This window comes from Lathyrus oleraceus, chromosome 3, assembly GCF_024323335.1.
Source record: "Lathyrus oleraceus cultivar Zhongwan6 chromosome 3, CAAS_Psat_ZW6_1.0, whole genome shotgun sequence".
Lineage (NCBI taxonomy): Eukaryota > Viridiplantae > Streptophyta > Magnoliopsida > Fabales > Fabaceae > Lathyrus > Lathyrus oleraceus.
In genome coordinates, this window is record NC_066581.1 from 48,613,736 (window position 1) to 48,685,824 (window position 72,089).

At 37.3% G+C, this 72,089-nt stretch overlaps 4 protein-coding genes, 1 non-coding gene and 1 pseudogene across 5 annotated transcripts; 1 reads left to right on the forward strand and 5 right to left on the reverse strand.

Moving 5' to 3' along the window:
- Positions 1-5,083: 5,083 nt before the first annotated feature.
- On the reverse strand, positions 5,084-5,186 carry LOC127133649 (small nucleolar RNA R71). The gene has a single exon (XR_007807601.1). It is a non-coding gene; the product is annotated as a small nucleolar RNA R71 (small nucleolar RNA).
- An 18,794-nt stretch (positions 5,187-23,980) lies between these two features.
- Positions 23,981-26,005, reverse strand: LOC127132448 (uncharacterized). The gene is made up of 2 exons (XM_051061401.1): positions 25,655-26,005; positions 23,981-24,726 (listed from the first exon to the last, which is right to left on the reverse strand). The coding sequence occupies exons 1-2, from the start codon at positions 25,722-25,724 to the stop codon at positions 24,170-24,172; spliced, it is 627 nt and encodes a 208-aa protein (XP_050917358.1). The 5' UTR covers positions 25,725-26,005; the 3' UTR covers positions 23,981-24,169.
- Positions 26,006-26,393: 388 nt separating this feature from the next.
- On the reverse strand, positions 26,394-29,262 carry LOC127132447 (peptide chain release factor PrfB2, chloroplastic). Its single transcript, XM_051061400.1, has 7 exons — positions 28,817-29,262; positions 28,505-28,717; positions 27,887-27,988; positions 27,574-27,711; positions 27,160-27,464; positions 26,929-27,082; positions 26,394-26,838 (listed from the first exon to the last, which is right to left on the reverse strand). The coding sequence occupies exons 1-7, from the start codon at positions 29,168-29,170 to the stop codon at positions 26,704-26,706; spliced, it is 1,401 nt and encodes a 466-aa protein (XP_050917357.1). The 5' UTR covers positions 29,171-29,262; the 3' UTR covers positions 26,394-26,703.
- Positions 29,263-29,748: 486 nt separating this feature from the next.
- On the forward strand, positions 29,749-31,356 carry LOC127129583 (uncharacterized). Its single transcript, XM_051058738.1, has 4 exons — positions 29,749-29,802; positions 29,994-30,254; positions 30,360-30,686; positions 31,108-31,356. Exons 1-4 carry the CDS (start codon positions 29,749-29,751, stop codon positions 31,354-31,356), a joined length of 891 nt encoding a protein of 296 aa, XP_050914695.1.
- A 22,207-nt stretch (positions 31,357-53,563) lies between these two features.
- LOC127132449 (phosphoenolpyruvate carboxylase 4) lies at positions 53,564-55,414 on the reverse strand. Its single transcript, XM_051061402.1, has 8 exons — positions 55,281-55,414; positions 55,030-55,155; positions 54,849-54,950; positions 54,632-54,778; positions 54,386-54,484; positions 54,182-54,270; positions 53,922-54,048; positions 53,564-53,833 (listed from the first exon to the last, which is right to left on the reverse strand). Exons 1-8 carry the CDS (start codon positions 55,392-55,394, stop codon positions 53,579-53,581), a joined length of 1,059 nt encoding a protein of 352 aa, XP_050917359.1. The 5' UTR covers positions 55,395-55,414; the 3' UTR covers positions 53,564-53,578.
- A 333-nt stretch (positions 55,415-55,747) lies between these two features.
- Positions 55,748-57,583, reverse strand: LOC127129584 (CDP-diacylglycerol--glycerol-3-phosphate 3-phosphatidyltransferase 1, chloroplastic-like; annotated as a pseudogene).
- Between the last annotated feature and the right edge of the window lie 14,506 nt (positions 57,584-72,089).

Consider the following 72,089-nt stretch of genomic DNA (forward strand, 5'->3'; position numbering starts at 1 on the left):
CAGAAAGCTTTTGACAATATCAAAGAGTATCTGCTCGAGTCTCCAATTCTGTCTCCGCCTGTGGAAGGAAGACCTTTGATCATGTATTTGACTGTGCTCGAAGAGAGTATGGGTTGTGTTCTTGGTCAACAAGACGAAATTGGAAATAAAGAATATGTTATTTACTACCTTAGTAAGAAGTTCACCGACTGTGAGACTCGGTATTCTATGCTAGAAAAAACTTGTTATGCATTGGCTTGGGATGCTAAGCGTCTGCGTCAGTATATGTTGAATCATACTACTTGGTTGATATCCAAAATGGATCCAATCAAGTATATTTTTGAAAAGCCTGCTTTAACTAGAAGGGTTGCCCATTGGCAGATGTTGTTATCTGAGTATGATATTGAATACTGATCTCAAAAAGCAATTAAAGGTAGTGTCTTAGTGTAAGACCCCAATCTTGACCCTAAGATCCCTCATGTAATTTCATCATAAGCATTAGCATTGGGATCATACCTTGGCATCCTCCCTCCTTCATTGGTTTTGTTCTGGGAGAGATCACCAAGCACTTTGTGATTGTATCATACTTGTATTTTATCATTTCATTAACCAAAATATCAAAAATATGTCTTTGCATTTGCCTAACTCTTTTGTAGGAAGGGCATGATCTCCATTGATTTATCAAGTTCACATCTAGGGTTTGAGACCCTCAGGAACAAAGAGCACAACCAAGAGTTGATTCAAGAATGTTTATGAGCATCATATATGAGTCCCAATGTTCTCTACATGTTATATTAATCAAGTTTTCTTCAAGAGTTTAAGGGTGATTTGCCTTGGAAACCCTAGTTTGATTGGGTATCTTGAGTAACTTCTCCAACAAGCTATCTCACCAATTGATCAAATTTCTCAAGGGACACTTCAAAATTCATCATCTTAGGCATATATGATCTACCATGAGCCAAGAAAGTCAAGAGAATTGGAAGTTAGCAAGTTGGTTGATGGTGGTTGGCCAGATGGATTCATCTAATCAAAACTGGGTCTTCCTAGACCCTATCTCCTACAATTTTCACCATATGAAAATTATTCCCATAGAAAACATACTCTAAATGACATTCCAAACAACTTTCATGTTGAGACATAGAGCTAGTTTTGCTTGGAAAATCATTTTCTAGGTTGAAACATTATAGGTCATTTTGTCTAAACCCTAATTTGAAAGTCAACTTCCCAAGGCCATAACTTGCTCAATTTTTATGAGATGAAAGATTTACAACTTGCAAAATCAAATTCAATGTGTCTACTTAAACTTTGATGTTTGGATTGGGAGTTAATTCAACTTTTTTGAGCATGTGATATGAGGTTACATTATAGGTCACTTTTGACCTAGACCATTGATCAAGTGATTTTTCCAAACTTCAAGAATGCATAACTCTATCATTTCAAATCCAAATGACATGAAATTGGTGACCATTTTGAAGGTCTTTGAGAGAGATACAACTTTGATGAATACACTTTTCTCATTTGAAGCTCATATAAAAAGTTAAGCAAGGTGGAATATTGAGACATATGGCTTGACACTTAGAAAAATTTTGATATGTCAAACATTTCCAAACTTCCACCTCTAATTTCTTTAAGTTACAAACTCCAAATGGAAAAGTGTTGAACATGAAAGTTGTTCCTCTTGATCTCACCTTTCCAAAGATCTCAAATTCATTCATTTTGGACAAGGAATGACTTGGTTGCGCATGGCATGAAGATGGTGTCATCACTTGGCAAGGATCAAACTTCAAATCAAAATGTACACTTGCCTTGCAATCCAAGCTGAATTCAGATCATCTCACACTCTTTGTGGACTTATGGCAATGATTTTATGGGCCTATGCGCGCCCATGCACCCATATGCTCAGCAATCAACAGACATTCGCGCAAAAAGCAATGGATTCAGCTATAAATAGAGCCTCATATGCTCAGCAATCAACAGACATTCGCGCCAGCTTTGATCCCCCATCTCTAACCCTCACATTGCAAAGGATAAACCTGAGAAATTCATTTGAATTTGAGGTTGAATTTCCACTGTTTTAAAATTCAAATTTCCAGGAATCCACAACCTTTTGAACATTCAATCCTTCTTCTGCAAGCATTTGGAGTGAGATCAAGCACGAGCAAGAGCAAGATCAGTTGAATTCAGACCTCCATTGAAGGTATTTTCCAGAAATTTTGATCTCTTCGATTCTCTCAAATTCTTGCTCAATTCTATTGATTCTTTGGTTGTCTGAAGTCCTACCAATGTAGGCAAGAAGATTGAGTTGCTTTGAGGCCAAATTGAAGCAACTCAGTTCATGTACCTCAAATTTCAACTTCATGTATCTCTCAATATACTTGGAGTTAGAGTGAATTGAGACCAGATTCGAGCTCAGTGCCATTTTTACTTTGAAATCATATCCTTGTTTTTAATTTTGGTGATGGTTGAAGGTGGACCAGTCCGGTGAGGTCCACCGAAGAAGAAGACCGGAGCTACAGCTCCGGCCATGCGCTGGCATGTCTCACAACCATAGGATCCATCTAATTTGTTTTAATCGCGATCGTTCCTCTTGAATACAAATGTTATGGCGCGCTGACTCATGTCCATCGTGCATAGCGTGTTTCTGGCCACTTGATCTGCCACATCAATTAATGAGGGAGATCAAGTGGTCCACGTTTTTTCTGATATTTTAATTTTCATTTTAATTGCATTATTTTCAATAATTCATATTAAATTCAATATTGATCCAAAAAATATGGGACTTTCATCAAAAAAATTCAATTATTTTTCACTTTCATATTCTGAATTAAAATTATTTTTTGGATCATTATTAATATTTTTCATGAATTAATTGATTTTGCATTTTTTTTTAATTGTTTAAAAATATTTTTAAATGTCCAGAAATTATGAAATTTTTTCTCCAAGGTCCTTTGACCTTGTTTGACCTATGATAAATCTCATGGCCATTTCTTTGGTGTTTTGATGAGATTTTAGGAATTGGATAAACCATATTTAATTTAAATGCACTATTTTAGTATTTTAATTTGAATAAATGCCAAATAATTTGTTGACCAATTGTGATGACTTGTTTATGTTTGACTCTTGTTGTTGGGCCTTGGTAAAGGTTGATTTGACTTTGTCAAATTAATATCATGGGATTTAGGGGATTGATGGAATGTACATTCCATCTCCCAAAATAAATGAATAATATTAATTTGTAAAAGTCCTCCTTTGACCAATTTGTGTTTTGATCCATTCCCCTCCTACTTCATATTATTCCCTTTCTTCATTCAACCACGTTCCATATTTTTCTCAACTGCTACTTCCATGATTCTGGGACGTTTTACACGATTTTAGCCACTTTCAGAGTGCGAATTTGCCTATAAATAGCTATCTAATGAATCGAAACATGATCCATGATTACTAGCACTAGAGTTACTCATTTTAAAGGATAAAAGTTATGCATTCGAATTTTATGCAAGTTTTATTTTCTGTATTCTTGGAGTTATTTTTCTGCACTGTTAGATTTATTTTGCTACATTTCGCATTGTTGTATTTAGAAAAAACCCTCCCTTCAAAAAAAATGTATTTATCAGATTCAGTTTGTAATTAAATTACAGGTTCTTTTTCTTTACTACTTTAATTATATATTCACAAAAAGTGTGATGTTTAGGTTTATTTGGTATGTCTGAGTAGTCTAATTGAGTCTGAAACGGGAGGATTGTCATATCGCCGAAACTCGTACAAATTGCATAATTAGTTAATCATAACTAGAATTAAAGTACTATTTCATAACTTTTGTTTCTAAAATAAAATATGTTTGCTACAAAAGTAGAAACCCCGAGATACCTTTTACGCACTAACAGGGATGTATCTGACATAGAAGTTCAAACGATAGATTCTGATGGTCATGCGAAGTGGATCAGAATTGATTGAGAGAATATATAAGCTTCTATTATAAACATTCTATTTTTAAAATTAAAGCTTTACTATGAAAGTAGAAACACTAAAAAAACATTCACACATCGAAAGAGCGAAAACGGTATTGGACTTAAAAAATTCAGATTTTTAATTATCAAACAGAGAAAGAATTTTTAATTAAATAAGAATTTATTATATTTTAAAAAGGAATTTTTAACTTGTAGTTTCGCACTACGAAAGTAGGCAATTACGGGTTTAAAAATTTGGTAACGGAGTGGCGAAAGCAGGCGGTATCTCTAATTTAGTCTTTTTTCTACAAAAGTAAAGTTTTTGTTATGATTAAATGTTGTAAATTATATGAATGAAATAGGTAGACGAAAATCAACAGTTTAGTCTAGTTATTAATATTGATTTAAAACCATTATTTTCATTTTTTCGAGTAAAAACCAACCATTCGTATAACCTTAAATAAACATTGGAACAATAGATAACAGTAATTGGAAACTGGTCTCTATAGATTCGATAATCTTTTATACTATATTGATATAATCGTATACTTACGGCTTATCAAGTTTTTGGCGTCGTTGTCAATGACCAAATTTTTTCAATATCGTGATACCGTTGTTTCGTTGTATAGACTAAGGTAAAATTATGTTTTTTTTAATTTTTCCGACTTTCTATTGTATGCGAAGAACCTGAAGCACAATGAATTTATCCTAATCGATCAACCAAATCGAGCGCTACCTTCGTGTAAGACGCCGATCACAACAAATCCAACGAAAAATGGTGAAAAGTGACAACTACATGCTTAAGGATTTTGGTATGCCCTCTGACGAGGGGCCTCATTCAAGCATTGTTCGCCCTGCGATTGCGGTGAATAATTTCGAACTTAAACCCTCTTTGTTGCAGATAGTGAAGCAAAACCAATTCTTTGGAAATTGGGCGGAGGATCCGAACTTGCACCTTTCTGTCTTCGTGCAATTCACTAATACACTCAAGAACAACAACGTCAATCTCGAAGCCATTCGCCTACATTTATTTCCATTATCCCTCAGGGACCGAGCCTAATCGTGGCTACAATCCCTACTGTCTAATTCCATTACGACATGGGATGAGCTTAAGAAAGCATTACTCACTATATATTTCCCGCAGAGCAAGACGACATAAATTAGGAACTAGATTACCTACTTCAGGAAGAAGAACGAATCGCTCTTTGAAGCATGAGAGTGATTTAAGGAGCTAATGAAAGCATGCCCACATCACGGATTATAAAAATGGATGATAATTCACACCTTGTACAATTATCTACTCTATAAGAGGAGAATGACCATAGATGCTGCTAGAATAGGGGATCTCATGAACAAGTCATTCAATGGATCAGAATCATTACCAGTGGTGGAACAAATGCGCTCCAGTTGATAAGAACGACCAGGGGGTGGTATGTATGAAGTTAGTAGCTTCGACCACAGGAACACAAAATTGGATGCTTTGACCCAGACAATCATAACCTAAGCATCACCCATGTTGCCATTGCAACTACTGTAACCCCCATTCGCAATATCTGTGGAGTCCTTGGACACATTTGTGTTAAGTGTCAATTATTAACTAAATTAGTCCCATACTAGGTAAACTATGCCCAACAAGGGAACCTATACTCCAACACCTATAATCCTAGATGGAGAAATCATCTCAATTTCTCCTATAAGAACAACAATCATACGTTTGTCAATAGTCTCGCATCACCTTCCGCTCCTCTCGGACTTCAAGGACAAATGGGTGCCCATGATTCTCCTAGAAAGTCAAACCTCAAGGTAATGATGGATAATTTCATCATGACCTAAACCCGACAAAACGAGGACTTTAAGAACCATAACATCCATATCAATGAATTGATAAGACACCTCGCGTCTAAAGTTGATGTCATGGCTACTCACAACATGATGCTTGAAACTCAGATTTCATAAGTAGTCCAACAACAAGCGTCTACAAGATCCCCTGCTAGAAATTTTCCAGGGAAACCTAAACCCGACCAAAAGAGCATGTGAATGCTATAATGTCGCAAAGTTGCAAAGAGATTGAGGTAAATGCTAATAAGAGGTATGAAGGAAAGGATATGGAGAGTGTGTTTGTGCAACCTGAAAAATAAGGAAAGTCAACACCACATGAAGAGGAGGTAGTCGAGAAAGAATAGGAAAAGTCATTTGTGCCTCCCTTGCCATATAAACCTCTCATTTTGTTTTCACTACTATTAGTGAAAGTGAAGAATGAAGACCATTTTAGAAAGTTAGTTGAGGTTTTGTAAAAATTGTATATCAGCATCCCTTTCATTGAGGTGTTGTCACAAATTTCATCTTATGTCAAATTTCTTAAGGAAATTCTATCAAACAAGTGGAAACTTGGAGATACCGAAATTGTAGTGCTGATAAAAGAGTGCAGTGATGTCATCTAAAATGAGTTGCCTCCGAAATTAAAAGATCCTGGGAGCTTTTCAGTCCCCTGTGTTATAGACAAATGAGTTTCAAAAAAACTTTGCGTGATATAAAGGTGAGTGTGATTTTGATGCCTTTGTCCGTCTATGAAAAACTAGGCCTTGATGTAATAAGCCCACTAGAATGTCTCTACAGCTGGCAGATATATTGTTCAAGTATCCTGTAGGAATTGCAAAAGATGAGCATATAAGGATAGGAAAATTGATCATCCCTACGGACTTTGTTGTGATGGATATACATGAAGACACTAAAATCCCAATTCTATTAGGAAGACCCTTTCCTCACCACAACCATAGAAGTCATATATGTTAAGCGTGGGAAGCTCACATTAGAAGCATAAGATGAAAATATCGAGTTCCAATTGTCCAAATTGATAAAAATTACCCTTTTCAAGAATTCTTATAGCATATTCGACATAGTTGAAAGCCATGTCGATGAGTCCCCCTCCGAATAAGTTCCCCCTAACATAGTAAAAGTCGGTTTGGTGAGTTATATCATCCAAGATAGAAAAGATAAAGGAGTTTAGGCATATGAGAAGGTGTTATATGGATATCCCAATCATAACTTCAAGAAATAAAGCTTAATTCTAACACACGAGACGATCCGAAAGGTGAAGAAGAAACCTCTACCACCAGAACTCAAGTATGAACCTCCCTGTAAAAGACAGAAAGATAAGGGAATAATACATGCGAAATGGTTGGAAATGTTCAAATGGATCCCTAAAGTTGTTGGGCATGGTGTTGAGGATTCAGAGTTGAAAAAGGCACCCTCTTGATTTAGAGAGTCAAGCAAGTCAAGTTAACCGACTTTAAATAAAGCATTGTGTGGGAGGCAACCCACGGGTTTTTACTAATTTCTCTTTGTTTTTGTTTTTTCAGGAAAATAACAAGATCTATTGGCACCAATATCAATTTCATGTTTTCATAACATAAATATTGATCTCGCTCCAGGTTCTATCTTTCCTTTCTCCTAGTTTTATTCCTTAACATTGAAGACAATGTAGGATTTAAGTGGGGGGATTTCCCGCTTTTTAGTTAGATTTACTATATTCTAGTTAGGATTTCCCTACTTTTTAGTTTTGTACTTTTATGTTATTTCTCCTATTTAGTTGTCATTGAGTCATTGTATGTATTGTCGAATCATTTATGCGTGTGATTTCTGCTTATGTTGTTTGTTTTCCCTATTCTTGATCCAAATTAATTTTTTTTATAAAAGGCTTATGATTAGTAGTTCACTACAGAAGTATATCGGGTTTCAAAGAAGGAAATGCTAAGGTTAAGGACCCTGGGAAATTTTTGACAAAATCAGTATTATTCGAACACCTATAGCCTCTCAAATAGGATATCGATTTAGATCTTCCTTGTAACATAGTCTCTAGATCCGTTTTTGAAGTAATATATGAGTAGTTTATTTATACAATCATACATATTTTTTATTCGCACAATAAGTTTGGTTAGCTAAGGAAAATTTGAAATTTTTGAATTTTTTTTTTAAAAAGGCAGTAAAATGCAACTGCACCTACTAAGTTTGGTAACCCTCACCTGATTACTTAACCAACTGCTGGTCGAATCCTATCATACATACAAAAAATCATTCTTTTTGTATGCTCATGATCAAAATAATTATGTGTAAGCATTAATAAATAAATAAATAAATAAAAATTCTTCAGTTTTTTTGTTACGTGTGTGCGATGATTATCCTTATATTAAATGCCTTAATGTGGTTGTCCTGAATGAAAGGAGATGAAAGAATAGGATAAAGCAACTTAGGTACAAGGCCATGATTTAAATTGGTATGTTAGGTGGGATACTTTTGTTCGTAATTCGTGGTTTGTGTTTCTACAATATCCTTGGTGTTAACTTGAGTACCTATATAATTAACCTCTAGCCGATTCAAATTTGGGATCACGTATGAGCATTAGTGTTGTTATTTTTCACGAGCTCTTCTCACATGTATGTCATTGCATTTACTTTATCTTTATGCAAGCTAAGTTACTTTAGGACAAGCAACAATTCAAGTGTGGGGGAGTTTGATAACATACGTTTTTACCATTTTAATTGACTCGGTCGTTATTTGTTTTAGTGTCTTTTAGGTTACTTTTGCTTCAGTTATTTGACTTTTTACTTTGCATTCGGGTACAAATGATTTCCACTAGTTACGAAAGAAAGTGAATGAAAACGGAGAAAAATATACAAAAGGGTATGATGGCTAAGGCCATTACGCCTGCCATGTTCCTCATTAAGCTTACCGTCATAGCCTTCAAGAAAAAGAGAGGGCGCTTTCTTGAAGTCCATGATGGAAATATTGTCAGCTAGGATGATGCCCGCCATGGGTCCTGGATTCAAATACTTATCCTCCAGCATGTCATAACGGGCAGTCCGTCATACACCATGACGCTTGGATCAGCCACGTTCCAGATTTTTGTCAACTGATACTTCAATAATTTTGGGACATTTTAGACTATTTCTGCATGATTTTAGCCACTTTCTGAGTGTGAATTTACCTATAAATAACTATGTAATGAATTGAAATAGAATCCAAGCTTACTAGCACAAGAATTACTCATTTTAAAGCATAAAAAATATGCATTGGAATTGCATGCAAGTTTTATTATTTGCATTCTTGGTTTTATTTTTCTACACTATTAAAGTTATTTTATTGTTGCTTTTACATTCTGCATTATTGTATTCCGAACAAAGTCTCCCTTCGGAGCAATTTATTTATCAAATTCTTGCAATTAAATTCCAGGTTCTTTTTCTTTATTGCTTTAATTATGTATTCATAAAAAGTACGTTGTTTATGTTTATTCGGTATGTCTGAGTAGTCTAATTGAATCTGAAATTGGAGGACCTTCATACTAACGAAACTCGTACAAATTTCATAATTAGTTAATCGTAACGAGAATCAATGTACTTTTTCGTAACTTTTGTTTCTAAAATAAAATGTGTTTGCTATGAAACTAGAAACATCAAGATACCATTTACACACCAACAGGGTTGTATATGACATAGAAGTTTGAACGGTAGATTCGGATGGTCATGCGTTAGCGGGTTAGAATCGATTGAGAGAATACATAAACTTCTATTATGAACTTTCTATCTTTAAAATTAAAGCTTTACTATGAAAGTAGAAACACCGAAATACCGTTTACGCATCCAAAGAGCGAAACCAGTATTGGACTTAGAAAATTCATATTTTTAATTATCAAATAGCAAAAGAATTTTTAAATAATTAAGAATTTACTATATTTCTAAAAGGAATTTTTATTGTAGTTTCGAGTAGGCAAATAGGGGTTTGAAATCCATTACGGACCAACGAAAGTGCACGGTATCTCTAATTTAGTTTTTTCTACAAAAATAAAGTTCTCGTTATGATTAAATGTTTTAAATTGTATGAGTGACATAGGTAGATATAAATCAATGTTTTGGTCTCTCGTTACTAATATTGATTTATATCCATTATTTTCATTTTTTGGGTAAAAACCAACCATTCCCATAGCCTTAGATAAACACAGGAACAATAGATAACGGTAATTGGCAATTGATGTATGGATTTGACAATATTTTATACTACATTGATATAGTTGTATACTTGCGGCCTATCAGCAAGGGCTCCACAATCCTCTCAGTAACATGTGGCATCATCTAGGTGTGACATCTTGGACAACTGTTGTTTTATCCTAACCTCATAGTCATTACTACTGTTAAGAATGCGTGGTTTAGCCTAACTCAACCCTACAAAACCGGTTGGTAGAGTGAGGACTGTCTCCATTTATAAACACATGTTCAGACCATATATTTTCTGATGTGGGACTCTTAACACACCCCCTCACGCCCAGGACTGGACATCTGGAGCGTGGAAATAAATGGTGGGTGGTCCGATAGCGGAAATCATAATAGGTGGCCCACCGGATCTTAAACGAGGCTCTGATGTCATGTTAAGAAATGTGGTCGGGCCACCCACCAGATGTCTAGTCCTGGGCATGAGGGGGTGTGTTAAGAGTCCCACATCGGACAATATATGGCCTGAACATGACTTTATAAGTGGGGACAACCCTCACTCTACCAACCGGTTTTGTAGGGTTGAGTTAGGCCAAATCACACATTCTTAACAACTACCAATATATATTTTGGGATACAATAGAAACCCCTTGATAGGCCTATGTATATGAAGTCATATCTTTAGTGGATGGACGAATAAATAGCTTTGTTTAAAGGTTATATGACTCGTGACTTTACTACCTTTCCTATGGAAAATGACAAGCCGACTAAGGCTTACATTGAAATATTTATCGTATAATGCAGTGTGGGAAATCTATATGAATTCCACAAACTACAATTGCTCTCCAATCATTTTCATGGTATTCCTCTTGTCCACCAAACTCGATGCACATTTGGGATGACATGGATAGTTATTTAATTGACAAGTTCTATTAGCCTCATCCTGAAGTCACAAGTGTTTATTTGATAAATTTGAAACAACAAGTGGGTGAATCGGCTTCTAATTTCATAGAGAGATTCATGAAAAGGAAGGAAAATATCATGACTAATTCCTTTATGTTGAGTATGCATCAATGACCATTAATGGCATGCATACTCAAGTAAGGGAGAAGTTAGTATGGAAAGCCTACAATTACTTGAATGTGTTTATACTCAGAGTAGTACATATTGAGCAATTAATTCAAGAGAAAGAAAGAAAATGTGTTAGATGTTGATATAAGGTAATATCCTAATGACATGACAACTTATTCCATGTCTGGCTTATTAACAATTGAGACCCTAAAATGAAATACTTGTGTCTTGCCTTGAGGCATGCTAAAGGGAAATGGCATTGATTCGTTAGAGAAAAGTTTGAATGCTCATTTGATATCACCAAGGTTGGCCATATATTTGATTATCATTTTAAATATAAGCCCATTCAACAATTAGATCATCATAAAATACCTTTATCCAAGTATATTAAAGGAAAAAGATATAATGAGTTATGCAACTCATAAAATCATTTTACGACTAATTGAATAATCTTTTGGAAATCCATACAAAATGCTACAAGGATGGGCATTTTCAAGTTAGTTGATAAAAGGGATGACTGAAACGACCATTGATGCAAATCATTTTCCAAGAATAAACATATTTATGGTAACCTTTTTGAGTTTATAGGATTCAAATCAGTTGGTAAAGAAAATAGATAGGTCTAGATGGTGTGACAACCTAAAATAAGGACAACTGAATTTGATCAAGGATTCATGCAAACTGAATGAACGTATGTGTTCGAAAGGTTGAGCCCATAACTTAAATGATCCGATGATACTCTAATTCCAAGAAAAAACCAAATATTATACGAATCACTCAAGAGTTGAGCAGTCATTACAGAAAAACCAAGTATCCTAGCATAACATGAAATTATCAGGTTTGAGCATGAATTTATACTAAGGAAGTGATTAACTGGAAAAAGCAGAGAAACTATGAAGAAGATGTTCATAATCTATCATAGTTTGGTTTTGATGAAGACAAAAGTTTATAAAGAAGAAAGATCACAGAAGAAAAAGATTGGAATCTAGTATCAAGATTTCTTAAGCTTTGAAATTCAAGAGATTTGATCATGTAATAAGGTCCCAATGACAATTCATCTGTGTACATACTTTAGGTGCTCAAATATTTTCATCTAAATTATTCCTAACATTTTTGCATCAAATGACTTCAATTTGCATCTTTAACTAGAAAAAATTTCAAGTTTTTAAGGAGGTCAATCAATTGACCCCTAGCATTCAATCGATTGGCATGCTCTCTACAAAAATAAATTGAAAAACCAATCTAGTCAAATGATTTACTTATATATTTCAAATGATTGACATAGTGAAAATTTTATTTTATTTTAACGTTGGAATTGAGTCAATCGATTGATATCCTAGATCAATTGATTAACATCCTGAAACATTTTGAAAATTATGAAACATTGCATACCTCTTCATTAAATATGATTGTGATACCTTTTCCAAAGCATTGAAAATTCTCATGATAATTTTTTAATCATTTCTACATCAATAGGCATCTTGTGATGTATTTAAAACAAGATTTTCAGATTTCAAATCACATCTTTTGGCAAATTTCTCAAAACAATTCATTTGTTTTTAAGTGTTCATTAATTATGACAGAGAAAAATTTTACTGCATAAATTTCATTCATTTGAGAAAAAGTTTCATGAACCTTTAAGCACTTAATGTTTATATATTCTTGAGTTGTTCTTTTGGAAAGAGAAGATTATATTTCCAGAATATTGAAAAAGCATACAAATCTATATGTATTCATTTTATCTATTTTCTTTAAGTTATTCACCAAGTTTATGGTTATTTTATCTGTAAGGAAAGTTATTGTACTACTTTCTACAGGTGTTTATAAATAGGAAGTGGCGTTCTTTGTATTTGTGGGAAAATGTCATTTGAATCAGAGAGATTCAAAGTTCACCATAGGCTTGGTGTTTATGTTAGAAGATTGTGAGAGAGGTATTGGTGTGAGACTTGTACAAATATCTAATATAGTAAAATCATTCACGGGGTGTAGAGGGAGTGGACTATCCTTGTTTGGAAAGGGGAACCATGATATATCTTTGTGATCTTTATTGTTTCTGCACTTTTATTTTTCTGCATGTTTATTCATACAATCATCGTAATTCTTTCGGAAAAATAAAAGAATAAAAGAATCTGCAAAACAACCAAAAAAAGTTTTAAAACCTAATCCCCCCCCCCCCCCCCCTCTCTTAGGCACACTCTCATAGTTACAATTGGAACCAGAGAAGGTTAAGGTAACTTGCTCCTTGATATGGAAATTGTGCCTTCCGTTAATCTTGTTTTTGCAGATGGTGGCAACAGGAACAAACTTCCATGTTTCATTAGTGAATATTATGACTTCTGGAAAATTCGCATGCAAATGTATCTAGAATCACAGGGAGACAAAATATGGGGTGTTGTTGAAAATGGTCCATTCATTCTTACCGTTGTTATAAATAATGTAGAACAACCAAAAGTGAAAAGCTCTTGGAACAATGAAGATAAGAAGAAAGTTTTGTATGATAAAAAGGCAAAGAATTTTTTTGCATATGCACTAGATATGGATGAATTCTTTCGTATTTCAAATTGAAAAACATCAAAATAAATTTGGGATACTTTAGAAGTGACACATGAAGGCGCGGTAGGGTTAAAAATATCTAAATTAAACAATTTATCACAAGAATATAAATTGTTTGGAATGCAGCCTGGTGAATCAATTCTCGATTTGCAAAAGAGATTCTTGTACTTAACAAATCATTTGATGGCCCTTGGAAAAACATTTACAAATGATGATTGGATTCTCAAAATTCTTAGATCATTGACAAGGGCGTGGTAACCAAAGGTGGAGGCAATATCAAAAAGAAAAGTCTCTCCAAAATATCTTCGGCCGCATTGTTCGGAAAACTTCAAGAACATGTGATAAAACTTGAAAGGCTAGAAAAGCATGAAAATTCATAAAATAAACCCAAAAGTCTTGCTTTAAAAACTAGAGTAAAAAACCATCATAATAATCAAGATGATGAATCTCAATCCACTAGTGATGAAGATAATGCTCTAATCAAGAAATTTGAAAAGTTTTTCAGGAAGGAGAGGACAAAGGAAATCGGTCAAAAAGAAGCACCAAAAAGTAATGTTACTTGCTTTGAATGTGGAAGACGAGGACATGTCAAAAGTGAATGCTCTACACTTCTAAAGAAGAACAAAGTTAATAGCAAGAAGTACAAAAGTACAAATAAAGCATATGTGATATGGGATGCAATAGGATAAGTTCGTCTCCATATGAAGAGGAAGAAAACATGACATTAATGATTTCACACCATTCTGATGATGAAGAAAATGAGGTTAGTGATTCCAAAATTAATGATATACCTTTATACGATGAATTACAAGATGTTTTTCATTAATTATATGAGAAATGTTTGAATTTTTTTTAGAAAACATTCAAATCAAAATAAAATCATTTTATCTCTATAAAGTAAGTCTAATTACATAAAAGTGGAATTAGATCAAGTAAAAAAATTAGCATGTAATAAATGTCAATTTCTTGAATATAATATTGTTAAATTAAATCAACCGATCAAGAAATATGAAAAATGTCAAATTGGTTTGGATGATGGGCTTACTAAATAAAGATACTCAAAAGATAAATGTGGATTTGGGCTCTCCAAATTTGATAAATCGAGTAAAAGTCACATTATCTTTGTTAAAGCTACTAGGAACAAATTCAACAATATGGAAACTAAGAAAGTGCATGATGTAATTTATCCTAAAAGGTATTATGTTAGAAATAATCGTTATGTCTATAAAAGGAATCATGTTTTTATATCTACATATTCTTATTGTAATACAAAAGGTCACACTCCTAATGTTGTTATATAAGAAACTATGATGTTCCTTATGGTGATTATGTATGGGTAAGTGTAGCGGTGTATTCGTCACTTTATGATTTATTGATTAAATCAAAAGCAAAGCATACAATGAATCGAGTCGCCACCGCACTTTTATTTATCCAAAGGAATGGCTAAAAAGCGAACAAAAGCCTAAGAAGTTTTACACATAGAAAACTAATGAAAAGGTCAGAGATCTGGGTAAGGGGGTAATTATGTTGTGGGAAGGTGTTAGGCACCCACAACATCCTTAGTACTCTAAGGGAACCTCTTTTCACAACTTGTTGTATCAATTATTTGTTTATGAAAGATTTTTGTGCAAACATTGATGGAAGGGATGAGAAAAGAATATACAATTTTTATTATTTTTGTGTTTGGATGGATGAAACCCATTGCCTACGTACCTTTCATGAAAGATAAGGATCAAAACGCCGTAGTTCGGCTAAAAAATTTCCAAACAGTAAGTGGATTGATTTTAAACAAAAGCCCTAAGGTCTTTCATTACCAACGGGAGAAAACTCAACCTGAACCAACTATCCACCATGTGAGAACAGCTTCAACTTGCTAGTGAGGGACCATGCCCTATAATAAGCAAGGAAGTCTTACAATTCAATCACTAAGGATGTGGTGAGATTTACATCAACCACTATGATAATTCAGATCTATAGCTAATGCATGAAAACATTGATTAACAAGTGGACAAAGGCCACAAAAGCAATTGAGTGAGTGAAATTAACCATTTGGAATTATTCACAAAAATGAAGTCAAAGTTGACATTAAGTTCAATTCAGAAGAAGTATTATGAAAATGAAGTTTTGAAAATCAGAGGCTTAAGGCCTAGGTTTCTAGTTTTGAAAACAAGTGAGAAATGTTTGCACAAAAGTTTTCTGGTTTTGAGGTAAAGATGCAAATGGAGGTTTAAAGAACAAAAAGGGTGGGAGGTTAAGGGATGTAAAACTTCTTAGATGTTCACCTCTTGAGATCATATGTAGATGATCCAAGTGATTCCCTTTGGAAAAGGCAACAAGCAAATAACAGATAAACAACATAAGGAAACCAGATGCCAATCAATGGACTTATACTAGCCTCACAAAGCAAAGAAAATATGGATACCAGATGCCAATCTATGGACTTACACTAGTCTCACAAAACAAATATGGATACCAGATGCCAATCAATGGACTTATACTAGTCTCACAAAGCAAAGGAAACAATGCAATAAGCAAGAGGAAACAAGTTTCCAATAAATGGTCTTACACTCGACTCCAAGGAAAGGAATGCCAATTAATGGTCTTAGTTCCAAATCCTACCAGATCATAGGAAACAACTGCCAATAGCTGGACTTACAATTGACTCCTCAATGGACAAAACAAAATGTCACAAAGTATGAACAATGATCATGAAATGATATACAATTGATGAAAACAAATGCACAAAGGCACACACAAACAATTATGCACAGATGAACAAACAAGCAATCAAGCAATCAGTTAACATACACTATACACAATCAATAGGCTCAAGCAAGGTTAGGCTTTAGAAACAAGCCAACTGGAATGGGGTGTTTTGAGCTCTTAACCCTAACATTGAGAGTTAGGGTGAAGCAGATGAAATGGAGATGAGGGGTGTGCCTCATAGCTCTTATCCCTGGCCTGGGAGAGCTTTAATCAAATAGAAGGTGTGGGAGTTCAGAATGAAGGAACTCTTCTCCACAAATGACTGACTCTATGGACAAGATTTTGGGTTTTTTATTCAAAGTGCATCAACACTTGTGTGAGCAAGATGAATGACACAACAGAATAGCAGGGGATGGATTACACATCCCTTTTATCTGTCAATTGTCTCTTAAGAGGACTTAACCTGCTTGGCACAAAATTAAACAAACAAAAACATGGCCTCTTAAGGAGGGCTTCAGACAGGTGCCTGCCAAAGTAACATGACAGGTCTTCCAGACTACATGAAGATTAGGGATTATACCTAAGTGGTATGCCAACCACAAGCAAAAGCAAAGCAAAGTTCAAATGAACTTAAAGCAACTTAGGTACCTGTGTAAACAACTAAACAAATCAGTACAGTGTTCAGACAAACAGTCAACAACAAACAGACAATCCCAATGTACAACACATAAGCCATAAGGCAAACACAAGTGAATTATCATCAACCTACAAAACAAACAAATGTTAGCAATCAAAAACCAATATCAACATTCAAATGATGAAGCATCATCAACCATGGAGATTAGGTGCTTGGTCCTCAAATTCAAAGCTCACATGTAAGTATAAACCACTAGGTCAAAGCCTAGGGTCAAAGGTGAAGAAAAAATTCAAAACAGGAGTTGAAATTCAACACAAGGCAACTTCAAACACATATTAACATGTCCTAAAAAGGACCAAATCAAAATCATCAAGCAAAGGCATTTCATGTGCAAAGGAAGTTAATGACAATTTCAAAGCTCATATTTGATCATTAAGAATGAAAATTCCAAATCAAAACAGAAATGATTCAAATAATTTTGGAAAAATTCATGAACATTCAACACATCCAACAAGATCATCATACAAAAAATCATAAGCATCAAAGATCATTTGGCATGGAAATTAAATTGCACAAGTTAGACATCCAAAGGTGTGACACAAATTGTCACACCATTCAAACATGTGCATAAAACAGAAATGGTAAATGAGAAAAATACCAAACCAAGCCTAAAACATCCATCAATGTGTCTAGAATCATCATGTAAAATTTCATGTCCATTGGATTAAAATCAAGCATTTCACAATAAGATGAATGGAGCAAGGTCACAAATGCACATATGATCAAAGAGTCTAACACCATTCAAAATCCAGCCATGCACAACTTCAAAATTTAACATCATAAAATTCTAGACATCTTAAGGAACAAGTAGCAAAAAACCAGGCATTTTTTGGATCATTTTTCAATTTTATATGAATTTTTAAAGTTGACATAAGAAATGAAAATCAAAATGAATCATGTAGCATGTAATTTGGAGGGAAAGGTAATAATGCTGAATGAATTTGAAAATTGTAGCACGCCAGGAATCGAATCGAGTAGCATTTCAAAAATGAGCGCGCCATCACAAAACGGCACCGTTTTGCCTGCAAACCCTAGCGAAAATCAATTGGACGCAAAACCGTCGCTACTCCGACGCTAGGATGAAGATCTTCATCTTCCTCATGAAGATGAAGATGAACAGTAGCAACATTCAAAGCCAAATTTCCAGAATTTTCCAGAATTCTAAAAATCTTATATCATCATAAAGCTCTCATCACGTACAACATAGATCAACTCATATCTAATCCTAATTCCACAAGATCAAAGAGAATCGAGCAAGAGAATATTTGTGCACAAAACTTTATTCACACATAACTCACTCAATAATGCATCATTTTTCATGAAATTTTCACCAGAATCATCAGCAACATGAGATCTACAAGAATATGCTAATGAATTTGAGAATTAAGAGATTCGAAACTTGACCTCTTGAAGAGCAGATCCTTGAATTCGCACGATCTGAAGCTTTGAATGATCCAAATCCAATCTATAATGCTTGTGATGATGTTTGATGAAGAAATTGAAGCTTGGAAACGTGTAGATCTAGCTCAATTTGCATTTGCCATTCTTGAGTTCTTGAACTTGCGCACTTGATTTCCACACGAATTCAACAATCCAAAGCTTGATCTGCACTATATCAAAGCCAGAGAACAAGAATGTGGAAGAATATTGCAATGTTATGTGAAAAAAAATTGAATTATGCTTGAGAGAAAATTTTGGAGGCAAAAATTTCTTAGATCTAAAAATGGTGAAATGATCAAGTTAATCTCAAATTCTGTTAGGGCTCCTATTTATATGATGTCCTAATCTCAATTTAATTAAAAGTTAATCATGTTTAATTGAAATTAATGAAAATAAGGTGTGGTGACAAAAATTGAAATTTTGGTGGTGTGTGAAGCATGCATACGTGAACAGTACCAAAACAATGATCAAATGCACTTAAAAACACTCCATGCACACAATGGCAATGGCAATTGGTTGCCATGATGCACCATTTTTGAATTTTGCAATTTCCCTCCAAAAAAGGCATGGATATGCAAATGATCATGTGATAAAAATTCATGCAATGTGATGAATGTTTTGAAAAGTTCATGTCATGAGAAGCATTTTAGAAAAAGAAGCACCAAATTTGGAGTTATGAATCAAAAGATATGGCCATTTAAAGTTCCATGCACACTTGGCAATGATTGGATCATATCTCCTCAACCATTCATCAGATGCTCATGATCTTGGACTTTTTGGAAATGGGAGAGAGAGATCTTCAACTTTCATGTTGGACAAAATTTCAATTGAAGCTTCTTTGATGTTAGAAAGTTGAGTTGAAGTTGGATCAAAAACTTGCCATTTTTGGAAAGTTGAAATTATAGGTCGCTTTCCATTTTTGGAAACTTTTGACTTGACCTCAAATTCTTCAACCTTGATCTTTGAAATGATGAATAAGCATGATTTGGACATGAATAAGATGAAGAAACTCAATTTCTCAATTCAAAACCCGCAGTTAACTTTTCAGTTGACTGTATTGGCCTCAGTTGACCTGAGCATGTTCTGATGAATTTGGGGCCTCAACCACTTGGGAATTGGTTCCAAAATGAACCTATAGCTCATATAAGCTCAATGAAATGATCACATGATCCATATCTCAAGAAAATACCATATGTTCTTTGTATCATGAATTCACCTGATGCCTTGACCTGTTGACTGCTTAAGCTGCAAGTAACAAAGGTTAATGACATATTTTTGTACATTTTTGTTAGTGATCAAAAGAAAAGCAATGACATACAAATGCAAGCAATGCTTGGTGATCAAGAACCACTCTCAAAAAGATATCCCACCCACAAGGAAGGAAGCAAGGTGTCCAATGATCCTTGAGGCAATGCAATGATATGATATGATGCCATGAGGGATCTTAGGGACAAAATTGGGGTCTTACAGTAAGGAAGAGAACTAACCCAAGAGGATCCAAATAATATTGGGTATCTAGAAGTTACTATTAATTATTTTGTAGGTACTTGAAGATCATATTCTAGTATTGTCAAATCAAGACTGGTCATTCAAGATACAAGATCATATGATATGGTAGATCTAAAGCTTTATTGGATCTTAAGATGATTTGAAAATCATTGACACTTTCATATCAAAATTGACATCAAAAATTTGTGAAGAAGATAAGTATTTTTTATATATGTTGTATCATTTCCCTTATATATTATGTTTCTTTAGATTTTACTCTTTTTCTTTTTGATGATAACAAAAGGGGGAGAATAAAGATGGTTGTTTTTGCTGCTTCTCAGGATAGCAAAGACAAAGACATGAATTACAAAATAAAGGGGGAGATATGAAAGATGAGGGGAGATATATAAGATAAAGGGAGAAATCAAGTGTCAAACAAAAAATTTTCATCAATATGTTTTGTCATCGTCAAAAGGGGGAAGATTGTAAAGAAGATGTTCATCATCTATCATAACTTGGTTTTTATGAATACAAAAGCTTATCAATGAAGGAAGAACAAAGAAGAAAAAGATTGGAATCTAGTATCAACATTGTTTAAGTTTTGGAATTCAAGATATTTGATCATGTAATAAGGTAGTGATGGCAATTCATTTGTGTATATACTTTATATGCTCCAACATTTCCATCTAAATCATTTCGAACATATTTGAATCAAATGGTTTCAAGTTTCATCTTTGACTTAGAGAAATTTTAAATTTTTAAGGAGGTCAATCGATTGACCTCTAGCATTCAATCGATTGACATGTTCTCTGTAAAATGAAAAAAATTGAAAAATTAACTAAGATAATCGATTTACACATATATGTCAATCGATTTACATAGTGCAAATTTTGATATTTTTTTAACGTTGGAATTGAGTCAATTGATTGACATCCCAAGTCAATCGATTGACATCCTGGAACATTTTTTAAATTCTGAAACATTGCATATGATCATGATACCTTTTCCAAAGCATTGCAAATTCTCATGATCATTTTTTAAACATTGCTACTCATTCAAGAGGCATCTTGTGATGTACTTAATGTTTATATATTCTTGAGTTATTCATTTGGAAAAACAAGATTATATTTCCAGAATATTGGAAAAGCATACATATCGATATGTATTTATTTTATCTGTTTGCTCTAAGTTATTCACCAAGTGGGTGGTAATTTTTTCTGTAAGAAAAGTGGTTGTACTTTCTACAGGTGTTTAGAAATAGGAAGTTGTGTTCTTTTTGTTTGTTGGAAAAAGATATTTTGAATCAGAAAGATTCAAAGTCCACCATAGGTTTGGTGTTTATGTTAGAAGATTGTAAGAGAGGTATTGGTGTGAGGCTTGTGCAAAGATCTAACATAGTGAAAATTTTCACAAGATGTGGAGGGACTAGGATATATATAATATATATATATATATATATATATATATATATATATATATATATAAATAATATATATATATAATATATATATATATATATATATATATATTATATTTATCTTTGTGTTCTTTATTGTTTCTGCATTTTTATTTTTCTGCACATTTATTCATACGTTCATCATAATTCTCCCGAAAAAATAAAATAATCAGAAAAAGATTTTAAACCTAATTCACCCCCCCCCCCCTATTTAGGCGCAATCTCATAGGTACAATGGTGTGTTTGTCTCAAGGTTAAAAATTATATTCCTTAGAATAATATTTCCAGAATTATTATTCTCAAAAATATTATTCCAACTTAGGTGTTTTGAAGAAATTTAGATTTTCAGGAATAATTGTAAAATTTGTTTAATTTAATTTTTTATGCAATTTTTTTTTCTTTAAATTTTAAATAAATTATCAAGATTATACAAAATTAGCAGGCAAACGGATAACAAGCTACGCTGCTATCCCTTTTTATGGTCAAACCGATCCTCTTAAAAACTACATTTATTGTCCTATAAGACACAATTTTTCTATGCATGAGCCTTTGCACTCTATGTAAAAGATTCATTGTTTTTGGTGTTAGAAAACCAAAAGTGTCAAAGGCAAATTGTATGAAAGCATGTTAATTGTCGGAACACGATTTCTCATGCTTGACCACTTTACTTGAAGCGGATTTGAGAGTTGTTTGTCCCAGAGTAAAACCTTTACTCCTTAGTACCACCAGTGAAAAATCTCTGTCAAGTCTAAACATGCATGTTTCCCTCCTACCGACCCATACACCAAAACAACTATTGGCCTAAGAGTCGATCTCCCCTCTTGTGGATCAGTCAAAAAATTCACAAGTGCCTCTTTCATCACAGATACCCCAACACGCCTAAATATATCAAATAGGACATCTCTAACAAAGTCATGTTAGTATTTGAATCCTAGAAGTTTCTCTCAATAAATAATGTGTTTCCCGAATGTATCCAAGCACGCCTTACAGTAAACAAGGAAAATCTCACTAAAAGGAAATAAGAAAATCGTAAGTTGGTATTTAAGGATGGTACAGTATTCTACCAGGGACATATGTTGACCTATATCGTTAATATGGATAGTAAGGAAAAAATATTGAGCATGTGTTGCTTGTAAATAACCAAAAATTACTTTTTGTCTTGTGGTCATGTCAAAATTTAAATCCATGTCCTGGAAACTTTTACTAAAAAGGGCACTCGCCAAAACATGTTATGCTTTAGGATGGACAGTGTTCTTTCTAGTAAATCCCCTAAGGTCAAAATCTGGAATCATGGCATTAAGATCATCCAAAGCTCTATCGAAATCAAGATTCATACCATATATCCCACTGTCCATCAATATATGATCCTATAACACTCAAGATTGATCCCTAAAAGCCACAAACACGTATGAGGCAGCCTCTACTTCCGAGTACAAACTCAATCCCCCAACTCTAATAGGTAAAGAAGCCACCATTCATTGAAGGTCTCCGAAAAAAAGATCTCCACCAACCACGATGTCTTCAACCACCCTTCACAACTCGTTATCAAATCAAATAGCTTCTTTTTCCATATGATTATGTTGACATGTTCTATGACCATAAAAGAGTTTGGTTATACCTATGCAAGAACGGAGTAGAAGAAGAAACTTACAAGTGTCACTGATCCGATGAATAAGTGGGAAATTATTAAAGAAATAATAGTAAATGTGAGTGATTGTGAGAAATTATAGTTGATTGAATTTGTTCTCATGGAAATATTATATTTTCACCCTTTAAGTCTTAAAAATAAAAAATACCTTAGAATAATTTTTTAAAATCTGAATTAAACATGAGAATATTCAATTTCCCCAAAATCATATTTTCAAAAGCATTTTTTGTAACGCTGAAACACCCTAAAAGAAGATATAATGTCTCCAAAGATATTAGTCAAAGAGAATGGGGAAATAATAGGTGGTGAATAAGATGATATGAAGGAAAATATGCCATATGTCACCATCTTACTAGGACGCATAAATGAAGGCAATAGAGAAATAAGTCAATCTAAAAGTTAAAACAAATTATGCATATGATAACTAAAGTCTAGGTCCAAGGAGGTAAAGAAATATCTTTGCATGAGGTACAAGGTGACCTTGATAAGGCATTCCCTTCATAGCATAAGGTCAAACAAGATTTAGGGAACTACTTGCTGATTTCCAAAACACTTGATGTGGAAAATCAGAATGTGCAAGGATTTGAAGCACATGAAGATTCCAATAAAAGTGTGAGTCGGATGACTAAAACCAAAACACTCTACCCAGATTCGGTTATAGTGTCTCCTGTGATATTCCAACCACTCCATGAATTGGTTATTCCTAAACAAGTCAGGAAGGATATAACGACATATTCGTTAACCAAATCTAACATTTCATCAACTATATTTGTGAACTATATCAACTATTTAAAAAATTGGCTGATTGTCCGAAATTGATGTTTGAAATACCCCATCTGTTTAAACAATCTGCATAGGTTCAGAAGATTTTCCTATTAAGAGAAAAAAGAGAAGACATTATGTGCAGCATAGGAAAAGGACAGTGTATAAAATCAAATGTGCACTATATTTGTTAGCAAGACACATTGAATAAGAACACATGTACATTCAATTAAAATGTGAAAAGAATAACAATGGTATAAACTTTTGTATATTTCATATCAGTTCATAATCTTCACATGTTTTCTTACCTATAATAGACAGATTCATAATCTATAAACAACAAAACCTCTAGAGCAATGAACAGAAACTTCGTGGAAAAGAAACGAACTTCGAGTTGTTTCAGAATTTCCTCGATGGCGTGCTTATGTTTCTTGAATTTCACTAATCTGCTTGAACAAACTGAAACATATAATGCACTCCATTAGCCACATCATATAGCATGAGCCCTATTCTACCACCAACCCAACTTCCCAATTGACTTCCAACAAGATAACCAAATCGTCCAATTCTTTGCTCTCCCGCGAATCCTCCGCTATATGTTCCAAACAAAGTACCGGTTCCCCTGAGGAATCCCTCGGTAAAGGTACCACCATGGTAAACAGCTTCGAAAAAGTCCCATCCCGAAGAGATGATGGGACCTATGATCCGGTTGGCCTTACGCGTGGCCAATTTTGCCGCTTTTTTACCTTCTTTCTGAGCATATTTTTCTGAATGAGCCGGTGACATACCCTGCGAAGCCGCATCAACAAGAGCAGACCGGATTGCGTCGTGCCTTGCTCCTTCAACATGAGCGGATCTGATATTGTTGACATAGAGCTTCACACTTTCCTTGACTCCACATGCTAAAGTTCCAGAGCCCAAATCAAAGCAATTTAAGAATGTAAACTCTCCACTTTTGGATGACGCTTTCTCGCCAACAAGCTCCCTGCATTTTTCAGCTGAATAGAGGGTGAGCTATGAAACACACCAAACACGACAATGACACTGACACAACCAGTAATAATTTGAAAAAACGAATAAATAGAACGGAATCACAAGTATCGGTGTCGTATCCGACACGGACACAAACACGTCTTTTTTCAGAGGTGCTGATACCACAGAGAGTGTGAGCATAAGCAGAAATTCTATGTTTGCAGGACTTCCATAGTCAACATTTGATGGAAGAAACAAAAGTTGCTAAATTAAGACCCTATTTAGGTAACAACTTAATTAAGCATTTATAGCATAAACACTTATCATAATACAAGAGCTTTATATGTAAGTTACTTCTATAACAAAAAGTAATATAAAGTCGAATTAAATTCATATCACCATTAAGTTTTTTCATAAACTATTTAAAAAACTTATGAAAATAAGCTGAAAACCATAACTCATACACCGTTTTCATAAGTTCTCTCAAACAGTCTCACATGTTTATGTCGGTAGAAAAACTTAGATAAGCCTCTTAACCCTAATCATCTCATCATAATAAAACATTTACACACAACAAACTCAAAGCAATTGATATAATCCATGTTAGAAAAGAAACATTCATCTTCCATATCCGGAACAAAATGCTAATTTTCGGGGTTATGCATAGGATTTTTACTTATGATCTCTAAGAACTATCATGACATACAATTTGGACAGAGAATTGACTCTTACACTTCCTTCAACAAAATCTTGAAAATAATTTCTGAGATTAGTATTCTTTAAAATAGGTTTTAGTTAATTAAGATAAACCAGATTAGGAAAACTCCACCAAAAAACTGTGATTAATTGGCACCAAAGCCTTATAATAAATCAATACAAATATGAGAAAACAATAATCGTTAAAACGTTGAATTGTAAGTGCATAAATAGAATGCTACAAAAAAAAGGTGCTACCTGTGATGCTAAGAACAATGATGGCAGAGACAATTACAAGAAACCGAACCCTGTTTTTCTGGAAATCCATGGCATGTCATAAACAATTACATGGAACATAACACAATTATTAAACAATAAATTAATTAAGGAATCGTCAAATGCTTCGAGAAGAGGGGAATTGTATCAACAGATTCTTGCTTTGAGGTTCATGCAATCAGAAAGGGAGAGAATAGTGGGCCCAACGTGTATGGGCCGTAATTTTAGGTAAATGGGTTGATGATTGACCCGAGGGGGTGTAGGAATTTTAACAAATCTTGAAATTCAATCCAAAATGGAAGAGATTTCTAGGAAAACATCTCTCTAAAATAATTTTACACTGTTTAGCGATTACCATGATATGTTCTTTTATATCAGATTGTAATTTTTAAATTAATCCAACGTAAAATTATTTTATATTTTTAAAATAACTGAAAATATATTATTTATTTTTCTAGTTTTTCATAAAATACGGTTTTAGGCCATGGTTTTTCTTTTTCTGACCACGATTTTTAACTGTTGTCTAAACTCATTTATGATATATCATTTGCAAGTTTCTCTAAGATTTATGGTTAAATCAGAATTATATTACACTTTCCTCTAAGATTATGAGTAGTTTTCATTCATAAAATGAATTACAAATTTACCCACTGCCATTATTCCTTAAACAGAGCTGGCAACACAAGTTCTGTTTGTATCTTTTATCAGAAAAAGAAAAATCGAATGTCGAATACCATCTATAGTTATTAATATATGTATACAAATTACAAATGAGACATAAAGCACAAGAATCAGCCTAGCATAGGTCATTTGAGATGTTATTTGAACAGTGCAAGCCCTTAATAATCAAGCTTTGTGCTTCCATATTCATTTATTTATGATGACAAGAATACCGATAGGAAGCCGAACAATATGTATCCATTTACGCCGGTATACCTCGATGGGAATGTCAGCAACTGTGTGACAGTGATCAGCTTCACCTGCGAGAAACTGTTCAAAATGCCAAACAAAAATCTGGTAATTTAATACATTTAAGCATCATCTTCATTTTTATCCAAAGAAGCTGATAGATAACTCATGATGAAACCGTCTAGATCTCCCTCAAGGACAGAGTCAGCATCTGAAACCTCGTAGTTAGTTCTGAGATCTTTCACCATACGGTAAGGCTGTATCATACATTAAATAGTTAATGTAAGGATCAAACGGTCGAAATATACCGAGAAAATTAGGGGAAATGTAAAAAATCTCAAACCTACATGAAGCACATAACTACGTATCTGACTACCCCAGGTTATGTCGGTGAGCGATTGTGTATGCTGGGAATTCAACTGCGCCTGGCGTGCCATCTCCAGCTGGTTTAGTCTTGACTGAAGCACCGCCATTGCCGAAGCCTTATTCTGATGTTGCGATCTGTTCCAAAATAACAACCGAACAAAATATTTAAGAACACAAGAGCCAGTGCATGAATTTAATCACATATTTCATACCTTTCGTTCTGACAAGTTGCAGTAACTCCTGTAGGAATATGAGTTATTTTTACAGCACTCTCAGTAGTATTAACATGTTGACCACCAGCACCACTAGCGCGAAACCGTTCAATTCGAAGATCAGATTCGTTAATCTGTACACTGGAAGATTGATCACCAAGGTTTGGAATAACTGCTACAGCAGCAAATGAAGTATGTCGGCGCTTATTACTGTCAAACGGTGATATGCGCACCAGCCTGTGGACTCCTATTTCTGATTTCGCATATCCAAATGCAAACTCGCCATCTACTTTAATCGTGGCTCGCTGAAAAAATACACTGATTTTTGTTCAGAAACAAGCAGTAAGAACTATTTGGAAAAAAAAAAACTAAAATAGCTGTAAGAGACACGTGGAGGATGGTAAGAAGAAGAACCTTGATTCCTGCAACTTCGCCAGGCATTTCTTCCATTACAGTAACTTTATATCCACGTTGTTGGGCCCATGATTTATACATTTGCATGATCATTGAAGCCCAGTCCATGCTCTCAGTACCCCCAGCCCCAGCCTGAACCTACATAAAAAAAATAAAGCAAGCGGCGTCGTTGAGCAAGATATTCTTGTCTAGAGCATGCAAAAACCAAGTTATAAGACCTATATCGGGGTTACGGATATAAGGGTACTTTTCAAGAAAAGCACTAATGCAATGTAATATTAGCAACTTTTATATATCTATGACTGCAAATAACCTCAATGTAGCAAGAACAAGAATCGTGCTCCTCAGACAACAATGCCTCGATTTCTTTCTCTTTTGCATTTCTTCTCATGTTAAGCAATGCTTTCATTGATTCCTGAAAAGGAAGACAGTTTCTGCATGAATGAGTCGGCATATATCAGTAAAAAAGGCCTGTTTGGATAGGCTAATTTGAGCTTAACTACTAAGACTGTCTAGGAGAGCTCATAAAAACAGTTCATTACACGACCATAAGTTGTTTTCAGCTTATTTCTATAAGCTCTCCGGAATAACTTATCTATGAAATATAGCTCATAAAAACAACTAATTACATTTACACTACCATAAGTTGTTTTTAGCTTTATTTCTATAAGCTCTACAGGATAACTTACCTATGACAAATAGCTCACGTAAACAGTTAATTACATGACCATAAGTTGTTTTCCGCTTATTTCCCTAAGCTCTCCGGGATAACTTATCTATGGAAATAGCTTATATATAATCACTTATATGAAGAGAAAAAAAAACTTATGCTACAAGTCTAAATACAACACTCTTTTAGATGAAATTAAAACCCTAAGATGAAAAAAAAAACAGATTAAATACATGCCTAGGTGATGAAGGGATTCCCCACCAATTCCAACTCCTCATCATTCTCTTCCCGAGCGAGCTTTATCATTTCAATATGCTCAAGTAACTCTCTCTCCAATCCATTCACCTCTTTCATTTTCCCAAGCAACGAACCATGTTCCCTGTTAATTTTACCAGCACGAACAGGATCATCCCAAAGATCTTCCTTATTCAGCTGAACTGATAACAAACCCAACCTAACCTTCAGTTTCTTCCACTGCCATCACAACACAAACACAGTCTAATCAATTTCTACCCAACCATTAATCATTCAAAAGACTATCATGATTCATGGTTAAATGAAGGTTTAATTTACCTGTAATCGGCGTTTAATCAAATGAATAGATTGAGCTATAGCTGCTGCATGACTCTTCCAATCACCGTCGTTTTCATCAAGAATAGTCCAGTTATTGGCTAGAATTCCTTCGACGGTGAGCCCATCGGAGGTTGAGTGTTCGGCGGCGGCGGGCTGAGAGGCCCAAAAGCGGGCCCGTGTCGGATATAACCCGTTGGTGTAACTGTTTCTTGAAAGCGACGTGGAAGAGAACAGAGAAGTGGTGTTGTGGGGATGGGAATGTGATAAGTGGCGACAACAAAACAACGTTGGTGAAGCAGTTCCGACAAGTTTATAGAGAAACGAGGAAAAGGATCTTCGTAGGAAATACGACATACTAGGAAGGAAAAAAGAATAACTTCAAGTTCTTGTTTCTCTCAGGTTTTTAATGGAAAGAGGAAAGTGAAAACGAAGAAGCAGCATATGCTGCTGCAGGGAAAGTGAACAAGTTGATATATCCCGTGGGCCTAAATATGGGCCTAATTCACAAGAATTTTACACGTTATTGAACTGCTCACCTCCACATTTGTAGTTGACAAACTCAATGAATAGACAATATTAGTTTTGGAAAACTTTTCATTCTTTTTTTAAATTTATCAAATATTTGTGGAAATTTCAAATTCTCTCAGAGATACGAAAATTTCATTTTTTTTTTCTCCTAGAAATTTTGAAACCAATTTGTATTTTATTGGAAATTTACGGTGGATTTTGAATTTCCAGTATTTTTAAATACATTTCTTTTGGAAATTTCAGAATTTCCGATACATTTCATATACATTTTCTTTGAAACTTCAGAATTTTCGGCAGTTAAAAAAATGATGTTTCCCACAAATTTCATAATTTCCGATGAAATTAGAAAATTTCAAATTTTCTAGAATTTAACTGATTTTTCCCCTGTTTTTGCATTAAAATACATGGGAAATGACGACACTATTGCAGGCAGAGCCACAGATAGAGCGGCAACTCAGGTTATGGCTATTGAGGCTGAGTCTTCCCAGATACGGACTGGATGAGTGATTCCAATTGGTTCACACCAGAAACGGTTGGCTGAGCAGGGGCAGTTTTGCGCACCTCGTAGCACCCGACGCCAAGCAATGAGATCAGACAAGCAGCTCAGAGATGATGTTGAGGTGTTCATACTCATGATGTGCATATTCAGGATGTTCATGATCCAGCGGTCGAGATAGATGCGACACATGTTGTTATTGAGGTTGCTAATGAGGTGGTTCAGCCAGATGTTGTTGTTGATGAGGTGACTGCCACAAATCTGGACCCATCTGTTACTCGTGACACAGAGGTTACGGTTCCGTCGATGGAGTCGTCTTTGCATACTAATGGAACGTTCTCGGGAAGACCCATTGATTGGTCAATATTTACCGAGTATGTTGACCATGTGGCATACCGACTATGGCAGGGAGAGGTATATATATTTTATGTTTAACTTTAATTTATTTATTATTGTTCCATGAAAGCTAACTATTAATGTTTTAAAATTTGTTTGTTACATGATCGTCCCACGCTGAAGGTGACCTCTCACGTGTCGAAGATGAAGAACTTCCCGAAGACTCCAATGCCTAAGCAGGTTAGGAGAATTGTACATGATTTTGGTTTCCTCACATCTGTCGATTGCTCACTTACCATGCTTGACGTTTCACTTCTTACGGATTTTATCGAGCAATGGCACAAGGAGACATATTCCTTTCATCTTCCATTTAGGGAGATAACTATCACTCTCGATGATGTCTCCTCATTGTTCCATCTCACCATCGCTGACAGATTCCTCACGGCTCCTATTATTAGCATGTCGCTTGCACGTATGGTGGTTGTACGAGATTTGGGAGTTTCTGAGGAGGTTGGGCTGGAGGAGTTTGACTTTAACAGGGGCGTTCACCATTGTATGTCTTGGCTTCGGGATAGGTACGGGGAGCTTGTTAAGGCACATATGTATGAAGTTGCCTCTAGGACGTACATGCTACATTAAGTAGCATGTACTCTCTTTGTAGAAGAGTCAGATGTTTATATCGACGTCTAGTACATGCGGTTATTCAATAGCCTTGACGATACCAGCTGGGCTTGGGGGTGCATTGCGTTAACCATCTTATATATAACACTTGAAGTTGTGACAGCCTTTGAGACCAACCAACTTGCTGGTTATTTGAGTCTATTATAGATATACTTGAAATTATTATTTGTTGTTTACTTCTTATTTAATTGTTACGAATAACATTTCTTAATTATTATTAGTTGTGTATGTGTTCTAATATGAGTCTTAGATATACGAGTATTTCTCCACCATCTGTGATGGGAGGGTGCAACATTCCCTTGTAGAGGCCCCACGGGTGAGGAGATGGAAGGCCATGGAAGCACATCTCGATGGTGTTGCGGAGTGCAGGTGGAGGCTTGATGCATTTACTGTAGATGGTGTCATCAAGACACCATACACTGATCACAAAGTCTATCATGAGTTTGATGACCCTTCTTTTATATTCTGGTTATATACTGTGGGAGACTTTAGTCACTAGATACTTGCCTGAGAGGTGTCTGCAACAGTATGGTTATGTACAAGGTATTCCACGACCAGTTTCGGATATTCCATCTACAGGAAATGATAGGTGGTTTTAGAGTAACATCATCAGCTCTAGTCGTGTCATTAGATATTATGCATTGAGGGTTCAACACGACTTGCAGTGTGGGGATAATTACTTAGAGTGGTACCTCAATGTATCACACACTCGCATCATCCCATCTGTTGAGCATTAAAATGATGTTTGGTACATGTCAATGACGTGCCACCGCCGCCACCTCCAACTGATGTTGATGACCAGCAACGCCTCCAAATGGTTATAGTTATTATGGATAATCCCATGGGTTTGGTGACCCAAATGGTGAGGTTTTTACTGGATTATCTCATGCTGCACACATAGTCCATGAGGGACCTATTTAGACATTATTGTTATTTTTATGTATTATTTGTACATTATTTGTATATTACGTGTAGAATACTCAAACATATGCACATAACTTTTTATTAGATAACATTTTGGATCTTCAATTAATGCAAGATGAACATAATTTAACATTTGACAAAGGATTAATAACTTAAACATAACTTAAGAAAACAATAATAAATAAGAAAACATAAACACTACCAGATGATTATGGATGTTTCATCATCTTAATTATATCGTCGACAGATCATGAAATCTTTGCATCTAACTCGATTGGCCTCTTTATTAACCTACGGTGAAATGATCTCCACATAACCAACACATCTTTATCGGTCTTCAATTTAACAAGGTTGCATTTCACTCTTCCATTAGTATCAAACAAATCTTTATAAAACTTAATCTTTCTCACCTTTCTGCTATCGGTATCATGCAACAATTCATTCAACTTGGATGTCAAGATGATGAGAGATGTCGTGTCATCCGGAAGCCAGAACTCTACGGGAGGTGAAGCTTCATTGAAGTACACTTTTGCCTTAACCAAAACTTGGGGAAGAGGCATTTTGAGATTTTTTTTCTTAAACAATAGGTGACCTTTATTTATACAACTTTGAATTCATTTTATACCACACAAAATGGTTGGTGCAATAAAAGTCGTCCAAAACTATCGGCAAAATCATGACCGTTTAAAATTTCATAAAATTAAACTACCGAAAATTTCACTTTGATTGAAATTTCTGGTAAAACATGGTGCTTTTTAACATTTCTAGTAAAATTGCAAACTCACAAAATTTTTAGAATTTCTGGTATACCGAAAATTCTGAATACACTACCGGAAATTTAGTATGCAAATATGTTTCAAATTTTTGACAATGGCAGTTACGGAATTATGAAAACATGGGGGTGGCAAGTACAATTGTGGGGTGGCAAATTAAATGCTTTTTACTCTCGAACATTCCTATTCGCACTCTTAGTTTATTTTTAAAAATTCTTGGTATCCGGCATTGCGACCAACTAATCTAAGAAAACTAATCTCATTGTCCACTAGCGGGACTCTGTTTAAAGTCAGAGAAAAGTTATGTATGGACTGACTTAACACAAGAATCGTTAGCACCTAGCAAGATTTGAATCTGAGACCTTTAGAGGAGCACACTCTTAAGACCCAAGCATTCACCATTAGGCCAATCTTCACGGTGAAAAACCAATAATTCCTCTAAAATTCAGAATTTAATACTCGGGAACACTCAAAATGCAACCCATATAAAAAAAATGATGTGTTCTTTTGGTTTCGTCCAGTCATAAGTTAACTTCCAAAATTTTCTGATATGCATATTTTGTTTGGTTTTACATGTTATGTCCCATGAGTTTGACTTCTTTGATTATGATATGATTTTTCTGGTTTAATTAAAATTAAAATGTCTAACAACCAATAAAGATTATGACATGGTATAGTGGTTTATCATTCTTTTGTTCAGAGGGGAAAAGCTAGATCATCATATTCAGCGTAGGTGCCCATTCATTTGATGTAAAAGCATCATCTTCTCGAGTTCATGTGTCTCCGACATCGTCTTTTCGACAACATTTTCCCTATGTTGTTACCCTAGAATTTGTAGAAGTCCAACTTGCTAAAATATAAGGTTTCTCAGACACCTCATTACTTTAACAATCATGTATACTTTGTATAAATGGTTTAAAATATAAGCTTCATGATATGTCAAATTTATAACAAACTTACTACCTAGGGGGAACTTACTATCTCGAGGGTTAGTCAAGAAATTAACATTTGAATTCTCCATTGAGTTTTTAGATAAACACAATATCATGAGTTCAAAATGTGTCTAGGGGTTAGTCCAAAAGTTAACTTTGGGACTCGCCCTTCCATTAATTCAGAGATTTGAACTCGGACCATCTTTTAGCAAAATGGGGATGACTTGCTTATAAATTATTTTGGTGTGTATTAAAGGCATCTGAAAAGTTAAATTCCACACCGCGCCAAGGGCATTTTCGAATTTTATAAGGGTGGCTCTTTACCACTAAGAAACCCTATTCACTCTCTCCCACTAGAAATTTTCATATCCAGAATCTTATATATCTTTTTTAATATCATGGTTTTAATCATTATCTTCACATATGGAACATTACATATAAATTTATCATTCATCATACATTCAAATTAACATGCTGAATCATTTAATATGCAACCAACTTTTGAAACATGTAGTTTTAAACCTCTCAAATAATGTCATGTGTTTTAGGTTGACCAAAATAGTTTCATATTATTTGACAACTAAGACTAAAGGTAGTTTATATATAACTTTCACACTCCTCAATCTAATTAGGCGCATTTTTTCTAAAAGACAAAGTCGTGGCAGGTTCTCACATCCAAAGCAGACAATACCTTGCAGTCATAATGGCGCGGACTTGAGGTCGACCAGCACATCAACATCGTCTTTCAGAAACGTTTCTAATTCTAAAACATTTCACATCAAATTCACCAAATTCTTTGTGTCGCATCTATGAAAGCATTTTTGGTAACTGATTTGGCTGCTCTATATCACATAACTGTCAATGATGGCTTCACTTCTAAACCTCCTTATGTCTCCTCAATTACCAGAGGATAATCCATCCATAAAGAAGCGGTCAAGAAATCCATGAAGAGATGAACCTCGGGATCGAAAACAAATGATGAAAACCTCATTCTAGGGTTCTAATATAGCGAAAAGGTAGACAATATATATCTCTAACATAGTGTTTCCATTGGTGATGAAGTCCATGATAACTAATTATAAAGTACGAAGAATTTTGATTGATGGGGAAAGCTCATGTGACGTTATGTATGTCACTTTCTTCAAAGAATTAGGGTTGAAAAGAGAGAAATGATCACCTTATCGAGGCATCAACCTACTAGCATTCAACGACTCTATAACACACCTTTTGGGAAATATAGAGTTAATGGTCTCTATGATAAGGAGGAAATGTAAGGAAATATAGAGAAATTATATCGAATAGCCCTGACTTTGTTATGATCCACTTCTATACCTCTTTGACTGACAATGAAACCCAAAAGCTTCCCGAAAGGAACAATGAAGGTGCATTTGTTTGGATTCAAGCGGAGTCTGAATTTTCTCAAATGGTGGAACAACTTCAACAAGTATTCTATATGACCTTGTTCAGTTTTAGACTTGGCAATCATGTCTTCAACATATACCTCGATTTCCTTATGCATTATGTCATGGAATAGGGCAGTCATACCCTCTAGTACGTAGCACCAGCATTCTTCAGGCCGAAGGGCATCACTTTGTAGCAGAATGTTCCCCAATGGGTGATAAAAGTTGTTTTTCCCATGTCCTCGGGTGCCATTTTAATCTGATTATACCCGGAAAAGCCATCCATAAAGGAGAAAATATTGAATTTAATTGTGTTGTCTACCAACATGTCAATCTGTGACAGAGGAAAATCATCTTTTGGACTTGCCTTATTCAAATCTTTATAATCCACGCACATTCTGACTTTTCCGTCTTTCTTTGGAATTGGCACAATATTGGCTATCCATTGAGGATAAATAGATGTGACAAGGAAACCGACATCAATCTATTTTTGCACCTCTTCTCTAATCTTGACAACCATATTAGGATGAGTTCTTATTAACTTATGCTTCACTAGTAGTCATTCTGGTTTAAGTGGAAACCAATGTTCAACAATATCAATATCAAATCCTGGCATATCTCGATACGACCAAGAAAATACACCAACATACTCTTTCAACAGCTCTACCAACCTTTACTTTACATCTTCACCAAGCAGTGCTCCAATCTTAATACCCGATCAATAACGCGACGGTGTGAGATCAGTATCCAATCCTAAAATTTAGATTTTTAATTTCTAAAAACAGCGACATCACTTTAGTTATTAATTATGAATTATTTATTTTCAAAACTTGTTTCAAAATTGTAATTTGTGGAGCGACAATATGACTTTTACAGTTTCAAAACATGACACGGGTTGCACGAGAGTGAGTGATGTATTTAAATTTATATTTCCTCCAAAAATTATTTTAAACTTAGTAAAAAGCACCTAAATTTGTCTAAGTCCCAGAGGTACACTAGAAATTATATTCCGGTCTCGTTTATCTAATATTCCCTAAATCAATTAGTTTTAATTTTAGTTTTTTTAGTTTCCTTCAAATCCAAGAATTGTAGCCTTAGATTTACATAGTCTCAATAGACAACGATAAGTTTGATTATTGGTCCATGTGGGTTCGATATCTTTTAAAACTACAATTGATTTCGTGCACTTGCAGAATAGCACCCCATCAAGTTTTTGGCGTCATTGCCAGAGACTAATTTAGTCAATATCATAACTCAGTTGTTGCACCGTATAGACTAATGCAAAATTTAGTTATATTTCCCTACTAGTTAGTTGATTGTATGCCAAACATTCGTTCCTCAGAGGACGGGCTAGCACAACCCATTAACAAAATCGAGTGTTTTATCCTCAGACGTTAAATTAGACAACTTTGCTTGGAGTATAATATCCCAAACTCAGATAGGGCTACAAACCAAAATCGTCCTCTCAAAGACTATGCTGCTCTATTTCAAGAAGAGTCACACTCGAGTATTGCACCCCCCGCCATCAAGGCGAACAATTTCAAGTTGAAACTCGCTATATTGCAAATCGTGCAACATAACCAGTTCTCTGGTAATCCCATAGAGGATCTGGACCTTCATCTGTCAGTGTTTGTGCAGTACGCATACACATCGAAAGCTAACGGTGTAAACCCAGAAGCCATACGACTACATTTTCCCCCCTTTTCTTTAAGATCTAGAGCTAGAGCTTGGGTCTAGTATCTACCATCTAACTCAATCATTACATGGAACGAATTGAAGAAAGTCTTCTTAACACGATACTTCTCACCTAGCAAAATAGCTATGCTAAGAAGCCAAATCAACGAATAGAAAGATGGAGAATTCCCTTTTAAAGCATTCCTTCATAACAGGCTACAAAATCCATTCATCATCATCAATTCGGCAGCAACCCACATACATTCACTAAATCCATCATACTCATAATAACAATGTACAATTCATCATGACCAAGTAAAGAAAGTAAGAGTTTAACAACTACCCAACATACTCAGTTCACGATTTAACTTGCAACTAACATTTCAACCAAACATCAGAAATTGAATTTAACATTTAACACATAACAAAGTTTAATAACTAATAGTTCATCAAAATTAACTAACATTTACCTACCACTTAATAGAACGCTAACTTCATAACATTTCAGGTCTAACAAAAAATGAACTAGCTTTTAATTGATTTCGATTTCCGCTATAACAGAAACTAACCAATCCTAACTAACGATTTAACTCCGTGAATCACTTATAATAACTTCCCTCTTTGTTGAAAGCTAGATGATTAATAGAGTTATATTGTTTTGTTAATCCCCTAACCTATAAATTCATGTTCCCAATTGTAAGACCCCAATTTTGTCCCTAAGATCCCTCATGGCTTCATAACATTGCATTTGCATTGCCTCAAGGATCTTTAGCATCTTGGTTCCCTTTGCCTTTGGGTGGAACCTCTTGTGAGTGGTTTGAGATCACCAAGCATGCTTGAATTGTATATCATTGCTTTTCTTATTGTTTACTAACCAAAAGCACAAAAATATGTCACTAACATCTTTTGTTTGTAGCTTAAGCAATCATAAGGTTAAGAGCTTCAAGGAGATCATCTGTGCAGAGACAAGGCCAAGAGGAGATGATAACAAGCATGGTAATGGTTCCCAAAGCTCTCATCCATCATATATGCCTCCCTAGCATCTCAATTCATCATTTTGATCAAATCAAGTCAAAGGGTTTGAGGTTTGTTCCCCAAAGAAACCCTAATTCATCTGTGCACATCAATGCCTTGCTCTTGAAGCAACCTCAGCCCATGATCAAATGCAACAAAGGGAAGTTCTTTAATTCATCATTTCATGCATATTTAAACTTATTTGAGTGTCCTCAATCATCAATTCATCAAGATATGAGTCATGGACTTGAGAAGTTGATCAGTCAATTCATTTGACTATTTTGAAATACATTGAGACCTAACTTTTTATGTGTTAGTCAAATGGATATGGTTCCAAAAGAAACAATGTTCTTAAGGACAATATGAACAACTTTCATGTTCATCAAAAATTGATTTGAAGCTTGGAAGGTCATCTCCCACTCCAAGACATTATAGGTCATTTTGACTGAAACCCTAATTTTGGGTCAACTTCCCAAGGACATAACTCATTCATTTTTTATGATTTTGAGGTGGGATAAAATTAATTGGAAAGCTTAAGGTGTCTAATTCAAATGTTATGTTTAACAAAATTTCAAAATCTCAAAGGAAATACATGTGATAATGCAAGACATTATAGGTCCTTTTGGGCCAAATGCATTAAAAGGCAAAAAAGTCCAACTTCAAGTGCCCATAACTTCTTCATCAAAAATCCAAATGATGCAAAATTTAAGTCCATTTTGATTATCTGGAAAAGATCTACAACTTTTATGTTAGAGGTGTTTCAATTTGGGGCTTGAATCATCAAAATAGAAGGGCTTGAACATTGGCCAAATTTAGAAACTTTGCTTTGACATGTCATACACCTTGCACTTTAAACTCAAATTTCATAAATTTCCACACTTCAAATGGACTTTTGCCCAACATAACAATTGTTTCTTACATCAAAACCTTTCCAACCATTACTCACATGATCATGTTTGGATTTGGCAATTAGTATTTTCGAAGAGGTGAACATTTAGGCACAATTATGGAATTCACATCATAACTTCATGCACAAGCCAATGCAGCTCTAATTACACGTCCAAATCATTGGCATCTAAGTTCAGCTTGCATTTCCATCCATTTTTGGGCTTTGCACGCGTGTTAATACCTTAGGATTGGCATTAATTTTGTAAAACAAATAATGTAATCATCTCTGTTGTTTTAATATGTTGGGTTGAAGAAGTTCAACATCTGGACCAACATGTCATGTACGATGTCACGACATCATGTCTGTGACATCGCACATGTGTAGAAAACTGAATTAATTAATTCAGTATATATTCTGGGATTAGTGAGGATATTTGGTGAATATCCTAACTTCCATGTGGAGGTCTTAAAGACTCAATCAGAATATATATAGGCTCCAAATATGGAGATATATATGGAGAGATTTTAGGATTGAAGACCTTTTTTGTAGCAGAAATTTTCTGCTGTATTTGTAACAGCAAAGAACAAGTTTGCTGCGATTTCTGAAGGCCCAAATCCAGTTGGGTGATTAGGTTATAAATAGCATATTGTAACCTAGTTATTGTAAGCCTCATAGAATGAAAATTTAGGGGTGTGTGTGAGGTAAACCTCCCAATCTGTGGGAAGGTTACCATGTGTTTCTCAGTGTTCAAAGCTGAGAGTATTTGTAACTCAAAGCCTGTAGGCAAGAGTGATTATGTTCTTGAATGAAGCTGTGAAGCAAGTTCAAGCTATTTTAACATTACACTGTATTTGTAGTGATAGGAATGGAAACTGGAGGTTTCTATCTAGGAGTTCCTAGGTATAGATTGCATTGGGTAGGGATTAAGTGAAGAGTTGTAAACGGGGGAGTTTAACTCTGAATTAATACTGCTGATAGTGGATCTTCTTCCTGGCTTGGTAGCCCCCAGACGTAGGTGATGTTGCACCGAACTGGGTTAACAATTTCCTGTGTTTGTTTTCCTTCTGCATGTTTTAATCCTTCTGCCATAACTCAGCTGGTATTCCAGTCTGCTTATCAAGATGATAACAAACCTGGTATATAGCCTTCTGTTTGAATGTCAATCAGAATGTTGTGACATTCATCAGTGACAACATATACTGAATAATAGGCAGGTTGGTTTCAGTTCAGTATTTATTTAAGTCTGGTCTTCACGAGGATAACAGACCTGGCCAAAGGATCATTGTGAAACTGTCAAACTGGATGTCTTGACAGTTGTTCCTGTAGGCTGATACTGAAGTAGAGACTGGTTGGTCTTTTCCCAGTACAGCAAATTCAGCACAGTCCGTTTTCAGGAACATAATAGAATCAGCATATGTTCTGGCTGTCGAACTGAATGTTGTGACATTCATTCCTAACAGCATGTGCTAAAGTGTAGGATGATTGGTTTTTCTGTTTCAGTATTTTTCTCAGGCTACTGTTTAGGAATCCAACAGCTGAGCTAAAATCCAGGAAACCAACTACGAACCTACAATTAATGAACCTAACAATTAGTCTATTTGTTAGCAATCTAAGAAGTGGAAATTAGATTAACGTGTTCAACCTTTATTTTAGGAAATACAAGTACAAGGCCAGCAAACTGGAATAATGTAACAATTGATGTTCAAATCACTATTGAGACATCTTGCTGATAACTGTGTAGGAAAATAACAGAAGTTAGTGCTATGGTTGATCTTTGCTGAGGCTTTCTACCAGATGCACAGAACTAGGTGTTCCTCCATTCTAGGGTGATATAGAAGCAGATGTCGTGACATCTGTGAACGTGTGCATATTAGTACAGGGTTTAATAACTGTCTTGCAGTATTAGTTACAATGTTGGATCAGATGTCATGACTTGGAGTAGAACATCTGAATTCTGACTATGCCAGAATTTCAACGCGCCTGTACAGGCCCATGCATGAAGAGTCCAAATTCCATGCACATGAGAATTCACCTTGCTTGCAGTTTGTATTGCTATATATAGAGTTGTTCGGACTCACTCTTCCTCAACCTAATGGCGCCTAAGATGCTGCACAATTGAATCCATAACCATTACCAAAGAAGCTAGTTCATTTTTCTCTAAATTTTTCAGATCCAAAATTCAACTACATCTGGTTGAATCCTTGGATCTAGAGCTTCTAAACCTTCATCCTGCATCTCCTTGATCTTCTGTTTTGGCAAAGAAAGTAAGGAATCGAGCTCAAGTTTCCAAAAATCAAGCTTACTCTTCAACTGGTATTTTCTTCGAATCTCATCATCCATTGACCTATTTGCTTGGATCTTGTGTTGGCTGAAGTCCTCTCAATAGAGGCATCATGATTATGCATTTAATTTTTGAAATCCATTGAGTTGATATGAACACCACAGAACTTCCATCTCTGATTTCTCTCAATATAGAGATCTAGAGTGGAATTGAGTGGCACAGGGATGATGTACATCATCCCAGCTTTCTAAAGAGGTATGGATCGTGCATTTTGGTTGCCTTTTGGATCTCTGCAATTTTGGCCGGAAAATCTAAGCTCACCGGAGAAGAAGGTGGCTCCGGTGGCCGTCACATTGCCAGATGCATTGTGGACCCTTGGATTCATTTTCCAGATTTGATCTTGGCCTTTGATTGTTATGACTTATTTTAATGTTGTGTGTTACGCATTGACCTGGACTCATGGTGAGCGCGCGCCTCTGTACCATTTGATGTGCCATGTAACACCCTTCTAAATTACCCCAAATATTTAATTAAAACAACCAAACATAAATCAGAGTAAATATGCAATTCAAGGGTGTCACACTTGACACTTCACACCATGTTCCAAAATATCCTGTCATGCTCATTTATTTAATCAAAATAAAACATTTGCATAATACGCAGCGGATAAAACTAACAACATTCAAACCATGTAACACATTACATGTAAAGTTGTTCAACAACCAAATGAAAACATAGTAAAACATCCCATCCCGATGTTACATCTACCAGAGCATGACCCACTAAGGAACTACACTAGACTCCAAGGACTAGCTTCTACTCAATCACTGCTCGTTACCTGAAACATAGTTGTAAGGGTGAGTTCCTCAATCGATATAATAAGCATTATAAATTATCATGTACTGTTAAGTAAGTTAACACATTCAATCACCCTAATCAGATCACACAATCAGTAACGGCAATATCAACTCCAAAATCATACTCAACACAATCACCAAAACAACACGTATAATATTGGAATACATCCATTCATATTATACGCCATACATACATACATTATGCAATGAGACTCCATGCATGCGGTACCGACTATTCGTGAACACATAGTTCAACCTCACCGATCAAATCCAGATACGGCTACCAAGCTCACTAGTCCCACTCATTTGAGACCTAGTGACTCACTCACTAATCCCTCACCATGGGAATTAGCTACCACCCCAAGGGCTATGATATGCACGCTAACCACCTAGCATGCAAACATCAACAACAATCCACAATAACTCACTCACTAATTCCTCACCATAGGAATTAGCTACCACCATAAAGGCCATAATATGCAAGCTAAATCACTTAGTCATGCAAACATCAACAATCATCCACAATGGACATATGCTCACACTCTAAGCCATAAACAGTCCGTTCACAATTGCATACATAATAGATACATTCACAACATTATGCATACCATCATACATCATCAACATATTTATCACATAATCATATCATGTCATGCCACAAAATCAATCACAGTATTAGCACACTCTACTAATACCTATACTGCTCAAACAACGGGAAATGATCCCTACTATATCATTCATCAGCTAAATTACATCACTCAGCTGAAACGACCAAAAACTGCACAACAACAGCTCAGAAAAATCACAATTCTGCCCATACGCGTATTGCCTAGTCCCATACGCGTATGGCCCATTTCTCAGTCAATCCCATACGCGTATCACCTGTCTCATACGCGTATGCTACGCGTACCAATTCCCCATACGCGTACCAACAGAGACCAAAACCACGTTCAAAACATCATCTTCCTCATCCATACGCGTATTGCCTAGTGCCATACGCGTACCAGACCATCCCATACGCGTATTGCCTAGTGCCATACGCGTATGACCAGGAACCAGATTTCCAGATCTGCTATGGTTTTCTCTACCACGAGGTTCCTCAGATCCAACCTCCTACAATCCAATTTTTCCCAGAATTTATTCATATCATCTAACCCGAATCATCCCCTATTCGATTTCACAAATTCTAACATTTTTACATCTAATTCCTACGAATTCCCTTCCATTATAATCCAAATTTCGTTCATCCAAAAGTTCACAAATTTCAGCATACATCATTCTAATCAGAGTCAAATCAATGGTTTATCACTACCCATTACATGTTAACCCATAATACCCATCAAACGACGATAAACCCCCTTACCTGAGTTAATCCGGCAATTGATTCTTTGACCCTCAAGCTTTTCCTTTCTTCAACCCTTGTTCTCTTGCTCTTTGCCCTTTTTCCACTTTTGAGTCGTTCTCTGTTTTCACGTGAAAACTTCTTTTTACCAAATGGGACTCTTTTTACTGATTCCAACATTATATTCCAATAATAATAATTATAATAATAATCCCCTAATATTCTAATTATTTAATTAAATTAATAAATATACTATTAACTTAAATTAAATAATTATCATATTTTATCGGGGTGTTACAACTCTCCCCCACTAAAAGAGTTTTCGTCCTCGAAAACATACCTCAAGCGAATAACTCAGGATAAGACTCCTTCATCTGACTCTCAAGTTCCCAAGTCACATTGCCACCTGCTGGTCCTCCCCAAGCTACCTTTACCAAAACAATCTCTCTACCCCGCAACTGCTTCAACTCTCGATCCTCGATCCTCATAGGTGATGTTTCAACAGTCAGGTTATCTCTCACCTGTACATCATCTACTTGGACTACATGCGACGGATCATGAATGTACCTCCTCAACTGAGACACATGAAAAACCTCATGCAAATTCGCAAGTGACGGCGGTAAAGCGATACGATAGGCTACCTCCCCTATCCTCTCCAAAATCTGATAAGGACCAATAAATCGAGGTGTCAACTTCTTCGACTTCAAAGCTCGACCAACCCCAGTTATCGGAGTAACACGAAGAAACACATGATCTCCCTCTTGAAACTCAAGTGACTTCCTCCTCTTGTCGTGATAACTCTTCTGACGGCTCTGAGCAATCCTCATCTTCTCCTGAATCATCTTAATCTTTTCCGTAGTTTGTTGAACAATCTCCGGTCCAACCACAGCACTCTCACCGGACTCATACCAACATAAAGGTGTCCGACATCTCCTACCATACAAAGCTTCAAACGGTGCCATACCAATGCTCGAATGAAAACTATTGTTGTAGGTAAACTCAATCAAAGGTAAATAACAATCCCAAGCACCTCCCTTTTCCAAAACACAAGCCCTCAAAAGATCCTCTAGTGACTGAATCGTCCTCTCAGTCTGACCATCAGTCTGCGGATGATATGCAGAACTCAATCTCAACTTAGTTCCCAAAGCCCTCTGCAAACCTTCCCAGAACTTCGATGTAAATCTAGGATCTCTGTCCGAAACAATACTCGACGGAATACCATGCAAACTTACAATTTTCTCAATATACAACTCAGCTAATCTCTCTAACGGATAATCCATTCTGATCGGAATGAAATGAGCCGATTTTGTAAATCTGTCAACAATCACCCAAATAGCTTCAAAATTCTTAATTGTCCTCGGTAAACCCGAAACAAAATCCATACTGATACTATCCCACTTCCACTCTGGAATAGCCAACGGTTGCATTAGCCCAGACGGCTTCTGATGCTCAATCTTTGACTTCTGACAAGTCAAACAAGAATAAACAAAACTCGCAATTTCTCTTTTCATTCCCGGCCACCAAAATAACCTTTTCAAATCATGATACATCTTCGTAGCCCCAGGATGAATACTCAGACCACTACGATGTCCTTCCTCAAGAATACTCTTCTTAAGTTCGGTAACATCCGGAATACACACCCGATTACCAAATTTCAAAACACCATTCTCATCAACTCTGAATTCACCACCTTGACCTTGATTCACTAGAGTCAACTTATCAACCAAAAGCACATCGGATTTCTGACCCTCTCTAATCTCATCCAGAATACCACTCGTTAACTTCAACATTCCCAATTTAACACTATTGTGAGTACTCTCACACACCAAACTCAAGTCTCTAAACTGCTCAATTAAATCCAATTCCTTAACCATTAACATAGACATATGCAATGATTTCCGACTCAATGCATCAGCCACTACGTTTGCTTTACCCGGATGGTAATTCAAACCAAAGTCATAATCCTTCAGAAACTCTAACCATCTCCTCTGTCTCATATTCAGCTCTTTCTGATCAAACAAATACTTTAAACTTTTATGGTCACTGAAAACCTCAAATCTTGACCCGTACAAGTAATGCCTCCATAACTTCAGAACAAACACCACAGCTGCCAACTCTAAATCGTGTGTCGGATAGTTCCTCTCATGAACCTTCAATTGTCTCGAAGCATAAGCTACAACCTGCTTATTCTGCATCAAAACACCACCCAAACCCAACAATGAAGCATCACAATAAACCTCAAATGGTTCCGACGGACTTGGTAATATCAGAATAGGAGCAGTAGTTAACCTTCTCTTTAACTCTTGGAAACCTTCTTCACATTTTAAGTCCCAAACAAACGCTTGCCCCTTTCTAGTCAACATCGTCAACGGTAACGCCAACTTAGAAAATCCCTCAATGAATTTCCTATAATAACCTGCAAGTCCAAGAAAACTCCTTATCTCAGAAACTGACTTCGGAGCTTCCCACTCGGATACCGCTTCTATCTTAGAAGGATCAACAGCAACACCACCTCTTGAAATCACATGACCAAGAAAACTAACCTCTTCTAACCAAAATTCACACTTAGACAGTTTAGCAAATAACTTCTTTTCTCGTAGAACTCCTAAAACCACTCTCAAATGCTCAGCATGCTCTTCTTCAGATTTCGAATACACCAAAATATCGTCAATAAACACCACAACAAACTTGTCTAGGTACGGATGGAAAATCCTATTCATATACTCCATAAATACCCCAGGCGCATTAGTCACACCAAAAGGCATCACAGAATACTCATAATGTCCATACCTTGTTCTGAAAGCAGTCTTCTGAATATCCTCAGTTTTTACACGTATCTGATGATACCCCGATCTCAAATCTATTTTGCTGAACACACTCGCACCAACCAACTGATCCATCAAATCATCAATCCTCGGCAAAGGATACCGATTCTTGATCGTCACTTTATTCAGTTGCCTGTAGTCCACACACAACCTCATAGTACCTTCTTTCTTCTTAACCAATAACACTGGTGCACCCCACGGCGACACACTCGGACGAATAAATTTCTTATCCAACAGATCTTCCAGCTGACTCTTCAATTCAGTTAACTCAACAACAGACATACGGTACGGAGCCATCGATATCGGCCTAGTACCAGGTACCAAATCAATCGAGAACTCAACTTCACGCTCTGGCGGTAATTCATTCACTTCTTCAGGAAACACATCAGGAAAATCACACACCACGGCTAGATCGCAAATCACCAGTTTATCTTTAGCCTCCAAAGTCGCTAACAGCATAAACAACTCTGCCCCATCTGCTACTGCCTCATTCACCTGCTTTGCTGATAGAAACAAACTCTTTCCTTCCTCAATCTCAGGAAATATCACAGTCTTATCAAAACAGTTGATATAAACTCGGTTAAACACCAACCAGTTCATACCCAGGATAACATCAATCTGCACTAGTGGAAGGCACACAAGGTCCATTCCAAAGTCTCTACCAAAAATACTCAAAGGACAATTCAAACAAACTGAAGTAGTAGTCACTGAACCCTTCGCAGGAGTATCAATCACCATACTTCCATGCATCTCAGATATCTCTAATTTAAGTTTCACAGCACAATCCAAAGATATAAAGGAATGAGTCGCACCTGTGTCAATAATAGCTACAAGAGGAAAGCCATTTATATAACACGTACCTCGGATCAATCGATCATCTGCAGAAGTCTCAGAACCCGATAAAGCAAAAACCTTGCCTCCCGACTGGTTCTCTTTCTTCGGCTTAGGACACTGTGGACTGATATGACCCACCTCTCCACAGTTGAAACAAGTCATAGTCTTCAACCGGCACTCTGCAGCCAAGTGACCACCTTTTCCACACTTGAAACACTTCTTCTCATTACTGGTACACTCATGGATACGATGTCCAGCCTGACCACATCTGTAACACTTAGCAGGGGCACTGGAGTCTCCCCCACTAGGTCTCTTCATCCCGCTCTGTCTCTGGAAACCCTTGCCAGCTGCATACGGTTTTCCACGATCATTCTGATTCTTGCCTTTCCTATCAACCCTTTGCTGATAGCTCTCCGCTCTGGCCTTGGTATCCTGTTCAAAAATTCTGCAACAGTCCACCAAGTCAGAAAACACTCTAATTCGCTGATATCCAATAGCTTGCTTAATCTCGGGACGCAACCCGTTCTCAAACTTCACACACTTTGAAAATTCCCCAGTAGCCTCGTTATAGGGAGTGTAATACTTCGACAGCTCTGTGAACTTAGCAGCATACTCAGTAACAGACCGGTTGCCCTGCTTCAATTCCAAGAACTCTATCTCTTTCTTTCCTCTGACATCCTCTGGAAAATACTTCCTCAGGAATCTCTCTCTGAACACCGCCCAAGTGATCTCAGCATTCCCAGCAGTTTCCAACTCAGTGCGGACAGCAACCCACCAATCATCTGCTTCCTCTGACAGCATATGCGTACCGAACCTGACCTTCTGGTTATCGGCACACTCAGTCACTCGGAAGATCCTCTCGATTTCCTTCAACCACTTCTGAGCACCATCTGGATCGTATGCTCCCTTGAACATTGGAGGATTGTTCTTCTGGAACTCACTCAGTTGACGAGCAGCTCCCAGTCCCACAACATTCGGATTTCCTCCAAGTACTCCAGCTAGCATACCCAGAGCCTCAGCAATCGCAGCATCGTCTCTACCTCTTCCAGCCATCTCTATTCTGAAAACCCAACAAGCTAAAACAATAAGTACTGATAGGGTTACACAACACCTATCACGTACAGGGAAACAGAATAATTACGACTCGACTCGACCGACTATGCTCTGATACCACTAATGTAACACCCTTCTAAATTACCCCAAATATTTAATTAAAACAACCAAACATAAATCAGAGTAAATATGCAATTCAAGGGTGTCACACTTGACACTTCACACCATGTTCCAAAATATCCTGTCATGCTCATTTATTTAATCAAAATAAAACATTTGCATAATACGCAGCGGATAAAACTAACAACATTCAAACCATGTAACACATTACATGTAAAGTTGTTCAACAACCAAATGAAAACATAGTAAAACATCCCATCCCGATGTTACATCTACCAGAGCATGACCCACTAAGGAACTACACTAGACTCCAAGGACTAGCTTCTACTCAATCACTGCTCGTTACCTGAAACATAGTTGTAAGGGTGAGTTCCTCAATCGATATAATAAGCATTATAAATTATCATGTACTGTTAAGTAAGTTAACACATTCAATCACCCTAATCAGATCACACAATCAGTAACGGCAATATCAACTCCAAATCATACTCAACACAATCACCAAAAAAACACGTATAATATTGGAATACATCCATTCATATTATACGCCATACATACATACATTATGCAATGAGACTCCATGCATGCGGTACCGACTATTCGTGAACACATAGTTCAACCTCACCGATCAAATCCAGATACGGCTACCAAGCTCACTAGTCCCACTCATTTGAGACCTAGTGACTCACTCACTAATCCCTCACCATGGGAATTAGCTACCACCCCAAGGGCTATGATATGCACGCTAACCACCTAGCATGCAAACATCAACAACAATCCACAATAACTCACTCACTAATTCCTCACCATGGGAATTAGCTACCACCATAAAGGCCATAATATGCAAGCTAAATCACTTAGTCATGCAAACATCAACAATCATCCACAATGGACATATGCTCACACTCTAAGCCATAAACAGTCCGTTCACAATTGCATACATAATAGATACATTCACAACATTATGCATACCATCATACATCATCAACATATTTATCACATAATCATATCATGTCATGCCACAAAATCAATCACAGTATTAGCACACTCTACTAATACCTATACTGCTCAAACAACGGGAAATGATCCCTACTATATCATTCATCAGCTAAATTACATCACTCAGCTGAAACGACCAAAAACTGCACAACAACAGCTCAGAAAAATCACAATTCTGCCCATACGCGTATTGCCTAGTCCCATACGCGTATGACCCATTTCTCAGTCAATCCCATACGCGTATCACCTGTCTCATACGCGTATGCTACGCGTACCAATTCCCCATACGCGTACCAACAGAGACCAAAACCACGTTCAAAACATCATCTTCCTCATCCATACGCGTATTGCCTAGTGCCATACGCGTACCAGACCATCCCATACGCGTATTGCCTAGTGCCATACGCGTATGACCAGGAACCAGATTTCCAGATCTGCTATGGTTTTCTCTACCACGAGGTTCCTCAGATCCAACCTCCTACAATCCAATTTTTCCCAGAATTTATTCATATCATCTAACCCGAATCATCCCCTATTCGATTTCACAAATTCTAACATTTTTACATCTAATTCCTACGAATTCCCTTCCATTATAATCCAAATTTCGTTCATCCAAAAGTTCACAAATTTCAGCATACATCATTCTAATCAGAGTCAAATCAATGGTTTATCACTACCCATTATATGTTAACCCATAATACCCATCAAACGACGATAAACCCCCCTTACCTGAGTTAATCCGGCAATTGATTCTTTGACCCTCAAGCTTTTCCTTTCTTCAATCCTTGTTCTCTTGCTCTTTGCCCTTTTTCCACTTTTGAGTCGTTCTCTGTTTTCACGTGAAAACTTCTTTTTACCAAATGGGACTCTTTTTACTGATTCCAACATTATATTCCAATAATAATAATTATAATAATAATCCCCTAATATTCTAATTATTTAATTAAATTAATAAATATACTATTAACTTAAATTAAATAATTATCATATTTTATCGGGGTGTTACATGCCACGTCAATTAATGAAACACATCCAACGATCCCTGATTTTCCGTATTATTTCAATTTCTGATTTTATTTTATTTATTCCCTTTTATTTCAAAAATCAATATCTCTCTCATTTTTAATCCAAAAATTATGGGACCAATTGCATTAGTCACCAAATAAATTCTAGTTTCTATTTCTGATTTTTAATATTTTCTATTTTGTCATTTGATATTTTTTGTGAATTTTCTCTTTTCTGGTTATTTTTAATTCATTTTAAATAGTTTTTGATATTCAAAAAACACAAAAATATTTTCCTAACCTATTTGAATGATGACGGATCTATGAAAAATATTCTCATCAATTTTTAAATTGATTTGAGATTTATTTGAGATTTTAATTCAATTAGGTTATTTTTATTCATTTTTAATTGATTAAAAATAGTTTCTGACTTTGAAAAATGCTGAAATTTTTTGTCAAACCTTGTTTGACCTTGTTGAACTTAGGATAAATTACTTGGACCTTTCAAGGTTGATTTGAGGTGATTTTGAAGTTTGACCTTTCCATTATTTTTAATTCAAGTTTATTTTAATATTAAAAAATGCCAAAAATATTTTGTTAATTTCTTGACTTCCAATCTTCATCTCACTTCTGTTTTTGATTGTTTGACTTTGACTTTCAATGTTATTGGTCAACATATGATGATTGGTACATTTTATGTCATTTAATGCATTTGTATTTTTGCCATTCTTATTTCCATTATCCATCTCCTTCTTCTTCCCCTTCTTGTTTTCTTTTTGATCAATGAGTTGAAGGTTGATAAGTTAGTATTGATTAGGGAGACTTAACCTTCCTTGATTCAAATCTAATTCATCTTGATCAATTGATCAAGTGCATGGCTTTGCATTAAGGATAGGTTGTTTTCTAAATCATGCAAAAGGCTTAAATCAATACAAGATCAATCCTCTTTTTCTTTTTGGCATGGCAAGTTGTTGGAACTTGATTCACTAATCAAGACTTCTAACTTGTGTTGTTGCCTACATTATTATTGACCGACCTCAGATAGTTGTGACTTCTACATAAGTTCAATTACGATTGATTAACATAGCGCTACATTTGCCTTATGGCACACTAACTACTAACACTAACCACTAACAATTAACATTTACTTTTTTCTCTTTACTTTTATGCAATTTACTATTCTTGCACATATTATCCATTTGCTTTTCTCTTTGCTCACTTGAGCCCATGTTTATGTTAATGCCATTTTCCTTTTGCTCACTTGAGCACATAATTGTGTATATACTATTTTTGCTTGTGTTTTGTTTTGATTGTTGTGAACCAAATGCAAAGAAATGGACTTAGTTTCTAGGACTTTCCCTATGCAAAGAATGGAGAATTGGACTTCGATTCTAGGACTTTCCTTATGCAAAATTGGAGCAAATGGACCTTGATGATGAAGATGGATTAGAAGGACCAAATCTCTAAACTCACTCTTGTCCATTCTTGACTTACTTCATGAAACTTTTGATGTGTGTGCTTTTGTGCTAGGGAATTCTACTTGAGCTTAATTGGAGGACCATTGTCATGCTCATCCAAAGTGAAAGACACAAGATACATTGAGGATCTATTAAGAGACTTGTTTGATTGCTTATGCTTTGTGATTGCTTATTCCAAAGGATGGGAGCTACTTGGATCATCAATATGATCTCAAGAGAGGAACTCCATTGTGGTTTTGTTTCTTCTCACTTTTCTTTACTTAGGATTTAGCCATTCTTCTTCTTCTCTCCACTCTAACCCAAGCCAAAACCTTTTGTGCAAACATTTAACCTTTGTTTTCAACATTAGAAACCTAAGCCTTATGCTTTTGATTTTCAAACTTTCTTCTCATAACACTTATTTTGAATTGAATGTTTAAGTCAACTTTGACCATTTTTGTATATACTCCTAATTAGTAAATATAACCCATTCAAATGTCTTTTTGTGGCTTCAATGGCCACCTTCTTAATCAAATTTTCCATAACCTTTAGCTATTAGGTTTGAGTTATCCTTGTGGTAGATGTAATACTCACCTATATCCTTAATGATGGACAATGAGTCTTCCATGCTTATTATAGGGTTAACCCCTCACTAGCATGTTGAAGCTATCCTCACATGGTGGATTTGTGGTTTTAGGTTGAGTTTTCTCCCTTTGATAACAAAATACCTTAATGCTTTTGGACCAATCAATTCACCAACTTGTTTTGAGATTTTTACCCCGAACTACGAGGTTTTGATCCTAATCTTTTTTAAGATGGTACGTAGGCAATGGGTTTATCCATCCAAACACAAAATGTAAATAAACTTGTATATTCTTTCCTCATCTCTTCAATCATGTTTTCACAAACAAAATTTTCCACAAAACAAACAACCTTCACAACAAGTATGAAAAGGGCTCCCTAGGAGTACCTAGGATCTTTTGGGTGCCTAACACCTTCCCATCACATAACCAACCCCCTTACCCAGATCTCTGTTTCTTTTACTAGTTTTTGTTAAAACTATTAGGTTTTTGTTCGCTTTCTAACCATTCCTTTGGATAAATAGAAGTGCGGTGGTGACTCGACTTGTATGATTTACCTTGGATTTAGTCAATATCTCTAATGGTAACGAATACCCCGCTACACCAATCAATTCTCTATTTTCCAAATTCATTACTCATCATCACTCTCTGCATTCAAACCCTCTCCACATTCAATCTCTGCTCCTCACGAATTCAATCATTCTCACCTCACTTGAATTCTCAAAGTGTAATAACTCAACACATTTTTCAGAAGAAGTTCCTTAGGAGAAAAAGAAGAAGAGTCAGAAAAAAAAAGAGGATTCGAGAAGATTTCATAGCTTTTTAGGCGCTACACCGATGAGTTACCTCCACTTGTCTCACTACAACAAACAAGACCTTAGACAGCGCTTTTTTTAGCCTTAGACAGCGCTTTAAAGCGCTGTCTAAACCTCCGCTGCTAAAGGTTTAGACAGCGCTTTTTTAAATCTTAAAAGCGCTGTCTAAGCCCCCCCCTTAGACAGCGCTTTGGCCAAAAGCGCTTTCTAAGACCCTCCTATTTTAATTTTTTTAGGTATACCTTAGACAGCGCTTTTCAAAAAGCGCTGTCTAAGCCCCCCCCCCCCCTTAGACAGCGCTTTGGCCAAAAGCGCTTTCTAAGACCCTCCTATTTTAATTTTTTAGGTATACCTTAGACAGCGCTTTTCAAAAAGCGCTGTCTAAGCCCCCCCCCCCCCCCCCCTTAGACAGCGCTTTTGCCTAAAGCGCTTTCTAATCCCCCTTAGACAGCACTTTTTACAACCATTCAATTTCTAAATATATTCGTTACATTTTCATTAAACTAAATTCATTCCACCATTTCCATACATACAAAATCACCACTACAATTACAACATTACGACTTTAGCCCAATTCATACATTCATTTCCCACACTCACATTACAATCCTAATTCAAAACACTTGGAATTCAAGTACAACAATAAAAATCCACTTGAAACTTGTCCTTAGCATACACCAACGCTCCACGACTTTCAAATGTCCAAAACTCCAATCGTAGTCAGATTCTATGAATCCAACCACAACTTGGTGGGAGAGGCGGACGAAGAGTTGCGAGTAGTACTGCGGTTGTGTATATTTCAAGTTGTCTAACAGCTATCTGTGGTAACCCAAACTTGGCCTCTACCATTTCTCCCTGCTCAGTAGACCGAAGTGTGCCCTGCAATGCACCATGGGAAAATTTTACAACCGCGTCCCCTCTTAACCTTCGCATCAAGCAGAACATTTTTAGAAAGAAAAAAAATTAACAATGATAAAGCTAAATGTATAACCTACCATCACAGATCCGGGTGGCTGGGATTGAATAGCCAGATATGTAGGGCCACCACCCCGGCCAATACTGCCTCCACGGCCATGGAACAGTGTAACTTTAATACCGTAATCATTGCAAGCAGCAACAACATCCTCCTGAGCTTTGTAAAGTTCCCATGCAGCAGTGAAGCGTCCAGCATCTTTACCAGAATCAGAATATCCAACCATAACCTGCATATACAAATTTACAACACTATCAAATGAATTTCACATGATAACTGTAACATAAAATCAAATACACCTCGGAGTAAAAAGGTACCTCTTGATGACCGTTGTGATTCTTAATGACGTGTTCGTGGTACCAGTCTATTGATAAAAGTTTCCGGATAACTGAACCAGCTTCTCTTAGGTCCTTCACGGTTTCAAATAGAGGGACAACCCGCAACCTGTTGTAAACACGTCATAAGATTCAAATATTCACAAAACAAACATAATAGACAAGTAATTTTTCATCTAAAGCACCATTTCGATCACACAAATTGAAAGATAAATAAGTTCGACTTAAGGTTTCCTACTTACGTTCCACCAGGACATGCTCTTCCCAACTCTCCAGTAGCAGCGAGCCGTGCATCCTTTTGTAAAAGCTCAACTGCAAGAACATCACTTGCCTGACAATCAAGAAAAAGTGGATAAAATTTCATTAATAATTAGATAGAAAAATGAAGGATCTGAGGATTGATTAATGATTTAGCACAAGTTGTAGCCATAAGCAATTAGTCATACACTTGAGGCCATAGAGATCACATAAGCTCCAAGTGAATCACTCCCTAGTTCAGCAGCAATTTGGAATGTATCCAAGACTTCTTTAACATCAGCCGGGACCTAAAAAAATCAAGATACCAATCAGAAATAGCAAGAACTTTGAATAGATCACAGGCCTCGGTAAATTAGAAATATCACAATGGTGGTAATATAACTGGTCAAGACTCGGTACATTGTATAAAAAGTGAAAACTCTTAACTGTCTCACCTCTATACTGACAGGAACTAGTGGCCTCTTCCCTTTCAGCTCTCTGGTTAAGAAATCTAATTTCTTTTCTTCATCCCATTCACTGTAAGTACCCATATCCAAATACGTTGTGATTGCATCAAGCGTGTCAGCATGTCTCCCTGATTCCTGTAATACAGATCGTTTCAGAACATAGTTGATTACTACAGAAATGATAAAAATCAAATACAAATCAGACCTGGCGCAAGTCAAGCTTCATTAGAACCATTCCAAAGGTAGCAACTCTACGAATGAGATCAGCAAGTCGACCATCAGCTAGCACCCCGGATCCGTATGATTGCTGAAGACACGGAAGGTTAAATAGCAATTGTGGAGTGTGGACAAACCATTCAGGAAAAAGAGGGAATGAGAAAGAGTACCAGAGATTCATAGCAGAGAAGCAGAGGTTCCAAAAGCTGGTCAGCAGTTTCATAATAATCCAAAGGATCGTAGTCACATGCAACATCCTCAAGAAGAAGTTCTAACCGTCTACGGCTCCTCTCAAGCTAAACACACAAATTTCATGCATTTATTTGAATGGTGATTTTAAACTCAAATTGCGAGTTGCTATATCAAAACCGAAAATATGTGATTTCAAGTACTCATCACCGGAATCAATCTGAAGCAATACCTTATCCTTTACATTTCCCAAGACAACTCTATAAGGAGCAATTCCAGGAAGTTGAGGAAGCTGTGGCTCTAAAAGCTTCTGAAAACCGGACTTTCCTGTTTGGGATTCTGTCATTTTATTTAAATGCAGCTAATTGACCATGAAGTAAAAATGATAGACCTTCTTTAAAGCATTGCTGACTCGACGCAAATAATGAGGAACAGCTTTCCAGAGTGATTGCTCCACTATATTCAAACCTTGGAAGATAAAAAAAATGTTATTATATGCCAAGTTGTTATTTTTCTTTTCACGTGAACTAGAAAACCTTGATACTCGAGAAAATACAGAAAATCCCATCAATTGATGACAGCTGAAAACAAGACTAAGCATTACGCACTTGTAGTTTAGAGCAAGTTATTAGATAAAAGATAACTGAAGTATAAGCCCGTGCGTTTAAGGAATGAGTTTTTTCACATAATTTTTCTTTTCATAGAATCTCTAATCTAATACAAATTAAACTTATACCTCGAGTCCCGGGTGGCGAGGAGGATGGCTAACGCAGTCATCTGTGTGGCTGTTTTCCACTTCCCCAAGTTATTAACAGCAACGGCCTATTATACCAAGTTTCATGATATAAGCTCATAACTTTGTGCTAATACCAGCTAGTTAATTCAATTTCAAGTGTACAGAAGATGAAACAGACCTCTAAAAGCTTACTATCCTGGGAAGCAGCCCATTCCCTGACAGCAGACATGGTAATCTATAACATGAATAAAAAATTATAAGGTATCTGATTTGGTCACTAATGCAAAACCAGTAAATCAGGGCAAAGTATGATGTCTCAAAAGCATAATGAAAATACACGAGTATGGCTAATTTACCATATAAATATGGATCTCAGTGAGTCAGAGAATTAAGCTTTTGGGTAATTATATACTAATTATGCATCACCAACATGCCAAAGCAAAATACAATTACAGGTATATACACAAGATGGAAACAAAATGTTACCCCTAATTAAACTATCAGAGATTTCGCTCCCAGAGCACCGTAGATTAAAACAATAGATCATCAAATGCTTGAAAAATCTCCATTCCCACACACAAACTGATTATCTAACCCACCTTGGCTTCGGCCCAGTTCACTCAGTAGTATGAAAAATAACATCATTAGTAATTCTTATTCTTTGACTGTTACAATGAACACCAGTTTAATTGTAAAGGTAAGTTGGTGTAGTAAGAGTTCATTCATTAGTACACATAAACACGTTACAAACAAAACATCAAAGAACAAAATATGAAAAATGGAACAAAATAAAGAAATATAATAATACAAAACAATTAAGATGCATGAATTTAGTGATACATGAAGAAGGACCCTCACACAGTTCCCAGTGATGTAAAGAAGAGCTTATTAGTAAAGCATGCATTAGAAGTCAGATAAGCATTCATTACCTCTCTGCCAATGATGGCAATGGCAGGTATAGGTAGTAACCAGGGTGCTTGTGCAAACAAACCAACATCCAAAGGTCTAGTACATAATAAAACCAATGTGGCAGCAACCATAAGCTGCATTGAGTAGAACACATGCATGTTTAACATTATTAGTTTCAATACAAATTTTCTACTTTTAGATTCATTAACATGTGCCTTTCGGTATGCAATTGCAATTGCATCAAAAGTTAAGAATTGGAAGAAATACCTTATCAGCTACAGGATCTAAGAATGCACCAAATGAAGATTTTAAATTCATCTGCATTGCAAGCAACAAATTTAGTAAAAGAAAAAAGTGATAGAAGAAAAATATAGGGTTAGTTAGTGGTGTTTGAAGTGAATTGAATAACCTTGCGAGCAATGTAACCATCAAGCCAATCTGTAACAGAAGCAGCAATGAAGATTGTGGTAGTAGCTACTGTTCCTTGCCAACCATCCAAATAGAAAGCTACACAGAACACAATTATATACAAAAATAGATAAAATTGAAAATGAAAATGTTGCAGTGAGCGGAATAGGGGAAACACTTACTGGCAACAAGAAGCGGCACGGCGGCGACACGGCCAAGAGTGAGAATGGTGGGTAGAGTGAGCAATTTGGAAGATTGTGGTTGTTCTTGTTCTTGTTCTGGTTCTGGCTGTGGTGGAACGGTAGAAACTAGGGCTTTTCCAGAAAGCCCCAAATTGGCGGAGAAGAGGGGGGTTTATTGGAAATTGGGAATTTAGTTGCGGAGGAGGTGTATCTGAAGCGTTTGTGTTGGTGGAAGTTTCTGGAGGTGAAGGAGTTTGAGAATGAGAGGAAGAGGGGTTTGACGGCGGCGGTGGCGGCGGTTGAAAACAAATTGTTTGTTTTAATACAAATACAAAAGAGAGAAAGAGAAAATAAAATGTGGTTTAAACTGAAAGACTTTAAACAGCGCTTTCTCAAAAGCGCTGACTAAGGTCTATATTTAAAAGCGCTTTCTAAAAGCGCTGTCTAAGGGGGGGTCTTAGACAGCGCTTTCTAAAAGCGCTGTCTAAGACCCCCCCTTAGACAGCGCTTTCATTATTTTTTTAGAACATTTTCCGTGTTTTATTTTTATCTTAACCTTAGACAGCGCTTTCTTTTAAAAGCGCTGTCTAAAATGCGCTGTTAAAAAACCTTTTTGGCGTAGTGTCTTCGTCATTTCATAGCATGTTTGTTACTGGAGCGTGGGGGAGGATTAGGGGAATCAAATCCCTAACCTCTAAGGCTTTGATTCCGATATATGAGAGTTTAATTTTGATTCCAAGGATTAGGGTTCTTTGAGGATTTGCTTTGATTCATACTTTTGAGAGGGAATTAGGTTGTTTCACTGTGATATTTAAAATCAGGATGAAGAGTTGGAGAACGTGATGTAAATTGTTTGGACATTAGAGCTTCGCCGCTGGAGGCAACCTCCAGCGTGACGGAGGAGAAACTAAGGTCAGGTGGAGAGAGGTTCTTCATTTTTAATTTTTGAACTCTGAATTTTTACTAACACGTAAATAACGTGTTTGATGTTGGTCAATTGCACACGTGTCCATGGCCTGCTGACTCACTATTCCAACCCATTCCCTTTAGCCTCCAGCTTGTGTTAATTTTGGGCTTTTTGGCCCGATTATGCTGCCTACATGCTCTCCCATGGTTGGCACCCCCTGTTTCCTTTTCTTGGTTAATTTTGGGCCCTGACTTGGGCATATGATAATCACACTCATGTGTTTACCTTGAAAAGTGGTAAACAACCGCTGATCTTCCAAATTTCTAAATTTGGTCACTTACAGGATCGATCAGATTGATCCTAGGACATGTGCTAAATTTCTCGTAAGCATAACGTTGATAAATGATCGGACTAAACGTCAAATCGAAGCGTTAAATAAAAACTAAAGACAAAAAGAGTGACTTGAACAAAAGAACAATCTTAAATCAGTATTTAGAACTATTAAAGAAGAAGTAAATGACGGGAATTGTAGAAGGATTGAAAGCAATCAAAAAAGTTGGTAAGTGCTGGAATCTTTAAAAATGTAAGGTAAAAGTTCAAAGTAACGAAAGGAACTAAAGATCTTTAAACTTGTAAATGATGAAGTAAGAAATAAAGTGTTTGAGAGTAAAAAGCAAGGAAAGATATTTTTGAAAAGAAAGTAAAGATAACTTTGTAATGCTTTGAAATGATTAAACAATGGTGTAGACAACGTACATTCTGCGTTTTACAATTCTTCTTCACACGAATACTTAGTAAATTTGCAGGTTTTTATACACAATTTTACACACTTTTCTAACTCTAAGACCCTATATTTATACTGAAATTCTGGTATCAGATATGAGATGTCGAAGGTAATGTCACGACACTAATATCTGAGTAAAACCAACAGGATAAAGATAAATAATAGTAGTGCAAGAGACACAAGTAATTGTTAACCCAGTTCGGTGCAACTCACCTACGTCTGGGGGCTACCAAGCCAGGAAGGAAATCCACTAAATAGAATCAGTTCAAAGACTCTCAGTACACTCCACAAGTTACAGTCTTTTTCACCTAATCTCTATCCGTGTGATTTTTACCTAAGAACTCTTAGATATGAGAACCCACTCACTCCCCCTCAATCACACCTGTGATTTTAAACAACAATTACTTATGAAAAGAAGACACTCTTCAAAGACACACACTTGATCTTACTTAGCAGCTTCAATCAAGTAGACTCACACTTTATTTTGCTTAACAACTTCAATCAAGTAGACACACACTCATGCTTAAAAGCTTTGAGTGATAAATTACAACTCACAAATCAGACCAATTCAATCATCTATGGATGAATTGAATGGCTTACAAGTCACACGACCACACAAGATACAAACCCTCATTCTCTCTCAATATTTTGCTCTATATTGGTTGTGTATCAAATGAGGTTTTCCATGTCCTTTTTATAGAAGCTTTCAGCTGGGCTTGGACATCATAAAACCCTAAAACTATTTTCCATTCAAATCTTCTCATGCAAGCTGATTAGATCTCTTTGGAAAATAAGTAAATCTGGTTGTAATTATTGATTGAATGTGATTGTGAATCAGATCTTCAATCATACATAGATTGTCATTAAACACGCAGTCACATAACACATAACATTCACCCTGAATGTTCTGTGTACAAATGTCATGACATCGAGTCTAACATCCTGGAACAATCGTGCATAATTCCAATTTAAATATTCAGCAGGTACATAATATCAGATGTCATGACATCGTGTATGATATCCTGAAACAATCCTGCATGATTATGTTTTTAAACTCCAGCATGTACAAGATATCTTAAGTTAAGACATCACATACAACATCTTGTGAACACTCTTTGTTTTACCAAAATTGCTGCCAACACTTAGAACCAACAAACTCTCCCTTTGGCAAATTTTGGCTAAAACATATATCTGTCCATTTTGTTCACAAGAAAAAATACATCAGCAGTTAAACAACATAACAGCGGTTTAAGTAGCAGCAGAAGCAAACACACAGAATTACTAGTTATAATAGCACCTAGTAAAACACACAAATGCACAAGGGTACTTCTTCTCCCCCTAAGTCTGTACAACACAGACGTCTCCTTTAACAATAACAGCACATGTAACACTCAGAGTCACCCTCTGACATCTTCTTCAACATCACCTGTGCACCACATCAGATAACAATCAGAGTCACCCTCTGACATCTGCTTCAACATCTGTAAACAGAACAACATTTTGTCTTACATCAAACACATCTCCTTCAACATTAGTTGTTCATCTGTTCAGCTACACCAGCACACACATCTCCACACAGCTCCACATATTTAACTGCTCCACATAATCACTTCTCCCCCTTTTTAGTCAAAATAGACCAAAGGTGACCAATTAGACAAAATAAATGTCAATTAGCCTGGCAGAGAATGTCACCACAGATGTTATAACATATAAAATGTTAAAACATAAATGTTAGGAGATACAAACCATAATTATACATAGCTGTAAAAGCTGAGATAATTAGAAATCCATGGAACTCATTGTAATACCCCAAAATTTACCCTTCATTATTTCCTGAAGAAAAAAAAAACGAAAAAAAAAAGTTAAAAATAAATAAATAAATAAAATTAATTAAATAAATAAATAAAATATAACAAATTTTTTTGGACTTGGGTCTCCCTCATTTGAGCCCACTACCCACGAAAATCAGTCTATAAATACTGAAGTTTCAGTAGAGGAAAAGACACTTGGAGTTACACTGGGAGATTCACTGGAGAAAGATTTTGAGAGAAGGAAACCTAGGAACTACTCTGCAGCGACCTTCAAGCAGCCCTGAGAAGTTCACTCTGCCTCACACAAACCCTAGTATTACTTTGCAGATCCGGCCGTACCATTCAATCTTAATCAATCTCTCCAATCAGGTTTGCCATATATCCATCATCTTTATGCCTTTAATTTGAATGCTCTAAATGTATGAGGTATTATGGGTGAATTTGATACCCTTTTGATGCATGTGTTTGACAAGAGGTTTAGGCCTCCTACCCTTGATTGCTTTTTGTGAGCTTTTTGTGAATTTTGATGGAATTATTCATGTGGTTACATTTTGATTTAGGGGCAACTCTTGGTTACCCTATTTTGTTTCTCTAACCTGTCTTTGTGTTGCCATGGTATTGTTTTCCCTGGATTTTACCTTGTTTGTCTAACCTTTCTGTTGAGTTTTCGTGAGGGCTCACATACTCTTGCAGGGATACCATCCGGAGGTTTATCCTGATTAATCGTATTGACTGATTTTCTTTGATGGTCTAGCTGGAGAGATCTCAGGGTTGCTAATCCTTTAATTGCTGTAACTTCGGATCTTTATCCGTGTGGTAATTTTTTCCTTTTCTCGTACTTTATCGCTTTCTTAGCTGGAAGACCTCGATAGGAGGCAATGTTTGAGCCCCTTGGTGGCATTTTACTTTGAGATACATGTTTTGTGTTTTGTATTCATATCCCCACATGTAGCGCGGTTCCTTCGTCAAGGACTGCCTGTTTGCCCTCGAGCATCCCAAACCCTAAAACCCAAAGCAACACATTTACTCCTTCTACTACAGGCGAGTAAGTCTCCAAAGGTCGAGCATCCGGTAGATTGCGTAGTGACGTCGTTCGTCCAAAACCCAATCCACAACCCCGTAGTTAGCCGAACTACGGCTTGCTCTGATTCTCATTCCAGATGAGATACGTAGGCATAAGACGCGATGTCTTAGCGAGCACACATCCCCCAACCCATAGGTCAGCCGAGCTACGAAGACTCTGATTCTCATATTCAGATGAGATACGTATGCAGTGGATGCGACATCCGCGCGAGTCTTTTTCATTTAACCTTTTTTTTGGTAAACAGCACAAGATAAACTCACACCCTTTAGACAAGAACTACAAAAGTGGAACCCGTAGAGTACTATGGATGCGTAGGGGTGCTAATACCTTCCCTTCGCATAACCGACTCCTGAACCCAAGATTTGGTTGCGAGACCCCGTCTTGTCCTTTCCTTTTTCAGGTTTACTTCGAGCGTTTCCTTTCCCTCCTTTGGGATGAATAACGCACGGTGGCGACTCTTCTGTCTTTTTCTTTCGCCGGTTGTTTTTTTCGCACACTGTATTTTTCAGGTTGCGACAGCTGGCGACTCTGCTGGGGAGTTAAGAAGTTGACCTCTTGCTGGTCCATCTTCCCTAAGCGAGTCCCTCCTAGCTCGTGTGATTTTTTGTTTATTGGGTGTTCATGCTTTTGTACATTTATTTACTTACTTGCTTGCATTCATCTGCTGTATCTGTTGGAGCTGTTGTTTGTTTGTTGGGATGGGATGTTCTACGAGAGATAAGCCCATTACCCAGGCTTGAGTGCACACACAGGTTTTAGAGTGGATGATCATGAGGCTTGCGTGGCATGTTGCTACGTTAAGTCGTTCGTGAAGAACCACACCCAGACGAGGTTTCTCTTGGATATATTATGTCCTACGGATGTTCCGTAACGACATGATGTTCCTTTAGAAATCGTCGACTCTGGTGACCATTTCCCGAGAACTCAGTTGAGGCCTCTCCTCCGAGACGTGATTATGTTAGCTCTGGTGGGCGCATTCTCGCTGATCAATCCGAGGACCCCGAGACTGGGAACTTGCTTTAGGATGTCCTGTTGAGGGGAGTCAGTGGAGGTCTTTTATCCCGTAATAATGCCAAACCTTCATTGGTAAACGTATTATTCGCGACTGAAGGGCTGAAGTTGACGAACTTCTGTTCTTAGAACCTACCAGTGAGGGGCGGGCTAAATTCAGGAAACCTTAACCTCCAACCAACCCGGTTTTCTGGAGCAGAGCTTTGATCTTGTATTATATTCCTCAGTGGTTTTCTCTTCAGACAGTACAACCCGACAGATGTTCAAGCAGATACAGCAATCCTGATTGACATACCACTGCACTGCATTCCCATGTCATTGCATCACATCATTCTGCATTCATATCATTTAACACATGTTTATCCATTTCTGTGGGGTTTATATCTTCTTCTTGATTCTAGTCGGGGTTTTTCTGGTACTTTTTGATAGGGATATTTTATCTGATGAGAGACTGGAATCAAGGGGGTAGAATACCTTTTGGATTTGATAAACATGTCATTGCATTTGCATATCCATAGCATGTCTTGCATAACAGGTACTGCCGCAGTGTTCTCAGTTGTTTGGTGTTCCACTAGCAGGATAGCTGACTCAGGCATTCACCGATATGGTACCCGAAGGAATCAACAGAGAGCGATGGAGAGCCTACAAGCAGAGCTCGCCGAGATGAAGATTCGCATTAATCAATTCATGGATTTGGTTCAAGGGGTGGCTCAAGGACAGCAGGAGCTTAGATTGTTGGTACAGAGGGATCCCCCTATTACTCAACCAGAGACGTTGGCGGATCCTCCAGCTGGAGAGGCTAATGGTCCCAATGGACCGGGGCCTATCCCGATCCCGCATGTCAACCTAGATCAACAACCCATTCAGGATGGTCAGGATGATCAGTTCCCCTTGCTTCAGGAAGACTTTGGCATGGACCCCATGTTTAGAAGATTGGAAGAGAGGTTGAAAGCAGTGGAAGGACAAAATCTTCTGGGAGTAGATGTTGCTGACTTGGGGCTGGTCCCAGGTGTGAGAGTGCCACCGAAATTCAAGGTCCCGATATTTGACAAATACCATGGCAGCTCTTGCCCCAAAACTCACGTGCAAGCCTATTTCCATAAAATGGTTGCATACTCTGATGACGAGAAGCTACTTATGTACTTCTTCCAGGACAGCCTGGCTGGGGCATCCTTGGAATGGTATATGAGGCTGGACAGAGCCCACATCCGTTGCTGGAGGGATTTGGCAGAGGCTTTCATGAAACAGTATCAGTATAATGCAGACATGGCTCCAGACAGAACTCAACTTCAGAATCTGTCTCTTAAAAGCAATGAGTGCTTCAGGGAATACGCTCAACGCTGGAGGGATACAGCTTCCCGTGTTCAGCCTCCTATGTTGGAAAAGGAAATGGCCAACATGTTCATGAATACACTGCCTGGACCTTATCTGGAGCGTCTGGTGGGGTGCAATGCTTCCAACTTTGCTGATGTGGTCTCTACTGGAGAAAGGGTGGAGAATTACCTAAAGACCTATAAGAGCTAGAGTGGAGGTGGATCCTCATCAGGGGTGAAGAAGCCGTTCATTCAGGGACAGAAGAGGAGAGAAGGGGATGCAAGTGCCATATCTTCTTATCAGAACAGGGATAACCAGAGGAATAATTTTCAGAACTATCATCAACAACCGTATGTTGCGGCTGTGACCATTCCAGCTGCAGCGCCACTACAACAACAACAATCACAACGTCAACCAGCTCAGTATCAACAACAGCAGCAACCGGGTAACAGACCCGCTTATCAACAGAGGCAAAGGATGATGGACCGGCGTTTCGACACCCTTCCAATGTCGTACGCTCAGTTGCTTTCTAGTCTTCAACAACTACAACTTGTGCAACTGCGCACTCTGGCCCCTCCTATTGGTAGACTTTCGGTGGGTTACGACGCCAACGCTAGGTATAGCTTCCACTCTGGGGCACCTGGCCACAATATTGAGAACTGCAAAGCTTTTAAGCACGTAGTTCAAGATCTCATAGATTCAAAGGCCATCGACCTTGCACTGGCTCCGAATGTCGTTAACAATCCCATGCCCCAGCATGGTGGTGCGAACGTTAACATGATAGAGGGAAAAGCCAAGTCCATTAAGGATGTGTTGAAGTTGAAGACTCCATTGTTGGATATCAAAGGATGCTTGCTGAAGGCCGATGTTTTCCCCGGTTGTGGGAAGGGTTGTTTGGATTGTGCCACTCAGAGTGGAGGTTGTTTGAAGCTACAGCAGGGTATCCAGGCCTTGCTCGACAAGGGTATCCTCCAGGTTGAAGATTTGTCTGTCCAAGAGTTTGTGGAAGGGGTTGAGGAAGAAGGGTTTGAAGATGCTACTGATGAATTCGCAGATGTTGTTCCTACTGATTCTGTAATCCATGATGATGTATTTATTTTTTCCAATGTGGATGATCCATGATGTAATTGAACTTGATTCCGATGTTTCGGATGTGTGTACTTCAACGCCTCAGACTCGTCAGGGGCCGATCACTTTCTCCAGTGCTGGCATCATTCAGTATGGTCAAGTCTCTGCAGTCAACGAAGAAGATGGGGATAGTGATTGTGACATTGACAACTGGGTGCGTCCGAGGATCCCAGGTGAAGTCATCAACAATTGGTCTTCTGAAGAGATTATCCAAGTCACTCTTCTTGAAGAGTAATTTTCTTTGTTTATTCATGCATATCCAAGTCTTACGTTCCGCCCAGGGCGTAATGACTCATTGTAAGGCCAATCTATGTGACACTTGCATTTTTATCATAAATATAGGACGTATTTTTGCATTCAAATATTTCGTTCCCTGTCTTTCTATTTTTGCAGTTTTTCAAAATAAAAAATGGCAATGTTTTGTTTAGTTTTCACTTCTTGTTCACACTCATAAGCACATACCATCACTCATGCAGATGCACATCACCGGATCCTATTGATAACGTTTCTGCTACGGCTCGTTTCGACTTTGAAAATCCAATCTTCCAAGCTGAAGAAGAGGGTGATGAAGACTGTGAACTCCCTGAAGAGCTTACCAGGTTATTAAAACAAGAGGAAAGGGTTATTCAACCGCATCAAGAGTCTGTTGAAGTGATTAATCTCGGCACCGAGGACGCCAAGAGAGAAATCAAGATAGGGGCTGCTTTAGAAGACAATGTGAAGAAAGGGCTGATTGAATTGCTGCAAGAATACGTTGACATCTTCGCCTGGTCTTATCAGGACATGCCCGGGCTGGACACAGACATCGTGGTACACCGCTTGCCTCTCAAAGAAGGTTGTCCTCCGGTCAAGCAGAAGCTCAGAAGAACAAGACCAGAGATGGCTGTCAAGATAAAGGAAGAAGTGCAAAAGCAGTTGGATGCAGGGTTTCTAGCAGTCACCAATTATCCGCCATGGGTTGCAAACATCGTCCTAGTACCTAAGAAGGATGGAAAGGTACGGATGTGTGTCGACTACCGGGATCTGAACAGAGCTAGCCCTAAAGATGATTTCCCATTACCTCACATCGACGTTTTGGTGGATAATACAGCTCAGTTCTCGGTATTCTCCTTCATGGATGGCTTTTCTGGCTATAACCAAATCAAGATGGCACCAGAAGACATGGAAAAGACAACTTTCATAACCCCATGGGGCACCTTCTGCTACAAGGTGATGCCGTTTGGTCTGAAAAATGCTGGAGCAACATATCAACGAGCTATGGTGACTCTGTTCCATGATATGATTCATCATGAAATCGAGGTTTATGTGGACAATATGATTGCCAAATCTCAGACAGAAGAAGAACATTTGGTGAATTTGCAGAAACTGTTTGAGCGTTTGAGGAAATTCAAACTGAGACTTAATCCGAACAAGTGCACTTTCGGGGTGAGATCGGGAAAATTGTTGGGTTTTATTGTTAGCGGAAAAGGGATTGAGGTGGATCCCCACAAAGTAAAAGCTATACAGGAAATGCCAGAGCCAAGAACAGAGAAGCAAGTCCGTAGTTTCTTAGGGAGGTTGAACTACATTGCAAGGTTCATCTCTCACCTAACAACCACGTGTGAGCCAATTTTCAAATTGCTGAAGAAAGATCAGGCTATCAGGTGGAATGAAGATTGTCAATGGGCTTTCGAGAAGATAAAAGAGTATCTACAGAAACCTCCGATCCTTATACCTCCAGTTCCTGGGAGACCTCTGATAATGTACCTATCAGTGACTGAGAACTCGATGGGGTGTGTATTGGGACAGCATGACGAGTCTGGTCGAAAAGAGCATGCCATATACTACCTTAGCAAAAAGTTTACCGACTGTGAAGTCAAATATTCGCAGCTTGAGAAAACTTGTTGTGCTTTGGCCTGGGCTGCTCGCCGACTGAGGCAGTATATGTTGAACCATACTACCTTGTTGATTTCTAAGATGGATCCAGTCAAATACATATTCGAGAAGCCAGCTCTCACCGGAAGGGTCGCTCGTTGGCAAATGGTACTGACAGAGTACGATATCCAGTATACATCCCAGAAAGCCATCAAAGGGAGTATTCTGTCAGACTATCTTGCTCAGCAGCCGATTGATGATTATGAGCCGATGAAGTTTGATTTTCCAGATGAAGACATCATGTTCCTCAAGATGAAAGATTGTGAAGAGCCAGTTGTTGAGGAGGGACCTGATCCAAACGAAAAGTGGACTTTGTTGTTTGATAGGGCTGTCAATGCTAGAGGAAGTGGAGTTGGCGCTGTTATTACTACTCCGAAAGGTGCCCACATACCTTTCACCGCTCGTTTGACTTTTGAGTGCACAAATAATGAAGCTGAGTACGAGGCCTGTATCTTGGGTATTGAGCAAGCCATTGATTTGAGAATCAAGACTTTGGACATCTTCGGAGATTCAGCTCTAGTGATCAATCAAGTGAATGGTGATTGGAATACCTCTCCAACCCACTCTAGTCCCCTACAGAGACTACACGAGAAGACTGTTGACTTTCTTCACAACAGTAAAATTGTATCATATACCTCGTGATGAGAACCAGATGGCAGACGCACTTGCTACTCTATCCTCCATGATCAAGGTAATTCGTTGGAACCATGCTCCCAAGATCGATGTGATGCGCCTTGACAGGGCCGCGTATGTGTTTGCTGCTGAACTGGTAGTCGATGACAAGCCCTGGTATCACGATATCAAGTGCTTTCTGAAGAATCAAGAGTACCCTGCAGGGGCATCCAACAATGACAGAAAGACTTTGAGAAGATTGGCAGGCAGTTTCTTCTTGAACAAAGACGATGTGCTGTATAAGAGGAACTTCGATATGGTTTTGCTCAGATGCGTGGACAGACACGAGGCAGACATGTTAATGCAGGAAGTTCATGAAGGTTCCTTCGGTACTCATGCCGGCGGACATGCAATGACTAAGAAATTGTTGAGAGCGGGTTATTACTGGATGACCATGGAATCAGATTGCTTCAAATATGCTCGGAAGTGTCATAAATGCCAGATTTATGCTGATAAGGTGCATGTACCGCCGAATCCTCTGAATGTGATGTCTTCGCCGTGGCCGTTTTCTATGTGGGGCATCAACATGATTGGAAAGATTGAGCCGACTGCTTCCAATGGGCATCGCTTCATCCTTGTTGCCATCGACTATTTCACCAAGTGGATCGAGGCAGCGTCGTTCGCGAATGTCACCAGACATGTGGTTGCTCGTTTCATCAAGAAAGAAATCATTTGTCGCTATGGGATTCCCGAAAGAATCATTACTGATAATGGTTCTAATCTCAACAACAAAATGATGAAGGAGTTGTGTCAGAACTTCAACATTCAGCATCACAATTCTTCCCCTTACCGCCCTAAGATGAACGGCGCTGTGGAGGCGGCAAATAAGAACATAAAGAAGATTGTGCAGAAGATGGTCGTCACGTACAGAGATTGGCATGAGATGCTACCCTTCGCCTTGCATGGGTACCGTACTTCAGTACGTACATCGACCGGGGCAACCCCTTACTCCCTGGTGTATGGTATGGAAGCAGTCCTACCTGTTGAAGTGGAGATTCCTTCTCTAAGAGTCCTGTTGGATGTCAAGTTAGACGAAGCCGAATGGATTCGGACAAGGTTCAATGAGTTGAGTCTTATCGAAGAGAAGCGAATGGCAGCCATTTGTCATGGGCAGTTGTATCAGAGTCGGATGAAGAGAGCCTTTGATCAGAAAGTGCGTCCTCGTTGTTTCCAAGTCGGAGATTTAGTGTTGAAAAGGATCCTTCCTCCTCAGACAGATCACAGGGGCAAGTGGACTCCTAACTATGATGGACCGTATATTGTCACCAAGGTTTTTGATGGTGGGGCCTTAATGCTTGCAACTATGGATGGTGAAAACTTCACTTCCCCTGTGAACTCAGACGCAGTTAAAAAATACTTCGCATAAAATAGACCCGCTGGACAGTAAAAAGAATAGTCCAGGCAAAAATGGGCATCCCGACGAACCAAGAAAATGAAAAGGTTCGGGCAAAAATTAGGGATTAAAAATGAAAAGATCGTACACCCGGTAAGTTGAAAACCTGAAAAGGCAACTTAGGCAAAAATGGGTATCCCGGTGGATTGAAAACCCGAAAAGGGCGATCCAGGCAAAAGTTAGGGATTAAGCGAATGACTGCGTTCTGAGTCAGTTCTGAATCTCATCTCATGTCGATGACTGGAAATTTTCGAAAGGTAGGAAACAGTCCAATCACCTTTTCAGAAGGCTGATCATCTGGAGGATCTTGAAGACGAGCAAGTCATAGCAGAATTGGAACCCAATAGAAATCCATTTCACATTGCCATTAGATTAATTTCTGTTTTTATCTTTTGTGCGATTACCTCTTTCCAGGGATTGCTTCCTGATGTAAATGCCTATTCAGAGGCCATTCAATCAATAAAATCATGTTATTCAGTATATCTCTGTTTTCATTGCAAAAATGACATCCGAATTTTTGATAAACATTGCATCATGACACATAAGGGCTTTACAGGTACATGCTTAATAAACATTTAAAATTGCTGTAAATTTTAAGTGCTTTGGATCGTCTATTCAGAACAGATACCCTCAGGGCATTTCCTTAAAATCCCCTGCAGATGATCGTGAATATCTTCCCCAGTGAAGTCGCCAACAGACGAATCTGGTGTCTTATCCCTGCAGAGCTGATCAGAGTGTTGGATTCTTCAATCCCCAGCAGGTTCTCACCACTGTACTTCCCCAAGCGTTTGTTTCAGGACATACACTCCCCAGTAGAGTTGACAGTGCCAGACTATATATCCCCAGCGGAGTTGACAGTGCCAGACTGTATCTTCCCAGCAGAAGTGGCTGCTCCTTAGAGTTCGAGGCCAGATCGATAATCCCAATGCCAGATCCATGGTTTCTTTCCTTGAAGCAGAACCTCGGTACCGTATCAGTGTTTGCTTCCCCTGTTGAGTCATCTCTCGCAGATCATGGTTACCAGAACCACTATCGCTTTCCCCAACAGCAGGTGTTCAGTGTCGTTCTCTCCCCAGTCAGAATCTCGGTATTTCGTCATTGCTAGAACACCGTGTGGCGGGTCATTTCCCCACAGAATTCTTGGCGCTGTGCATCTCCAACAGCCTTGCCAGAGTCCAGAAGATGGTGATCATTTCCCCAATAGATCCCCTTGCCTCAGCTTGGCATTCTACCCAGCATTTCGCATCCCTGCATGTAGAATCATATTGCATTGCATCCTTCCAAATCGCGTAGCATTTCCATTTTCATGGAGCATTACGCCATTGAAAAATTCAAACATACGCATGTAAGCATAAAACATTCTCGGTATCCCAAGTGATTAGCCAGAAGTTGTTTCCAGTGCTCAGACTAAAGATTGTTCATGACTTACCTTTGTTATCCCCAGCAAGTGTCATTGGCCCATGCGCCGCCTCTATTATCATTCCCTATTTCTGCCAATGCTGATAGGCATGAAGTTTTCCGATGTTCAGATCGAAGAAGTTTCCGACGTTCAGGTCGATGCAACTTGTGGCATTCAGGCCAGTTTTCCGGTATCCAGACCGAAGTGGCGTTCAGGCCAGTTTTCCGATGTTCAGATCGAAGCAGTTTCCGACGATCAGGTCGACGCAACTTATGGCATTCAGGCCAGTATTCCGATATTCAGATCAAAGTGGCGTTCAAGCCAGTATTCCGATGTTCAGATCGAAGAAGTTTCCGACGGTCAGGTCGATGCGACTTGTGGCATTCAGGCCAGTGTTCCGATATTCAGATCGAAGTGGCATTCAGGCCAGTGTTCCGATATTCAGATCGAAGTGGCATTCAGGCCAGTTTTCCCGATATTCAGATCGAAGTGGCATTCAGGCCAAGTCTTTCCGATGTTCAGATCGAAGAAGTTTCCGACGTTCAGGTCGATGCGACTTGTGGCATTCAGGCCAATTTTCCGATGTTCAGATCGAAGTCCTTTCCAGTATTCAGACTGATGAGCGGCATTCAGGCCATGGTTATTTCTGTGTTACCATTTATTTTGGTATCCAGTTTAACATTCTTTTTCGATATTCAGACTGACTCTCACCGTACCAGACGGATTCTTGTTTCAAGGCCACCTCTTTGCCGATTCTGATAGGCATTGTCACTTCACTTCACTTAAGTGCAAATTTTTGGGCTTTTATTGTATTCAATCCCTTGATACCTCGAAAGTACGAAAGCAGCTGCCATCTTCTTTCCGGGTCTCCAGTTGATTGAATAGGGGCAGCTGTAATACCCCAAAATTTACCCTTCATTTTTCCTGAAGAAAAAAAAAAGTTAAAAATAAATAAATAAATAAAATTAATTAAATAAATAAATAAAATATTTTTTGGACTTGGGTCTCCCTCATTTGAGCCCACTACCCACGAAAATCAGTCTATAAATACTGAAGTTTCAGTAGAGGAAAAGACACTTGGAGTTACACTGGGAGATTCACTGGAGAAAGATTTTGAGAGAAGGAAACCTAGGAACTACTCTGCAGCGACCTTCAGGCAGCCCTGAGAAGTTCACTCCGCCTCACACAAACCCTAGTATTACTTTGCAGATCCGGCCGTACCATTCAATCTTAATCAATCTCTCCAATCAGGTTTGCCATATATCCATCATCTTTATGCCTTTAATTTGAATGCTCTAAATGTATGAGGTATTATGGGTGAATTTGATACCCTTTTGATGCATGTGTTTGACAAGAGGTTTAGGCCTCCTACCCTTGATTGCTTTTTGT

Coding starts and splice junctions, on each gene's coding strand:
- LOC127132448 (XM_051061401.1), bottom strand. CDS start 25,724: ATGGATTTCCAGAAAAACAGGGTTCGGTTTCTTGTAATTGTCTCTGCC. Junction 24,727..25,654: donor CATTGTTCTTAGCATCACAG/GTAGCACCTTTT, acceptor CCCTCTATTCAG/CTGAAAAATGCAGGGAGCTT.
- LOC127132447 (XM_051061400.1), bottom strand. CDS start 29,170: ATGTCGTATTTCCTACGAAGATCCTTTTCCTCGTTTCTCTATAAACTT. Junction 28,718..28,816: donor TGATTAAACGCCGATTACAG/GTAAATTAAACC, acceptor TTGTGATGGCAG/TGGAAGAAACTGAAGGTTAG. Junction 27,083..27,159: donor GCAACTTGTCAGAACGAAAG/GTATGAAATATG, acceptor ATTTTGGAACAG/ATCGCAACATCAGAATAAGG.
- LOC127129583 (XM_051058738.1), top strand. CDS start 29,749: ATGGGAAATGACGACACTATTGCAGGCAGAGCCACAGATAGAGCGGCA. Junction 29,803..29,993: donor CAGATAGAGCGGCAACTCAG/GTTATGGCTATT, acceptor GTGCATATTCAG/GATGTTCATGATCCAGCGGT. Junction 30,255..30,359: donor ACCGACTATGGCAGGGAGAG/GTATATATATTT, acceptor CCCACGCTGAAG/GTGACCTCTCACGTGTCGAA.
- LOC127132449 (XM_051061402.1), bottom strand. CDS start 55,394: ATGACAGAATCCCAAACAGGAAAGTCCGGTTTTCAGAAGCTTTTAGAG. Junction 54,271..54,385: donor TGATCTCTATGGCCTCAAGT/GTATGACTAATT, acceptor CTTGATTGTCAG/GCAAGTGATGTTCTTGCAGT. Junction 53,834..53,921: donor ATCACAACGGTCATCAAGAG/GTACCTTTTTAC, acceptor TTGTATATGCAG/GTTATGGTTGGATATTCTGA.